At 45.5% G+C, this 72089-nt stretch overlaps 1 protein-coding gene across 1 annotated transcript; it reads right to left on the minus strand.

The window, feature by feature from the left end:
- Positions 1-16184: 16184 nt before the first annotated feature.
- On the minus strand, positions 16185-51252 carry LOC142767512 (uncharacterized). The gene is made up of 4 exons (XM_075869309.1): positions 46624-51252; positions 42913-43105; positions 30523-30661; positions 16185-16377 (listed from the first exon to the last, which is right to left on the minus strand). Exons 2-4 carry the CDS (start codon positions 43019-43021, stop codon positions 16320-16322), a joined length of 306 nt encoding a protein of 101 aa, XP_075725424.1. The 5' UTR covers positions 43022-43105; positions 46624-51252; the 3' UTR covers positions 16185-16319.
- Positions 51253-72089: the final 20837 nt, after the last annotated feature.

Consider the following 72089-nt stretch of genomic DNA (forward strand, 5'->3'; position numbering starts at 1 on the left):
AGGAATTAGAGCGTGCACACTGGCTAGGACAGTACTCACCAGGCCGTAACCGCCCCATCATAGTTAAATTTGCGCTCTACAAAACTAAAGAATTAGTCCTGGCTGGTGGTCGTAAGTTAAAGGGGAGTAATTGCGCAATTGGCGAAGATTTTTCACCAGCCGTTCGAAATGCCCCCAAACATCTTACTGCTTTCGGCAAAAGCAAAGGACGACGATTCCATCGACGTCTGTATAAACTTCAATCTTTCACAGCTTGTTTCCGAACCAACACGTGTTACGCATGACTGCGCGAACGTCTTAAACCTTATACTAACTAATCACCCAGACAGCTTATCATCTTTAACCTTTCTTCCTCCTATCAGTGACCACAAAGTTCTTCACGCCACATTTTTATTTTCCGCACCACCACGTGCAAAATGTAGCAAAACAATCAGCCTATACGATAGAGGAAACTGCCGAGCCATTATTGACGAATTAGCTGCTTTTCTACCTAACTTTGAGTCTCGATTTCACGAGCAATCTATTGACGATAACTGGGTGCTCTTTAAAAGTAAAATGATTCAATTACCAGAGAAACATATACCGAAAATTACCTTCCCTGAGAATCGGCAGATGCCGTGGTTCACTATTCACTTAAAGCGTTTAGAAAATAAGAAGAAAAGACTTTTCCGAGCTGCTAAACAGGGCACGAATGCTAACGTTTGGAAAAAATATTACTCTCCCAAAAAATATATCTATCTGCTGTTCGTGGTGCCAAGCATGCTTTTTTTAACAATGACTTGCCCGAAATACTTGGAGAAAACCCAAAGAAATTCTGGCGCTAACATGACCCAAGTCATGTTAGCGCCTTGACACTTCCTGATAATTCGGAGAACAATATGTCTGATACTGACTGCGCCACAATTTTCAACAATGCTTTCGTCTCAGTTTTTATCAAGGATGCTAGTGCTCCTCTACCTTTACTGTCTAGCAACAAAGTATCCAGCATGCCGGCCATTACGTTCAGCGTAGATGGTATTTCAAATGTGATTGATAACCTAAAACTTTCGTCCTGTGCCGGTATTGATGGTATTAACTCAAAACTGTTAAGAAACACTAAATATATATATTCGTCATTTTTGTGTCTGTTGTTTTCTTAGTCGTTTTCAGTAGGTTGCATTCCTCACGACTGGAAAGTGGGAAAAGTCATTCCCATCTACAAAGCAGGTAACAGGCTTCCCCCGCTAATTGATCGCCCCATCTCCCTTACGAGTCTGCCAAGTAAAATCATGGAGCACGTCCTGTAATCACTCATTATGGACCATTTGAATGCCAATCATTTCTTTCATCCTGCACAACATGGATTCCGCAAGGGCCTTTCTTGCGAAACGCAGCTAGCTCTTTTCATTCACGACCTTCATACGAATCTTGACTGTAACAGACAAACTGACGCTATCTTCCTCGACTATGAAAAATCTTTTGACAAGGTTTCTCACCGACACTTGTTACGTAAACTTTCCTTCTTAAACTTAAACTCCGACGTACTAAAATGGCTTGAAGCATTTTTGTCAACCGTTCGCAATTGGTCAGTGTCAGTGATCAGTCCTCCGTCCCACTTCCGGTTACTTCAGGTGTCCCCCAGGGGGTCTGTTCTTGGCCCATTTCTTTTTGATACATAATAATGACTTACCCTTCATGTAAATTGTAAAATCCGTATGTTCACAAACGACTGCGTGATTTATCATACCATTAACAATATTACTGACGCAGATACATTACAGCAAAATCCTGACCACGTGTAGTCTTTGTGTACCCGGTGGCTCATGACTCTCAATCCAAAAAATGCAAACATATATCATTTACCCCTAGTCACAGCCCCATTAATTCTTCTTACATGATAGCTAATAGTCTTATTGAAACAGTCCCATCATTCAAGTACCTAGGAGTATTAATTTCATTTGATCTTAACTAGGGTACACATATAAATAGCATTTTGTCATCGGCGAACCAATAACTCGGCTTCTTGAGGCGCCACTTACGTCATGCCCCACGCGACGTAAGATTACGAGCGTACATAACACTAATCAGGCCTAAAGTTGAATATGCTTCACCAATCTGGGACCCATATCAAAAATACCTCATCAACGCACTTGAGTCTCTTCAAAATCGCGCAGCAAGATTCATTCATTCACCTTACCCATATGACGTAAGCATATTCACCCTAAAAGAAAAATCTAAACTACAATCCCTCTTACACCGCCGTACGATATTCAGCCTTAGTCTTTTTCATAAGTTTTTTTACAGTTCACTTTACCGCATGCCGTACATCACCCCACCAATATTAATATCGCAACGCACTGGTCACCCACTACAGGTTTCGAAACCGCGCACACACACTACTACTTTCTCTACTTCAATTCTTTCTCGTACAGCGTCAGAGTGGAAGGCCCTTCCGCACCATGTTGTATCTACCAATAACTGTCACATGTTGTATGCTGCTGTGTCTTCTGTTTTACCAAATTAGTTGCCATTGATTGTACTTAACGCCAGTCTTTATTTCTACTGTGTTCATTGTGTGTTATTGTTGTATTTATTTGTACAGTGTTATTTTTGTGCAAGATTTTCAATGATTACTACGTTATATTGCCACATCATGTTGTTTCTTCTAATGTTACCAAAAGAATTACTTAGCGCGTGTTCTCGTTTTCACAGTGTATCAACATTTCTTTCTTTTACTTTCTCCTCTTTTTCCAAAGTTATATTGCTTTTTACATTTAGTTGGATTTACCCATTACATGTTGTCCCCACCCCTTATGTAACACCCTTAAAAACGGGGACTTTAAGGAAATAAACTGAACTTAACGGAACTGAATGAGAAGTGGTAGACTGATATACCTTGCATGTGCAAGCAAGGATGGCGGCCCTGGACACTCCTAGACAAAAGAGATTAAGTAGATAGCGCTTAACTACAATTGCCGTTACAGGTCGAGGGATCGAATCTTGACTGCGGTGGCTACATTTTCGATGGAGGCGAAATCGTTGTGTGCCTGTGTGCTCCTATGGGCGCTTGTTAAAGAGCCCCAGGTGGTCGAAATTTCCGGAGCCTTTGATTATGGCGTCTCTCATAAGCATTAGGTGGTTTCCGAACATTAAGTCCTACTTGTCAATCAGTTAATACGATTGTTGTTATCTCGAAGTGACGGGTGCACGATAAAAATACAGATGTACTGTTTATAAGTTTGCATAGCTAGGACTGCAACCACAGGTAACGTTTTACGAACATTGCGAAGTAATTGACAACGAACTCCGAGAACTAAGACATATAATACGATTAGATTATTTTTGAAGGCTGTAGTCGATTCAGCCTATATATAAACTTCCATAGGTTTACATAAATGCGGTATCTTTTGATGGTTAGATGCAACAGCGTTCATATTATGTTAAAACTCTTGAATATTCGTTTGAAATAAGATGATGTAGGATTTCAGGCTTATATCTTGAAACACTGTGCCGTGCTATTCCAAATTTTTTTGAGTAGTATTCAATAAGTATTCGTAATGGATTTTGCTCGATTACCATTCTCTTCAGTTCTAAATTTCACTCTTCGCACAACACTAAGTAGAGGTGGCTGACATTTCCGGTGTCTCCCATGATCACATCAAAGTCTAACAGATAGTATTAAGTTAACTAAGGCTTTATACCTTCTTTATTATACTATCCTCGGCCATTTAAACATAGTACAATTGTATTAGACCATTGTCGAAAGAAAACGTTCGTTAGAAAAAGGAGACAAGATTCCGACGTCTCCACATACTAATATGAATTGCGTATTCACGTGGTAGATGATAAAAAATGCCATGAGCCGATATGTCCTTGGTTGCTTTTGTATATCGCTCATCAGTAAAAACCTCACTGATCACCTCAATGGTCATCACCTCTACGGTGGTGTTAGTGGTAAACAATTCATCAGCCTTTGAAAAGAGCCTCTGCCTTGCCTTACCGTCACTTCTCACTCTTCCATGCAGATTACGTCTATGTTCTCATTTCCGACACGACTTCAGACTTAAGCAGAAGAGATGCTCCATGACGGAAAGCAGATCAGGAGCATCCGTCGCATCGGCGTGGCCGGTGGTTTACTTTCACAAGCAACGTATGATGCGGCCTTCAAGGCATTCGAGAATCTCGACAGCTTGGTCATCATGTACACTATGACGGAGAGTGGTGGCATCGTCTGTTCAACTTCTCTGCACGAGGCGATAGGAATTGGCATGGGTTTTCCAGGGGCCATGGTTGAAATCAAGGTATTTGTATAACTGTTCACAACGAGGTTTTTTTTTATGCAGTACTCACCGTGTATACTGGAAAGAATAAGAATTTTGCAGTTTAGAAACTTGGTTCATGAGAACTATTCTCTTAATCTTGTAGATTTATGAAAGTAACCACCATCAACTCTAAAGCAAATAAAATCTCGCCCAAACACTCCTAAATTTTTATTTCGTTTAGAACGTACCTAGCCCAGCTGCATTGTGTTTGTCGTAAAATTACTGTCTACTTAAAGCGTTGTGGTGCACACAAGTTAGGTGATTTTTAACGCTCTTGCGTAAGGAGCTCGTTTTACAGAAATTCCGGCGTCGGAATTGTTGGTTGTGAGCGAAAATCCATCTTATGCATGACCGAAAAATTGTGAAAGATACAAGGGAAATAAATACTATTAAGTAAATCCGGGTCTGGGTTTGAGATCAAACCCGGGCCATTTGCGTGTACAGCGGGTGTTCTACCACACAGCCACACGTCTGCTTGCGAATAAGATGAAAATAACTATCTCTGCTTGGAAATGCAGTGATAGTAACTTTTATGTTTTACAAACACACGTGACCTAATTACGTGCTTCATAATAAATTATGAAATAAGGCAATAAGAATGCGTGGTACAAGCGTACATGGCCACCGGGCATCAGAACATGCGAGTACTATAATGATTTCCATGCTTAAAGCCAGTCACCCACTACAAAAGGCATACGCGTTACTGCTCCTATTTCTTAAGTGCGACGTAGCCGGTGCATAATTAGCTCGCAAAGATTTTATTCATTTAGTATTTGGAGTGTGCACTAAGGACAGGATATAGCTGTCAAGTGTTAAATTGAAGCCTAAGGAGCCCCAAGTTCTTATTGCATTTGCAATTAGGTGGAGACTCTCGGCTGGGTTTTGCCACCGACATCGCCGTCACTACCCATATATGTATACGTATCTGCATATATGAAAAGACAAGAAAGAAAAATAATCCTGATAATTGCTTTGATGCGCGGAATCAAACAACCGAACCTACGTTTGTGAACGCGCGGCCTTAGCCACTGAGCCACCAAAGAGCACCTTTGAACGACAATCTATTTATATCTACCACTGGTAAATGGTGCGTTCTGAGCATTACCAGCGAGATGGCGTGATGAGTGCGCTCAGTGTAGTTCAGCGCAAAGGTCTGCGCTCAGCTCGTCACGATGCACCGATGCGTGCTCAATTCCCACGCATGCTTTGCTCCGCGGAGGCAAGGAGCTTTATCCGCGCATTTATCCTGTGGTGGGGGAGAATCGCGCGCCTTTGGCTTTGATCGAATGATTGCGTTCAATTGCCGAGTGGACACAGATCACTTCGCTCGCTGGACAGGCCCTGTTGTCGAAAAGAGCGTGCTAAACAAAACGAAGTAACTGGGACAGTTGTTAGTTTGCACTCATATCTGTACCGATGATTACATTTTGTGCATTGCTTTTGTTTAAACGGCGCGTTGAGTGCCAATCTGTAAACATTGTTAGTTAGCTGTCATCCTGTGTGTGTTGTTTTCGTGCATTTTTTCGTGCGTGATCAGCACGCTGCACGTTTCAATGTGCTTGCCATTCTAAATGTTACATTCCAATTTTTTGATGTCGCACTCATTGATTCGCCCTTGCGGTGAAACTGTGACTTTTTCTTGCTTTAGCAAAACAAGGTACTGCTGCGTGGATGGATGGATGGATGGATGGATGGATGGATGGATGGATGGATGGATGGATGGATGGATGGATGGATGGATGGATGGATGGATGGATGGATGAATAAACTTTATTGAGACTTCCGGAACGCGCTTCATCTCGTAGCGAGCCGTTTTCATGTCGAAACAGAAAGACGAAGTCTTTCTACTGCATCGCGTCCGAAGAAAAAAAAGTAGGTTTACACTAGTCTTTCCACAGGACCAAAATAAAGTTCTTTTCCTGCTTCCTTCCTCGCACTCGTTGTGCAAGGCGCCCACATTGGTGTCTGCGCAGCAGGTGTTTTGTGAGTGGTGTTACCACGGACCTTAGCCTACGGGAGGGGGGGGGGGGGTGATCAACTTTTTTTTCACTTTTAGCCGTGCATGGCATTGCGATATCTGGGGAAAGGGAAGGGGGGGTGTGACTTACTCAGGGTGATTGGACTTCTAAGGCCTTCTGGTAAATGCAACGCACCCCTTTAACACCGACTTGGCGTCTTTTCTGATCTTTCTCTAATTTTTTTATTTTTTTTCTCCTTTAATTTATAGCTTTTTCTGTACTGTCTTCTCTTCAATTTATTTTTTTGTTTCGTGGTGGTAAGTGATATCTTTTGAAGTTTCAAGTCAGATTTGGTTATAGTAAAGGCGTGCTGCTGGCTTTGTGCAGACCTTCTCACATGTTCTGCCACGTTGTAGGCGCTGTTGCCGAACGAACAACCTTTTCTATGGAATCGAACAAATTACCCATGAATCGCCCCGCAAGAAGTGGCGCACAGATGCAAGTACACATCCCCCCCCCCCACAAAAAATAAACATGACTCGTTCTCCAAGTACCACGTTAGTCATTGTGTGTATCCTGACAAGATTGCTCGAAACATATCACCACTCCTTGCACCCAGGAACCTCACTGGGACAATCGGAAATAGCTACAAGGCCACGAAGATGGCCAGTGGGTACCTTCTGGTGGAGGTCAAGGGCGAGACTCCGTAGAGAAGTTCACTGACCTTGTAGCGTTTGAGGAGAAGCCAATAACCCTCACTGCTCTCCGAGCCATGAACACCGTCGAATATTTCCTGTCAGACGACAACTTAGTGACAACTTAGTGGATATTTCGGATGAGGCACTTCTTGGTAGCGGATATCCGCAATGAACAACTATGTGACATAGGAAACGATGATTTTTCGTATAGTTCAATTTAGTATATTATAGAATGATTATTAGCGTACACAACAATACAAAGTTTTTTTTTCACATCGCCTTAGTTGTAAGTGTTTCGGAATTATGTCTTCCGAATATGAGAAACACCAATGTTTTCCAGATGAGGGCTCCGGCAATATAACGTTTCATTTTAGAGCTTCCTGCTACTAGTTATCTGCCGTTGTATATGACTGATTGTGTGTGGTTTGTAACAGATACATCTTTTTTAATGGATAAATTTTGACAAAGAAACTTTTTTTCGGCAGGGTGGTGCCATCAATTTCTAGTTGAGGTAAATTTGTTTAAAGTGACGGTGCTAACTAATTTGCAGGCATGTCCACTATCAGGAAATATTCATAAATTATAGCGCCCAGATTAGAAGAAAACCCCTGGAACACGCAGGTGGCAGACCCTGTGAGTAGAGTCAAGCTGGGTCCAAATGAGCCAGGCGAAATCTGCTTCCGTATACCGACAGTGATGCGTGGCTATCACAAACGACCAAAAAAGACAGCGGAATTCTTTGAAGGAAATGGCTAGTGCCGATCAGGTGAGTGGCGTTTCAGGCACATCAAAGAGACACTAAACAGAAGCAATGACTTGGTGTATATTTATAAATTGTGAATAGTGATAAACTGCAATTGATCAATATATGTCAGTATCAAAAGTTCGTTATCAGCGGAGAAAAGCTCCGTATGTGACGTCAGAAATTCAAGAACGCATTTTTCGCAATTTCTCGACACTGGTACGACAAAAGTGGCTGAAATTTCCTGTGCCGGGTGATTGACACCCGCAGATGACTATGTACTTCATTTTTATTCATTGGAAGCTGCGTAGGAACCAGTAAACTCCTTCAAAATCTATGACGTCGTGGTGTTCGGAGCGAGACCGAAAGTCGAGACTCCACCCGCATTTTTTCGCGCGTTTTCTGTAGGGAGCCTTCATGAGCGTGGCTCCGTGTTTTAGGGTGGTGACAACTCGAACATGGTTGCTTACTCTGGCTAAAACGGCCGTCATACTTAATGGGCCACCATGTTGGTTGTAAGTGTTCGCTCGTTCACATTAAAGGCAGCATGGCTTTCAACAAGAAGGGGTAGTTTTTTTTTCTTAAATAATAAGTTCTGAAGGTTGAAAAGTTGTATTCTGAAGTTAGCCGCGGTTTTGTAGAAGAGGAAAGGCATGTTCGTGGCTCGAGTTTGTTTAAAATACTGTAAAAACAGTTCGTTTCTCCCACCTGCTAGACCCACCGCATTGGTGGACTGAGGATATTTAGGGAGCCTTTATATGCCGGGGGAGAACCTCGATGTCGCTGTGAATGGACTTCAATGCCTGCGCGGCATCGCTGCAGCAAGGTCACCTCAGCACTGCAGACACCTCAAATGCCTTCTAGTGCAAAGCTCGAAACCATGCTGTTTATATGGTGGTACCCATAATGATAGGGAAGGCAGATCAAACAACTTGGCAGCTCGCGATGTTTTCTGTAAACCGCATAACTCCGCTTGCTTGTTTCTCGTACCTGAAATATTACTTTTGTCCATAATGTAATTTCCTGCAGTATGTTTACTTCCTTCGAACGAGTTTGTGCATTGAACTCCTTAAAAACCTTACAAGCTGTCAGTATTTCCCGAAAACAGTAAAGCACTCAATCATATTACACCAACCCTAACCCCACAAAAGCCTGCATATTAGGCTAGAAGAAAACAAAGGGGAGCAACAAGGGGCAAGCCAAGTTTTTCCAGCTCATGTTTTATTGCAAACAGCATGCAACCGGCATGTGGCCTTAATTTCTTCAAACCGTCCAGCCTCCATTGCTAAAAGCTCGTGTCCTCCCAGTGGGCCTACAATAAAGCAAGAAGACTAAAAGTCATATACGGCGCCGACCACGTAAAGGAGTCCATACTCATTTTCTCTACTAGCACTGAATAAAAACTGAGTTTACGATATCAAATCATCCGTGTGGCTGGTTATGAAACAAATGCAGCACATAGAGCATATTTGAGTAATGGGCCAACAACCAACTTGCTTTGTGCACATGTACTGCACCTTCAGGACCGACAGACAGACAGAAAAACACACGGACACGAAAAGTAAATCTGCCGCATTCTATGTTAAAGAGAAATCCATTTTGTAATTATTGAGCGAGTTTCGGTGTGGTTCCGCGTGTCATTGAAGGGCAGAACGAATACCCCACGGCAAGCCGTACAAATTTTTGTTGTGTTGCAACTGTGCAAGACTACGAGAGTCTACACAGAACGCGTTCGTCGGCTCGTATGTCTACCTGTCCTAATGTCCTTCCACAGCGACGGAGGTGAAATTGCAGGAACACGAACATCTGCAAGCAAAGGAAGACGTGAACGCAAGCGTCTCTAGATGGTTCACGGGCTTGGTGTTTTCCGCAACGAAAGCGGGACGGCTTCGGAAATCGATAAAGCGCAGATAGTGAATGCGTGCAGGACCACAAGTTCGACTAGTTGCATCGTTCAATTGGTGAACTGTGCTTCGACTACGAGGATAAACAAGCATACTCAACCAGCTTTCGCTCGCATAGCCCGGCGTAGTTGAACGAAGCCTGATTAATTTTTATACTGTGCACGTTGTCGTGTTTACTTTCCTTAAACTGCTTTTCGTTGCATGGCTAAGTCAGCCCTTTCAAGAAATGTGCGGCATGATATTCATCCCACACGCTATGCAACGGGTACTCACCTAGCAAACACGGGGAGAAGTAGTCGGCTGCAAGCAGTCTCACTTCACTTGTGTAATCCAGTGTTTCCGTTAGATAGAGCAAGTCGGAAAGCGGGAAAGCCTCCAGATGGTTTAGCATTGCGGCACGCAGCACCCTTGCATTTACACTTCAAAGTCCTTGCAGGTGTGGTTAGCGCGGGGCTACTGTCGTAGTGGAAGCTACGTCTACGGTGTAGTCAAACGTAGCTCATACTGCAACTTGCACACCCGCGCCGTCATGCAGCAGGCGAAGTGCAACGCAGCAGGAACGGCTGGCCGCAAGAACCAACATGACGCTAGTTGCCATGAACACCGGGACTTGCCACATTGTGTTTTAGCGGACGGCGGCAAGTGGTGGGTAAATGCTGACACCACCCTATAACACGGAGACGCGCGCACATGAAGGCTCCCTAGTTATTTAGCTTACCAAGTGCCACGTCGCGAAAATAGTGGTGGAATGGAATAAAAAAACTTTATTTCAGTCCTGCAGGATGCGCTTAGCGCGTATCGGGCGTCTCCCACGTAGGGACCGACAAGGAGTACCTGGCGGACGCTTCGTGGGCCTGCTGGACGGCCCATTGCTGGTCGGCGAGAAGTGAGCTCTTGAGGAACCTCTCCCACTTGCTTGAGGTAGAGTCGGGAGGAGTTGTTCTAAACTCCCAGAGCATGTGTGAGAGTGTCGCTGTGTGTCCACATGATGGGCATGTGTCGCTGGGGTTTGCATCGGGATAATAAACGTGAAGCGTGGCAAGGTTTGGGTACGTGTGTGTCTGTAATAGGCGTAGGGTTAATGCCTGCGGTCGGTTAAGTTTCAGATGTGGGGGTGGAAAAATGCGGCGTTCCAGGTAAAAGTGCTTTGTAATTTCATTGTACGTAATTGGTGCATCCCGATTGGTATCTAACCCAGCAAGATGAGGTTGCCCTGTGACAGTGTGGTCGGTACGTGCGCGCGTTGCATCATGGGCGATCTCGTTGAAGTTAGATAGGGCAACCGGCACCTGGCCGAGGTGGGCGGTGAACCAGATGACAGTGTAATGCTTCAGGGCACTCGGGTCCGCATTGCGCAGGATACGTAACGCCTGGTCGGAGATGACTCCGCGTTCGAAGGCTTTGATGGCTGGTCTGGAGTCGGTAATAGTGGTGTTTGCGGGATTTTCGAAATGTACGTTATTATTGCGCGAAAATTAATTTAGCTGTTTAGTGGCCCGTTATGTCGATGTATATTTCCATTGCAAAGCGGTACTTCGACTATCAGTCCTCACGTCACTATACTATATTATAACAGTGGAACACATTTTGGAGCGTTCAGCGATATCTGTATAGTAAGAGAATGCCGTGTGTTTATAAAAAGCGTTTAACGATTTCAAGTACATCGTACTCAACTATGAGACAGCAGTGAGTCATCCCGGATGTACAGTAAACATACAAATACTGTCTAAAGCACAAAAAGTATCGCCGTGTAGCTGAACAGTCATTCGATCATGTAATCCTGGCCTGTGTTATATTGCTCCTAAGGAGGATAAATCAGTTTTTTTAACTCAGCAGCCCATTTCTAATCACTTAGCTCCCTCCACGAAACCACGGCGCGTCTGTCTGTCACTTGCAAATGACAGCCGTACTGGTTGGCTTTTTACTTGAACCGTTAGTAGTTTTTCTCGGATAACGCAACCACGCGCAATAAGAATTAAAGGTTCGTCGTAATACCTAAAACACTGTTTCATGAAGGAGCAATCCTGTGATTTCTAAAGAAAGATTAGGCCATTCGTGTTTATTTATGACTGAAAACCAGTGCCACAAAGATGGGTTATTATTCAGTTATCCAAAATGCGCGAGAGGTGCTTAACATGTCTCTTTAAAAACTCTTAGTGCTCTTCCTCTGATTTTTTCAGGTGACATTGGTTATTACGACGAGGACGGGCGTTTCTATTTCGTCCAGAGGCTGAAAGAGATGATAAAATGCATGGACAACCAAGTTGTTCCTGCTGAGCTTGAGATATTGCTGCTACAGGAGCTCTCCGAAGACAATGCCGAAGTGACAGTGGTGGGGCTACCGCACACTTTATACGGAGAGGCACCAGCGGCTGCGGTAGTGCCCCGGGACCAGTACATGTGTCACAAGGCCGTGGGGCCCTTGGCGGATAAGATTAAGGCTACCATTGCAGGTGCGGTTCCGCTTTTATGGCAATAGTGTTTCTTTAAATATTATGAATGCTGCTCGTCTCTTTCCGACACCATAGTAGATTGGCATACAAGTTTGACATACAGCTACAAAAATTATATCGAGACTCAACTAATTTCTGTCGTCGTGGGCATGTCTCGTATGTATGCATGCATGCATGTATGTATGTATGTATGTATGTATGTATGTATGTATGTATGTATGTATGTATGTATGTATGTATGTATGTATGTATGTATGTATGTATGTATGTATGTATGTATGTATGTATGTATGTATGTATGTATGTATGTATGTATGTATGTATGTATGTATGTATGTATGTACGTACGTACGTATTGGGACGGTACTGGGAACTGCGTGACAGCGGCAATTTTTCCAGAATTGGGCCGAACGCCTGCGTTATTGACAACGCGACTGAGAAACTGAAGTTCATGGAAACAGAAATGGCACTTCTCTGGTTTGAATGGCAGGCCTGCGGACCGTATGACACGTAAAACAACTTCCAGCCTTTCGAGATTCTCGTCAAAAGTGTCTGACAAGACTGACATCGTCCAGATAGACTAGGCACGTCTTCCATTTCAATCCCGAAAGTATGGTGTCCATGAGCCTTTGAAAAGTTGTGGGCTCGGAACACAAACCGAAGGGCAAGACGTTAAATTCATATAAACCATGTGGCGTCACAAAAGCGGTTTTCTCCTGGTCTTTTGGGTCTACCTCGATTTACCAGAATCCACTCCTCAAGTCCATGGAAGAAAAGTAGCAAGCGTGCCGAAGTCTGTCAAGGGAGTGATCGATACGTGGGAGTGGGTACACATCTATCTTGGTCACCAGATTAATCTTCCTGTAGTCAACTCCAAAACGCAGGGTGCTGTTTTTTTTCTTTACTAGCACTACAAGGGATGCCCGAGGGCTCTGTGACGGTTGAATAACGTCATATTCGAGCATTTTCGTGACTTGTTGCTGTATGACTTCGCATTCCTTTAGAGCTACACGATAAGGATTCTGGCGAATAGGTCTCGCCATGTCTTTAGTGATTATTCGATGCTTTGTCAATCGTGTTCGACCGACTCATGATGTCGAAGAAAAGCAGTCACTGAGTTCGGCTGGCAGCTGAAGAAGTCTCTAGCGGTCAACCTTTGACAGAGAGGGGCCAACGTCTAGTACGTGTTTTGGTTCTTGATTACGCGCTTCGTCCAATACTGACAAACATAAACTGCCTTGTAATTTTACGATATTGTCGAACGCAGTGATAGCTGTGTCCTTCGGAAGGCGCCGTCGCTAAACATTAAAGTTGGTCAACAGCAAGTTCGTGCATCCGCCAGTGAGAAGGACGATACCTCGTGCAAATGAAATGCCATGGTTAAATAGTAGCGAGCCGATTCGGTCGGCAATACCTTCACCGTCAAACGATTTGTGCCCTTCCACCGAAACAAGAGTGCATGACCGTGGCGGGACGACCACATCATCATCAGTTATACGTAAAGTTTTACGTATCGCGCCTGAACAGTCGACTAATCTAGGGCTGTTGCGGAACGTAACTGAACAGTCCGGGATGTTGATGACGGTGCCATATTCTGTTAAGAAGTCAATTTCTATGATCAGGTCTTTGCAGCTTGAGGTGAGGATAACGAACATCGCCGCGAAAAAAGACATCGCCCCTCTTTGTAACACACATCGCCCCTCTTTGTAAGTCTCCAGGTCTCTCCTCAGATGCCGAGTACCGGCAAGATTCAGCTGGTATATGCTATAAAATATCATCATCTAACGCCACAAGCCGGAAACAAGCACGTGCTACTTCACTTCTAATAAACCACATTCGTTCAAAGCAGTCCCCGATCTCAATCGTCTTAATATATTCCTACCACTTGATGGATAGTGGCCATCTACCTGTCGTGATTTGAGAGAGCTTGTCACATGTGCTTGGCCCCATTCTAGTTACTTCAACTCTGGTTCGGCTCCATGGTTATTACCTTTCCTAAGTAGACATAGTGTGTTAGAACGTCTGGTGCACAATTACCTATCTTGAAGCGCAATTCTCTTCCGAGGTTGTTGTACATCATTTTCGTTTTCTGCAGATTATCTTTTAGACCTATCTTTCTGCTCTTCTTATCTAACTCTGTAATTATTCGTCCTCTGAGTTACTCTTCCCATTCTAGGCCCCTGAAAATCTCCTATAAGCACGCGGTAAATAGCATTGGGGTGATTTTAACCCCCTGACTTACTACCTTCTTGATTGGTACTCTGTTGCTTTCAATAAAAAGCTCTGTTGTACCAATGCTCGCGTTTTATCAATGCCTACAAAAAGAAACCAGCCACGTTTTTTTTCCAGATTGCGCAGACATGGGGATTTTTCTAAGTGAACGTACGTTCCAAAAATAAAGAAAAACAGTCGTTATATGGCACTTGCTCACGCATTTTATTTTGTCACACTGTGCCTGCTCAAATACTTCAAGATGAATATGTTTTATCTAAGCTAAATCACAGTGACGCTTTTACTATAGTCGGCGACTTCAACGTAAACATTAGATAATTTTAGTTCAGCGCGCGCAACGGCCTAGCACACGCAAAGCGAGAGAGGGAGCAAGAGTGCGCATGCGCTGAACCTAAGAGAGATGCGTGCGTTCGCGCACGCTAGATTGTGACGATTACGTGTACCCACGTTGCGCCTGCTACGGCCATTGCGTACCTTACTGGCAGCTCTCGTGAGATCTCGAACTGCCGAATCGAAACAGACGATATGGCTGATACGGACAACATTACGATTGGCAACAATGTCAGTGTGCATTTTGGTGGATTTGGAACGCAAATAAGTAAGCTGAAGCCAGTAGAAGAACAGGATCAGTGGATCGTGATAGCCGCTGTGCCGGAGCACAACGCTGGACGACCAGACAACGTTATTAACGAAGCAGCAACTGAATCAGTTGGTGACGCGAAGCACCCCGCCGGAATTGTGGGCGGTGTACGGGACGTCGTGTGTGTGATCCCTTTGAACTGTGGTGGTTGCTGGATGTGTCTAATCAGAAGATGTCGGAATGATCGTCTGCAAAAGCATTCCAACTGTTAGAAAGTAAAGGTCTGGTTTAGTCGTGCATTTAGCGTGCATGTGGATGCACGTGTGTGTCCCAAGAAGTTCAAATGATTTTTACTGCACACGATGCCCTCAACAAAGCAGCTTTCACGACACGTGAGAGCTGGCGCGTAAAGACATCGCCGTCAATGAGACTATTCTTGTATTTAGCGTTTAGCGATACCAGCTCGGTTCTCTTTTTTGTTCTCTCGTGGTCTTGAAAAGTTCTGAAGCATCTAGTATATGTATATTGGCAGTAAGCGATCGTCTTTGCCATTTATGTCTCATGCGCTGTTAGTTTACTTAGCCTTAACACGTCAAACCACCACTCATCTTCAGAAAACATCGATTGGTCTCATATGCCTCGACTCTTGCGTTGCGTTGACTTATACCAAGTTTTCCAGCCTCTTCCTTTTTAACGAGATTGCACGAAGCAACACTAAAAGGCAAGTCTGTTGAAGCATAGGCGTAGTACATGCTTTGGGTGTTGTGCACGGTAAACTAATGCTGTAGAAGGCAGGCTTAAACATATTGTACAGAACTCAAAGCACATTGAAGACATACAACCTTGCGTACAGCAAACCTAAATTCTCTATTATGGACCTTAGGACCTATCTTCGCCCACTCATCATAAGTCACTTCGAGGAAATTCATAGATCTGCGCCCCCCCCCCCCCCCTCCTAAGCCGGCATTAAGATTGATTAATATCTGTGCTTTTTGGAACAAACTCGGGAACAAGTGACAATATTTAGTGTCAATAAAACTCATACAACAGTTCGCGGATTTCAATAAGCAAGGCTATTTAATAACCAATCATGCGTGACAGAAAACACCTGATGTAACATACACGAACGCTATTGTTGACGTTTTGTTCACAGCGTCCAGACACGCCGTAGAGATTAAGGTCACATTTTATTCCTTTTCGACAAAATGAGATGTTTCAATGGCTTTCGCTCGTCCTCTAAGCATAGAGACATTGGTAAATGCATGCACAGACTTCATGTTGTGAATGAAGTACCGCTGCAAATGGTTGCGAAGGGATACTTCAGTGAAATATGTATGTAATCACAATAAGAAGAAAGCGAAAATGATTGACAAGTAATGGTTGTCATGGTATGCATCGTGGATAGGTGAATGCATCTTGGGATTGCGAATGTGGTGAACTTGACACCCATTCTACGGTTTGTCATCAATCGCCCCGGTGCCTTCTTCCCCCTGGATGGTTTTTCCGGTACTGCGAAGGAAAATAGAAAAAACACCATCACAACGTGTACAACGTGCTTTCTAAAAGGGGAAAGCATGCCAAAGTATGTCTGGTTATCTCAAATGGCACGCTTGAGGTAGATTGCTGCATTTCTACTTGATTTGACAACAAACTGTAAGACTTATGTTCTTTTAATAGGCAGACGAATGGCCTCTGAAAATGGAAAACTCACAAAGTCACCATGCACCTTTCAATCTCGAAGGCGCCTATACGGCGGAGCTGAATGTAAGTTGTTCAGAAAACTGCTGATGCTACAGGCACTAAGTCACAGCATATCGCGTGGGCAGGGAATGTGTCCTCACTAATTTCTCACTGAGTTTGTGACGAGCGTATAAAGGAAAAAAGAAGTGGAGCTTTCGCACACTCGCTAACATTTTCGCGAGCCGGACTCAAGAGGACTTCCTCTCACAAAAAAAATCACAGCATATTCAAGGAGTGAATGATGATGATTGGGGCAAAGCATTGGAGGGTTTTTTCACTAAACCCTAAATACCCGCGAATATCACCCACTCCACCATCAAAGACGTGACAGACACTGTATCTATTTATAAAGCAATCATTATTGGTAAGAGGTAGCTACATTTCGCTTAAGTTTCCCCTTCATTAGAACGATTTTATGGTTGGTGAAGTGGTGAATTGGTGATGGGGCGAAGTGAAATGTTTGCAAGGATGAAGTAGTGGAGTTTCCAAAAGTGGAACTATAGGTGGTCACGTACAAACAAGGGATGGACACAGTGAGACAATTTATGGAACTTTAACGCGCACCTACATACAATTACACGACCATTTTGCGTGCATATTGGCTGCTTCTAAAGAGTGTTTCATGGTTGGTGAAGTGGCGTATCGGTGATGGGCGTAGTGAAATTTTGGCAAGGACGAAGTAGTAAATAGTCGGTAAAGGTGGAAGTATAGGCGGTCACGTACATACATACCAGGTATAGACAAACGCATGCCTTTAGGAGCTTCACTCCTAAAATGTTCTTCGGCTGGACTCACCCGGAATCATACTCATAGGAAGTATGTTTCATTCGTACTCACTCAGGCTTATACTAATGGCTCAATCGGCGTCTGAAACAGTACGAGTGAGTCGACTCAAGATTCGGTCAGTCCAGAATTCGAATGTTCGATCTAGGTGTCAATGCTTTTTTGAACAAATATCTCGTGTAGTCGGCACTTTTCTCGAAGCCCATTGATATAGTACCTGGGAATACGAATGATGAGTGATCGTAAACGAGTAAGGTCATTTTCTTGAAAAAAATGACAGTTGTATTTATCAAGAGCGTCCTTGGAACAGTTGGCGGGTAAGTCAAGGTATACTCCCTTACGTAATTTGCGCTTCTGATCAATGAACCTAAAATAATGTACAAACAATACTTAATTGTAATACGTGTGAGTATACATGATTGTAAACGTGAATATGGGTTAGGCAGATAATAATGCTGAAGGTGACTTTATAAGATCATAGGTGAACCAAAATAGGTGAAACTCAGTCAGACTCAATTAAGAGATATTGCCACGTTCTATTTCCCAAGTTTTTGTTATCGTCCCAAAACACCACACGATTCTCAGCGCAAACCGCGCCTGTAGTTTTCGAGAAGGTTCCGGACTGTAGTAGATCATTTCGATAAGATCACGCCCACTGTGTGAACGGTACAGATTGTTCTGGAACCTACGCCACCTCCAGCGATAACGCTAGAACATTCGACGGCAAGAGTATAAATGCCGACGCGCTTCACCGCTTGTGAGTTGTTTGAACGAAGGCCGATGCTCCATTCGCCGCTATCAGTCCGAGACTGCTATCTGTGCAAGACTGCTGCTGTAAATCGGACTTTCCGTTTACTGGCCACAGGTTCGCCCAAATAAACAGTGAAATCCCAACACGAAGTCTCCTGTCTTCGGCCACATCACGATCCCATGACATCTGGTGGAGGTGCTGCTTCGTTCATGTACCGGACGCCCCCGTCAAGCCGTGAACCCCGCCCACGTCGCGGAGAAGACACCGACGCCTACCAAGAGCAGCGAACAAGCCGTCGACAGCAAGGTCTCCCACCGGAGTACGGGCTTCTACAAGACAAGCCGCGGAAAGCCAAGGCCATGACCTCTACTGCAGCGACTATGACAACCGGAGCGTCCCAGCCCGCGATCGTCAATCATCAACCCAGGGAACCACCAACGTTTCATGGGTCATCGTTTGAAGACCCGGAAACCTGGCTAGAAACTTACGAGCGTGTGGCCGCCCTCAACCACTGGGACAACGAAGAAAAGCTCCGTCGTGTGTACTTCTACCTGGAAGACACCGCAAGGACCTGGCTAGAGAATCGGGAGTCCACTCTCGGAACGTGGGATGTCTTCTGCGGCGCATTTCTGCAAACGTTCGCGAGCGTCGCTCGCAAAGAGAGGGCCGCTGCTCTACTAGAGACCCGGGTTCAGCTACCAAATGAAAAGGTTGGAATTTTTACAGAGGAGATGACCCGCCTATTTCGTCACGCTGACCCAGACATGTCTGAGGAGAAGAAAGTTCGTTTCCTCATGCGAGGGGTCAAACAGGAGCTCTTCGCGGGACTAATGAGGAATCCACCGAACACCGTCCAAGAATTTGTATCCGAAGCGACCACCATCGAAAAAACCCTGGACATGCGCACCAGACAGTACAATCGTCGCCTGACTCCAGAATGCGCTGCTGCTTAAGCCAGTGACTCCGACAACCTGCGTGAAACGATCCGAGCGATCGTGCGGGAAGAGCTGCGCAAACTGTTGCCTTCAGCGCAACCTCAAGTGGATTCGATCGCCGACATTGTGCGAGAAGAAGTTCGGCAATCGCTTCAAATTCCCCAAACACCGCTGCCTGAGCCAGAAACTATGAGCTACGCCACTGCCGTGCGCCACAACGCTCCTCCCCGTCCATGCCGAAACGCCGCCCCGTCGCACTTCCGTCGCCAGACACCACCGCCGCCACCACCCCCACCGACGACCTACCGTTCGCCAGTGGGCCAGCGCAGTGCACCGAGGAAAACCGACATTTGGCGCACCCCTGACCACCGCCCACTGGGCTACCACTGCGGCGAGGCCGGGCACACTTACCGCCGTTGCCAGTACCGACAGATGGGACTGCGTGGCTTCGCCATCGATGCACCACGTCCGCAGCCAGGGGAACGGCCACGTGACATCGCCGACTACCTGACAGGAACTCAATAGACACCACGAAGTCCTTCCCGTTCACCGTCGCCCAGCCGCCGCATGTCACCGCACCCACGGCAGTACTCCGGCCCAACGCGGGGCCGGTCTCCTAGCCCGTATCCGGGAAACTAAGGGCAGCAACCGGTGGAGGTGCGGTTGCTGCGCGACGAACTACCGAAGATCCTCCGACGACGACGACGCCGCGACGGAGCTTTCCGAACACAACGCCAACCAGGCAAAGCCCTGACGCCGAAAATTCACTTACCGAAGGTGGCCTGACGACGCAACATGAAAGCAGCGGAACAAGCCGACGCAGCCGTGACCCGACGCCACGCCCTAACTGTAATGCGAGACGGCGAATTAGCGACCTCGACGTTCTTATCGACGGCCACAGTGTGACCGCTCTCGTCGATACTGGAGCTGACTATTCTGTCATCAGTGGGTCGTTCGCCGCGAAGTTAAAGAAAGTTAGAACAGCTTGGAAAGGCCCTAAAATCCGCACAGCTGGAGGTCATCTCGTAACGCCTGCAGGAATCTGCACAGCGAGAGTCACCATTAATGGCCGTATTTATCCTACAGACTTCGTAGTCCTACAGCGTTGCTCGAGAAATGTCATCCTTGGCATGGACTTCTTATGCCTCCATGGTGCTGTCATCAACCTAAAAACAAAGTCGATAACGTTATCCACAGAAGAAGCACTACCACCGCGCACGCCGTCAGGACACCATGCCTTGAATGTGCTGGAAGAACAAGTCACCATTCCGCCTCGCTCAAGCGTCATTATTTCAGTCGGCGCTCCTAAATCACCTGACTTGGAAGGCATCGTTGAAGGCAGTCAGCATCTGTTGGTCACCCGAAATATTTGCGTCGCAAGAGGAATTGCAGAGCTGCGGGGAGGCAAAGCAACGGTTATGCTCACAAATTTCAGCAATGAGTACAAACATGTGAACAAATGAACAATGGTCGCATACATTGAAGAAATTGTCGAAGCCACCAGTGCTTTCGCCCTTGCCGATTCTGCGGAACCTGCTCAGAGGAACCAAGCCCCTCCCATAGCTTTCGACGTCAATCCCAGACTTCCGAATGATAAGCAAGAACAGCTCAAGGCCCTGCTCCTGCAATACAAAGATTGCTTTTCGTCATCATCGAAAATTCGGCAGACCCCAATCACGAAACATCGCGTCATAACCGAAGAAAATGCCAGACCACTCCGTCAGAGTCCGTACAGGGTTTCAGCGCGAGAACGTGAGGCCATGAAGAGACAAGTTGATGAAATGCTGCGGGATGACATTATCCAGCCGTCCAAGAGCCCATGGGCATCCCCCGTGGTGTTAGTGAAGAAAAAGAACGGGACCCTACGTTTCTGCGTCGATTATCGCCGCCTGAACAAAATCACAAGAAAAGACGTGTATCCTCTCCAACGAATGAACGGCGCACTTGATCGGCTCCATAACGCCAAGTACTTTTCGTCAATGGACCTCAAGACTGGCTATTGGCAAATCGAAGTCGACGAAAGAGACCGAGAGAAGACCGCGTTTATAACACCGGGCGGCCTCTTCGAGTTTAAGGTCATGCCCTTCGGCCTTTGCTCAGCGCCTGCAACTTTTCAACGCGTTATGGATACAGTACTGGCAGGATTGAAGTGGCAGACTTGCCTTGTGTACTTGGACGACGTCGTCGTGTTTTCCTCGAGTTTCGACGAGCATCTTCGGCGCCTTGAAGCTGTACTTCAAGCCATCAAGACGTCCGGACTCACACTGAAGCCAGAAAAGTGCAGATTTGCGTATGAGGAGCTCTTGTTTCTGGGGCACGTTATCAGCAAGTCTGGAGTTCGTCCCGATCCACGGAAAACAGCCGCCATCGCCGACTTCCCGCCACCCACTGACAAGAAGGCCGTGCGCCGATTTCTGGGCCTGTGCGCCTATTATAGGCGGTTCGTGAAAAACTTCGCCCGCATCGCCGATCCTCTCACTAACCTTACCGAGGCCGACGTGGAATTCAAGTGGGAAACGCCACAGGAACACGCTTTCCAGGAGCTTAAACATCGCCTCCAGACGCCTCTGTTACTTGCCAATTTCGACGAATTCGCCGAGACAGAAATACATACTGACGCAAGCAGCGTAGGTCTTGGCGCCGTTCTTGTGCAGAGGGCTGACGGACTTAAAAGGGTTATTAGTTACGCCAGCCGATCGCTATCCAAAGCAGAAGCAAATTATTCCACAACAGAAAAGGAGTGTCTCGCCATCATCTGGGCTACGTCGAAATTTCGCCCCTACCTCTACGGCAGGCCCTTCAAAGTTGTGAGCGACCACCACGCATTGTGTTGGCTAGCCACCTTGAAGGACCCTTCAGGTCGCCTCGCACGATGGAGCCTGAGACTTCAAGAATATGACATTACTGTCATTTACAAGTCCGGCAAAAAACACTCCGACGCCGACTGTCTCTCTCGTGCGCCTGTCGACCAACCGCTACCAGACGACCCGGATGACGACTACTTCTTGGGAACGATAACTACAGACAACTTCGCTGAACGACAGCGGGCCGACCCGGATCTTAAGGCCCTAATAGAATACCTCGAAGGCAGGACCACCGAAGTCCCGAAGGTATTCAAGCGCGCACTTGCGTCGTTCTTTCTACGAAACGGTCTTCTACAAAAGAAAAACTTTTCACCGCTTTGAGCTAAGTACCTCCTTGTGGTGCCTTCAGCTCTGCGACCAGAACTCCTGCAGGCCCTGCACGACGATCCGACGGCAGGGCACCTCGGTGTTTCTCGCACGCTCGCGAGGATACAAGAAAGGTACTACTGGCCACGTCTTACCACCGACGTCACTCGTTATGTGAGGACATGCCGGGACTGTCAGCGACGCAAGACACCGCCGACAAGGCCAGCGGGACTTCTGCAGCCAATCGATCCACCTTGCCGACCTTTCCAGCAGATTGGTATGGACCTACTAAGGCCGTTCCCGACGTCGGCTTTCGGAAACAAGTGGATCGTGGTAGCTACCGACTACCTCACCCGCTACGCCGAGACAAAAGCCCTGCCAAAAGGCAGTGCATCCGAGGTAGCTAAGTTCTTCGGCGAAAATATCGTCCTACGTCACGGCGCCCCGGAGGTCCTTATCACCGACAGAGGAACCGCATTCACTGCCGACTTAACTCAAGAGATCTTGGCATACAGCCAAACAAACCACCGCCGGACGACAGCGTACCACCCACAGACCAACAGCCTCACCGAGCGGCTTAACAAGACGATCGCCGACATGCTGTTAATGTACGTCGATGTCGAACACAAGACATGGGACGCCATTCTTCCGTACGTGACCTTCGCATACAACACGGCGGTGCAGGAGACGACGCAGATATCTCCATACAAATTGGTCTACGGAAGGAGCCCGCAACGACGCTCGATGCCATGTTACCCAACGTCACCGACGAAGGAAGCCTCGATGTGAGCGAGTACCTTCAACGTGCCGAAGAAGCCCGACAACTTGCGCGTCTCCGTATCAAGAATCAACAGACGACAGACAGCCACCGTTACAACCTTCGACGACGCTTCGTGGAATACCAGCCCGGTGAACGTGTTTGGGTGTGGACGCCGATACGCCGACGTGGACTAAGTGAAAAGCTTCTGCGACGCTACTGCGGACCGTACGGGGTGGTTCGACGTCTCGGCCCACTTGATTACGAGGTTGTCCCCGACGGCATCACGAACTCTCAATGACGTCGATCGCGACCTGAAGTCGTGCATGTCGCGCGCCTCAAGCCGTTTCATGCGCGTTAACAAACTAAAACAGTGTTTTTTGTATTATTGTTTCATCGTTATTTATTCATTGTACTTTCTTGCATTATTATTGTACCTTCATCTTTAGTTAAAGCATCGGGACGATGCCTTTTTTCAGAGGGGGGCAATGCCACGTTCCATTTCCCAAGTTTTTGTTATCGTCCCAAAACACCACACGATTCTCAGCGCGAACCGCGCCTGTAGTTTTCGAGAAGGTTCCGGACTGTAGTAGATCATTTCGATAAGATCACGCCCACTGTGTGAACGGTACAGATTGTTCTGGAACCTACGCCACCGCCAGCGATAACGCTAGAACATTCGACGGCAAGAGTATAAATGCCGACGCGCTTCACCGCTTGTGAGTTGTTTGAACGAAGGCCGACGCTCCGTTCGCCGCTATCAGTCCGAGACTGCTATCTGTGCAAGACTGCTGCTGTAAATCGGACTTTCCGTTTACTGGCCACAGGTTCGCCCAAATAAACAGTGAAATCCCAACACGAAGTCTCCTGTCTTCGGCCACATCACGACCCCGCGATAATATACTCTGCGCTTTTGACACAATGAGAATCAGATTGAACAAAAGTTTCCTGAGCTGGGCTCACTTGGACTCACTCTGACAAAATTGTTTTTCCACTGGACTCATTCGTTTCATCTTCCACCGGACTCATTCGTACTCAAATTCAGCAAAACGTTACTCAGCCGGACACACTCGCATTCCAACTCACGGTTTGATCTGAGCCTAAAAGAGTGGACTCAAAAGTGAGTTCGCCTAGGTATGGTGAGGCGGTGTTGCATTTCTTTTTATTTTTTAGTGCCCTTCGTTTTACCTCGGCACGCCAGATAATTTACATATACAGTTCGTATGTTATATCAGTTATAATTATATAATACAATTCGTAGCACCTGAATTATTTTAGCGCATAGATAAACAAAAGTGTATGAGTACATGAGCCTCGATTAGCAAACATACTTTCTGTTAAGGGAGAATGTGCGAACTTATTTTCAAAAGCCACGACTTTTACCTTGATGTAAGGAGTTCAGCGTTTGGTGCGTGAGGGTTTTTTTTTCTTTTCAATATTACGCTGCTTTCTTTGATCATGTAGTGAAACTGAAGAGTAGCGCTACCTGTTTTAGAATGACACCTTGCGAAGTAGTTGGAGCTCAGAAGCAGTCACAAGGTATGTCAGTGGTTCTTTGAGGAAGCTCACAACGAACAGTCGAGCACTGGAATGGTGCGTGTGGTGTTTGTAAGTAGTTTATAAAGCATTATTTAGACTCATATTATATGAAATTAGGAACTAATGGTCAGTGTGTAAATAACAAGCAGTTCCGCAAGTTTAACACCCGAAGGGAAAAGTTTAGCCCATACCCCACCATATGCCTACACATACAAGGCGTCTATTGACGTTTACGCAATTATTATATTGACAGCTCTCTTCCTTCCGGTAGGAACGTAGAAAACGAATTTGCCCATGCATTTGACGCCGAAGCTCCGCCGACACCTATTTTCTATTCCTTGTGCTCCCAGGTGCGTCATTATAACAACGCACATGCGCCGTGTGTTTCTTTTTTTCCTGAAGATACTACTTTTCCAGTCGGCAAGACCTGGGCTCTTGTCACGGGACAACCTTGCCGTAGATAAGGAGAAAAGTATTGACAGCGTGTCACTGTTTGTTGCACGAAACGCCGACGTGGCATGCATTAGGGCCAAACCATGCGGCGTCTCTGCTGGTGTTTTCCTGGTGTTTTGTATACGCCGGTCTCTGTCGGCATCAACGCTACCAATAACGATAGACAAAACGTGCATTTCAGGTCGACTCAGTTATATGCAGCGTCGAAGACGACGCCAAAAGCGGTTTGATGAACGGAGAACCAATCAGCGCGTGGCCGGCAGCGACTTCCGCTACCCAACAGCTTCGTCGCTGCTGTAATGGCTGCCCGTCCCAGATCTACTAGGTCGTCACTGTGCTCTGTGTGACCCACAAGTTCTCAAATTAAGCTTGTATTTCACTTAGCTTGTTCCTCAGAAAATTGGACAGCAAACGTTCGGAATTTTTTCGAACCGTTTCTGAGCGTTATCCTTAAGTTCATCAGCAGTCTAGTAAGCCAGTGTGTTTTGACAGAAAGCACGGCCTGAAAAGTTTGAGACAACTTCTGAGCTCAGAGGCTACATGTTACAAGTTTGTGGTTATTTCTCCCAAAATAGATGGCGCTACAAGTGAAAATAGCAAAAATGACCTTTTGATGGCACTTTGACTTGTTTCCTTTACTCAAGAATAAAAAATTAGACGTAAAAATTATAATAGGAAACATTTCTTGTTGGTCCGCTGATGGACGCTGACACATGCTTTGTGAGGACTCAAGTTCATTTCCTTTGGTCACATTGTAAGACACTGGGCCGGCGCCGGTCTCAGCGTTTTCTATGTGGTTGGTCACTTTCTTTGGCGCCATTTGTATAGTGTCTAAATATATTACTGGCTAGTGTGCTAGGCGCGCGCATTCCTTACGAGAGAGGGTGGCCCCGCATGTGATGACTGCACGCAGATGCCACATGCGACGCTGTGTGTCAAGTGGGTGCACGAACGCGCAAAATTTCTCTCGTACTGTTGGTGCCGGAGCCTCGCCACGTGTAAAAATATGTGTGATAGCTATCGTCTGTTTACTGTTGTAGCATACTTTTCTTCTTCTTCTGGCACGACACACTTGGGACATAAGCTAGTAGTGGGTAGTCTGCTAAGGAGAGAAGAGGTAGTTGGAACAATGGCGGAGATGAATTAATAAACCACACCGTGTTTCCGCAACCGCGTTTCAGAGTGTTTATTTATTGGTGACTCGGACTACGAACTCGACCTTCCATGAAGCAGCGTGAGCATTTCGACAGCCTCAGCCCTGGTACCGCTGCCACTGCACCCGGCCATGTAGCCTCTTCGGGTGTTGTTGGAGGTATTACTACCATGATGCTACCACAGCTGTGGCTGGCCGATCCCTCCTTATGGTTCATTCAAGTGGAGAACAAGTTCCGCATTCATCGCATCACGTCAGAAGTTCGCAAGCATGAGCTCCTCTTTGAAGCGTTGCCGCCACAGGCAATGGCCGAAAACACAGCGCGGTTTATTAATGCATCTCTACCATTGTTCCAACTACCTCTTCTCTCCTTAACAGACTACCCACTACTAGCTTATGTCCCAAGTGTGTCGTGCCAGAAAAAGAAGAAAAGAACGCCACACTGTGAATTTCGACGACGCCAGATAAAGGCGGAAACATCCTCAGATGTTAATATCTAAGCAGCAATGCAAAGAAAGGGCGGGTTTTGTGCCACTGTGATGAAGCAGTTGATTGATTGATTTGTGGTGTTTAACGTCCCAAAACCACTATTTGATTATGAGAGACGCCGTAGTGGAGGACTGCGGAAATTCTGACCACCTGGGGTTCTTTAACGTGCACCCAAATCGAGTACACGGGCCTTTAAAATTTTCGCCTCCATCGGAAATGCAGCCGCCACAGCCGCGATTTGATCCCGCGACCTGTGGGTCAGCAGCCGAGTACCTTAGCCACTAGACCACCGTGGCGGGGCTGTGCCGAAGCAGTTATCGGTCGAACAAGAAAAATGTGTTTAGTTCCCTGAACTAACTGATCCAGCACGGTTTCCTGAATGGAAAAGTAGGATCAAGAGGGCAGACAGAAGGCTGACGCTGGAGGCTGTCGTGTGCGAAAGGCATTTTCAGAATAACTACATCGAACTATATTTTCTGATTGGGGTGAACGTTGCTGCGAATGAAATCACCATTTAGGCAAAACTTCAAGTATCAATCTTTAAAGACATTGAAAATACCGCTTCGCATTTCAGTCACACCCTTTTTGTCCCCATTTCAACGTCGGACTCCCTTTGCAAAAATGTATTGTGTGTCATATGCGACGAGTGTCAGATTGATCATTGGCATGTTATCATTTATTTTAACTCAATCCTACTGGAAAGCAGGCTAAGAGGTAAAGATTTTTCGGTCTTCTGTGATAAGTCTCGCTCTCAAGAACAAAGCAAAATTTTAAAATAACTGGTGGTTATACTGTGAATGGTCTTTAAAATAATTTATTTGCGTACTGCAGTCACTTTGAGCACCTATCTATCTATCTATCTATCTATCTATCTATCTATCTATCTATCTATCTATCTATCTATCTATCTATCTATCTATCTATCGATCTATCTATCTATCCGTCTGTCTGTCTGTCTGTCTGTCTGTCTGTCTGTCTGTCTGTCTGTCTGTCTGTCTGTCTGTCTGTCTGTCTGTCTGTGAAATCGCCTACTTCTGGGTGCTCTCACGATCACCCCATTAACTTAGGGTAAACCAAAATTAGAGTGGGCGGGTAAGATGGTTTGATGAATACGACTCGCTAATCCTGACATGAAATAGTCACAATCCCGTCACATGTGCAGTCGAACCCTTCTCACCACATCTTATTTATTTAACGCGTGAGCGTTAAGAAAAAGCTGACATTGGCAACGTTGTCCCTACGAATGCAAATAATAAACGTTTGTGTCCCAGCAGAGGAATTGAAGCCAAGCATTCGGCATTGAAATCAAGTATTCCATCACAGAGCCACGCTAGGTCTCCGAAATACTTTGCAAGAAGAGCCTAATGTTCGTGAAACGCCAATTCTGGTTTCAGTGTTGGCTATCCAATTTCTTGCATATATTTAGCGCCTCTTCAAATTTTTCGCCTAATAAAAAAATACAACAAAGTCACCTTTCATCCGCATGCTTTGCACAGCACTGATTCCCAAGTTACGTGGCATCTGTCATTTTTTTTTTGCGGGCAGTAGCGGATGGCGAAATGTATGCCATGAAATAATCTTCATTTGGTATTGCAAAGTGCCATTACTGTGAAAGCAATCGAGTCGTTCTTATACAGTAAAGCATTTTGTAAGAAAATGACTACGAAAATACAGAAAAAAATTGACCCCGTATCTGCATGTTACACTGCAAATGTCGTCGAAAGACGTCTGGAGAGAATGAACAAAACGTTTATTTTATGTTCTGCGCAAGAAAGTTGGTGAACGGTATTCTGAACGCGCTGCGTTAGAGTGTTTCGAGCGTGCAGGGGAGGTGAGGTGAACGAATGCATCAAGTCACGTTCCACGTGAGACATGAGTGTTACCTGGTAGTTATCTTAGGAAACGATGCGCGCGCGCCCTGCGTGTCCGTCTCGGAGGTGATAAAGTGTAGAACGCAAGGCGATAGGTCGGTGCCACCACCGTGTCGTCTTAGCAAAGTGTTGGAAACACTCGCCTTTTCGTGCGAGCGTTACATAGTCAGTGCAACGTGATAAACGCTATGGTCCTTAAAATTACTGATCTGTGCCTTTTCTACTAAGAGCCACACATTGATGTGTTGTTATGGTGCCTCAGAAATGCGCAACCATTGCTTTTTAATTGACAATTGCACAATTAATAGCGCTGAATATTGAGCAATATTCATTGATTGATTGATTCGTAGGGTTTAACGTCCCAAAACCACCATTTGATTATAAGAGACGCCGTAGTGGAGGGCTCCGGAAATTTTGACCACCTGGGGTTCTTTAACGTGCACCCAAATCTGAGTACACGGGCCTACAACATTTCCGCCTCCATCGGAAATGCAGCCGCCGCAGCCGGGAATCGAACCCGCGACCTGCGGGTCAGCAGCCGAGTACCTTAGCCACTAGACCACCGCGGCGGGGCAGAGCAATATTCGTGGGCGCTGCGGATAAGGTCGGCCGTTTGGAGTACCGTTTGGCCACTTTGGTGCCGTTTAAAATACTGTTAAGGGCGGAAACACAGGCAAATGTGCAGACAGACAGACCAAATTTTTTTGTTGCGTTGAAGGTCCCCAAGAAAGACTATCTTCTTTATTAAAAGTTGGCCTCGCACGGCTCGAACTCCTGAAAGCTTCGCAGTGCTTGCAGAGCGCATTGAAAGGTTTGAACGCAAATGCGCCCACTCGCACAGCAGTGCGCCATACGCGCGCCGCCGGCAGTCATCAGCTACGGGGCCAGCTCTTAGCCAGCGCTCAGCACACTAGCCAGTTTATTTCTAGACACTCTATCATTTGTATCATAGCATTAAGAGACACTAAGCCAGAGAACACCAACAAGAACGCTGCTTGTGATTAGGCCTTTACGTGCTTGTTGGCGCCACAGATATACACTATAGCTTCGTTTAACCATGAGTAACCAAATCACCTCTTTTGCTTTATTTTGTTTTGTATATATTTTGAAGAAATCAGTGTCAGTCACAAACTAAGATTGCCGTATATTGATTTAGCTTTTTCTTCTTTTTTGTTTGCACCTGTTGATAGCGCGATTTCACAGCCTCATAAATAAACTACAAAAGTTACCAGTGCTGCCAATCTAGAGAAATTGCTACTGAAGACGTAAATGTCTGTACATAAACATTTTGAAGATTTTGCGTAAAAGCCTGGCCTAAACATATCTTTCAAGATTCCATACTCAGGTGCATCTTTTTATTGACGATAAATAATGACGTTGCATTTATGAAAGCGGATAGCCTGCTTTCGAGTTATTTAGTACTTTCCGTCCGTCAGCCATGTGTAGCCGACATTAGCCATAACTCGAATACGAACTTCTGACTGCTGCGACCGCTTGATGACGCAGTGGTTCGCAGTGTCTCTTTCTTGCATTCTTTTTGTCAGCGATGGAGAGGTACGGTGTTTGCGTGTCTAATACAAAGTCGATCTTGGCTTTCAAAGTTAGAAACTGGCTCACAGGACGACTGTTAGCACTAAGTATAATAGCATTATTGCTTTATTCTTGAATTCCTATTGCTGCGTGGAATATTATTGATAAGTAGTGTTCAGATAATTTTTTAGTGAAGTGGTTTGATTCGTTGTACAGAGTGTTTTTGTGCAATTATCCCGCTTTTTTATGTCCCACTTGGTCTGCGTGAAGTTCAAGGAAGTAAATCTTAGCCAGTAGTGAGTGACACATAGCAGTTAGTGCTAACCAGGGCTACATGTACGCGGGCAAATATGATTGTTTGGAGCACCAACGTTAACGAGTTATGGAAAGGAAGGAGCGTGGATATGGAACTCATCATAATTTGTTCCCGCATATCAGTGACAACTTGCAAATACCCTCGGGCAAATTAAGTCTCACGGTTACCTGTATGTGTCAATGCCAGAGCCGGCATCTTCGCCATGCTCGTCGGTAGTAGAATCGGTTGAATCTTGGCCGGAGATATGTCGCTCCACGGCAACCTGGTAGTCGTTATCCTCGTCATCGTCCTCATCGTCAGGTTTGTCTGCATGTCACATTACGTTCGTCTGAGTCATGAGATTCGTGTTTGGGTGGTTAGCCACGGCTTCCTCTTTGGGCAAACATAACACTGAAGTATGGTGCTATATTTTCATCTATTGGCCATTGTATTGACTGTAACTATCGTCTTTAGGACGTCGTCACCATGCTGTACCGATATGGCAGGTCCATGCGTACGTCATAATTTAAGGGACAGAGTGAATCCAAAAACAACGCTTCCTGGTAACTGCATGTCGCTAGCCTTCTCACCTGAACACCGTCAAAACCGCAACGGGTTTCTTTTTTGTTACGCCACTCGTACCTTCCTTTTTCTTACGTGTTCGGCATTACAAGTAAGGGTGCGCAATAATTTCGTCACGCTTTTCATGACATTGTGTGTCAGACTGCACAACATGACTCAAACACGCAAAACAGCAATCAACTTGAATGTCAATATAATACTCCTCATTGTATTTTTGCGATTTAATGCACCAAAACCACTGTTTGTAGAAGCATGCCATACTACATTATTACGGAAGAATCTTTACCATCTCGCTGCTCTTTATAAATCATCTTATTTTAAGCACACGCGCAGAAACAAAAATAAAAAAGAGGCACTGCACTGCCAAGACACTGCGAGGAAAGTGTGGACCAAATGACGTCTTAGCGGCTTTACACAAAGGGTGCAATGGTGGCATTACCATGATAACGCCGCCATTGTACCTATAGTGAATATCGCAACACAGTGCCCCACGTAACCGTATAAACATATCCCAGGTTAGTAAGCAATGGTAGGTGCCGTCGATGGTAGCGACGCCCGGCGCTTAAGCTCCACCACCCGTCTCAGCCGAAACTACGCTACAACCCTTTATGATCACGTGACAGTAGGCGCATCAGGGGCCAAAGCTGTTTTTAAAAGCTGTTTCAAGCATCTTTACAAGCGGCGGCTGCAGCAGAGGAAGTTGCAGTGAACACATCAGCCTTGTTGACATGTAGCTGTAGCTTTGAGCTTTATAAAAACGTGAGCTATTTTAACGGTGATGGCATTTGCGAAAAGTCATCGCAGTTGCGGCAGTCTCTGTCACACGCGTACCTATCTAAATTTGGTTAGCTCACAATATGTCATCGCCATTTCGGTAGTCAATGTCCCACGTGTGCATTTTAATCTGTCAGCTAATAGGATAACAATAGACCCAGTTCATTAGGAAGCTCTAAACTCTAAGGTGAAATTACACTAAAAAGAGTAACGGAGCCCAATAGGCGCACGCGATGAACGGATAGACCTTCGAGGGGGAACAACAGAGAGAAGTGTGCCACGTGCAAACCACTTAGTCTACAAACACGCTCCAAAGAAATGAACCGCCCGGAAATCAGAGGCAGCGCGCAAAGCGTTGCAAAGGTCACTAGTCGTCCTCCTCTTCTCCTGGCTCAATCTTTCCTCGTATTTTGCTGGCGATGGTTCGCGTTGCGTCGCGCCCGGAGTGCTCAATCACGGCCACCTGGATTCGACTATCTAGGAATTACGATGTGGTGCTTGTGCGTCGCGCTCGAAGTGCTCGATGACGGCTGCCTGGATTCGACGATCTAGGAATTACGACGTGGTGCTTGTGTGTACGCTTGGATCAGCGTGGGCTGCTGCTTTTACGTTTTGCTGCACCCATGAAAACTGGAGGAAGTCTCGACACGTCACCACGCCACGCTGTATATCTCTGGCTTCAAGGTACACTCTAAGCCAAAAATGGCCGAAAAGGAAGCAACGGCTGTTTTTATACTTTCAGACAAACTGTTACTCCCCGAAAGGACCAAGCGGAACAAGATGGACGACAGGTTTGAACACGGGTGAGCAACTGTTAGTCTTAAGTTTCTAAGGGATCAACGGAAAGAGGAACCGCTGTAAATGCTATCGTCACGCAAAGGTTACTCCCCTGAAGGACACCGCACATAAATATGCATGCCGGTCACATTAATATTCACGGGCCAGATTATTATTTGTCCTGTGTGCCAAACTTCACCAAACCTAAACAGTGATTTATTTTAGCATCTGCAGATAATAAATAGGCAGCGCTGGCTGAACACAGAAGGCCTGAGAATACAGCTACTGCAAGTGCCTAACACACGCAGCAGCAGGATGTAGAGTTGGCACGTCGAAGCGGACCAAACGCCGAAAGACGTGCAAAACAATGATGTAAAAAAAAAGCCTAGACAGGCCGTTCGTCTAGTAGGGAAGGGCGTCAAAGCCGATCAAGCACCAAAACTTGTGCAAAAGGAGTCGCCCAACCCCCGAATATGTCGGAGAAAAAAAAAGCAGACCCAGACGCACTTTTCATCAGCCGTAAAAACTTAGTAGCACGCTTCAACGTCTAGTTTGAGGGCAGAATGACAAATCTGCGCCCGCACGACAAGTGTGGCGCTAGTATAGCAAGCGATGTAATTTACAAAGCCATCAATATTCAGTGTTTATGTATACTAGCACTGAATAAAAATTACACTCAATTTTTTATATTTAATTGTGAGTTTTAGTGTACCTCAGTTTTTTTTTATAAGTGTATTAGGAGAACACACTGAAAGCATTGCGCTGACGCCTGTGCTGCCACTGCTCGATTTTTTTTTCGGCGCAACTAGGTTCGCGTTCGCACTACTCATGTTGATATGGTTTGTGGTCGGCGAGCACATGGACATGCGAGCTTGTGTGCTATGTTCTGATCGTGCGTGTGTGACGCAGATTAGCGTTTCTACTTAATGAAGGTGAAGGTTAGTGCATATTTATCTTCAGAGAGTGCAATTTTGTTGTGAATTTTGCTGCTAGATGGAACAAACACAACGTAAACACGTTTTCAGCTATCTGCAAGCCTGTTTGCTCGTCGGACAAAAGATTGTGCATGCATCAGCGTGCGGTGAGTGGTATTTCCAGCAACATTTAATGCTCTTACAGTATGGGTGATTACAGTTTAACATTGGTTTGGGCATTTTCAACCCCGAATTTCTGCTTGTTCACAGCTTGCAAAAAATGTTGAGTTTTGTTTGTTTTTTCTCCAAATACATTGTTGAGTGGTTGCGCTATCAAAAGAGAAATGATTTGCTCTTGCTTATTCACCGTATCCATTGCTAGCCGTATCGGCCTAAATTACCTCTATTAATACCGCCTGCATACCCTCTTGCTGCCTCTGTCACCACTGCAGTACCAGTGTACTTGCGCAGTTAAAAGTTCCTTTCTGCAACTACACTTCGTTTGAAAAAAACATTGGGGCGGTGTTGTAGCTGCCTTCAAACTGGTACTTTTCTATCATCGGCTTTATGTAACGTTAACAGCTGGGTGTTGGGGCCTTCGGCCGCATTTTTTAGAGCTGTAAAGTGTATGTAAACTAGTAAGTGAACAAATCATTTTCGCATCACTTCACTAGCATAGCCAGGCGGTGGCGCAGGGAATTTTTTTGGGACGGGCATAGGGAGCCCAATATGACGACCATAACTGCTTGCCCGGCCTCCAATTCGAATAAGTGGACCCCCCCCCCCCTCCCTAAAAAAATCTCCTTACATCACTGCGTCACTTGTTTCACCTCTACGCTGAACGTGTTATTTTATAAGCGCACCATCAAGCGAGCTTTTTACATATGAATAGAACAATGGGAGGAGGAATGACCCAAACCTTTCAGATTTCTTTAGTGATGCAAAACCTTCGCAAAACTGAATATTGTGAAAGACAATCATAAATGCTGTACGTTCACGTTATTGTTGTCATTATTCTGAATTATGAAATCTTTATGCGCTGTGAAAACTTGGCAAGTCGTTGAAGTCACATTTTGACGTAATTCCAATGGACAAAAATTTCGGCAACCTAAATAACGCTGTTTGGGATTTGCTGCATGCGTATCAATATACTGACTCCCACTTGGCTGTCTTTACCAGACTTCACTGCTATCAAATTAAATCAAATTAAACGACATTTGACGCATGCCCTTTACTACTTTTTTTTCAGGTGTATGACACAAATTTGTTTTTAACGCAAATACTGATGCCCCCAATGGTGATAAATACACAAAGCAAGTGAACTTTGGTAAGTGCAGTCGTCTTGTACTACGTATATGAAAGCGCCGCTTTTTGGAGGGCAAACTGCGCATAAGTTGGCCAGCGATTATTTTATCATGCCACATGGTTACACTGGCACTGACAATTTGACATGGCTCCGCTGGCCCGTGTGTGTGCTTCCACTGTTACCATTAAGATAAAATGTTTGTTTTCATTGCAGGGATTGCTTTTTGTACTAGAAAGCCAACTGCCAATATTTGTTTACGCTGGTGCTACTAGAAGTACGCTTTCCCTATTTACACGGGTTTTGGCTTGCACAAAGCATAACACTTGGGCCTAGATTCACAAAGCTGTCCGTGCGCAGGCCTTCACAACAGTGTTTCTTGACTCGCCTTTACCCTGTTTTCTGAAGATGTTTCGTGGGTTTAAAAGTGCTACAGCATGTTGACCTCTCCCTTCCTTAAAAATTCTCGTTCAAAGATCTGCAAGACTGGGCTTAACTTTCATGTGCACCTCCTTGCTGTTCCAAAATCCTGAAGTGTTATGCACTTACTAGAGGTGGCAGTGTTCTTAATGTTTGTATTTCCATCACGTTGACCAAGTATGGGATGTTGGTTTGAATGGTAGCACATCCTCAACAAATGTCTTTGTGGCACATGTAGAAGGCAGTACAAAATAAATAAGAAGACATTCACACTGGGCGCTAACGTTTAATAATGCTTTCTTTTTGGAAACTACGGTTTGCTTATTCCAATTTGTCCAACAGAGCAGTAACCTGTTCCGCTGTGAACGAACAAGACGTTCAAATAATAAAAGCTTCACATATTGTTGCGCTCAGATAGATGTGTATCGGCAAGCTATATGTGACTATGTCACACAAAGAATCAGAATATTTGTGCGTGCCTTAAGATATATTGCTTCGTTCACAAATCTTGTGGTTGTGACTCGTCAACCGAGTGAACAAGTGCACCCTATTTTTCTAAGTTTAAAGCATTTTTTGAAGGTAGCACGGTGTACATTTATTTGTCTATAGCTTTGTCCAGCCGTTCACGTCAGGTACAAGGAAATACGCTGAAGATTATCACGTAGCCTCTGCAAATGGTTGCTTTCAAGAAGGCTTTGCATGCTCGGCTTGTGCTTACAGGTATTGCACAATTAATTACGCTGCAGCGTATGATAGAACAGTAGAATTGAGAGCAACTATGTGCACGAGATAAATATGTATTTTAACATTAGCAGACGCTACGTGCTATTTGCTACACACATGACCTCCCTTAGAATGCCCATTGGTAAATTGGCTCATAGAAAGGTCACTCAGCTGTGTATAGGGAACAACTGAACATAAGGGTATCTTTAGCTGATACAAATATGCCTTCTTGAGGTGCTGCACATTTTCTTCCTGAATATTGCTATCTGAGACATCATGTGAAGAGCATCTACCGCATCAACATTTATATGGCTTGCCAAGTAACGTTTGGCCGAACCTACCATTGTTTTTTTTTCACATTTCGTTTTGCAATAGACATCCTAGAATGTAAGCGCTGCTGCAGTGTGTGGCTCATTGTTATGTATTGACTCCGGCATGTTAAACCTCACACTTCTATTTTTTTCTGGCAGCAACGAGATGCTTCACATACGCCTGCGGTGACATTCCGCTGCGCTAGCCTGATGGAAACACCAGTCATGCGAAACTCGAGTCCTTCAGAATTGGTGAAGTTGCCCTCCTCTCTTCAATTATAACAAAGACTGCCCTATGCTAGAAATTCAAGATTGTTTTTTTCACGGAAGACGCAGAAAACTTTGGATGTATTATGGCGCTTGGCGTCATAATACATCAAACAGGTCAACATGGCAGCCGTGAAGGACAGCAGGCCTATCGGATATATACTTCAGTCCGACTCAGGGCATAAATCAGCGCTGGATTCTTTCGCAAGTAGGTTATCATTCTTAATTCTATTCTACTTGTCGCGTTTGCGATACGGATCGCGCTTGCCGGCAACGGGCTTGGTCGTGTTGTATATCGCACGCACGAAATGCATCGCGAAAATCAGCTTCGGCATGTACAGTTCGCCTGTGCTTTGCGACCGCCTGGAAATTGGCCGCATTGCCGTCAGCCTCCCGTACGCTCGCTCATCGAGTGCTCGCCTGTCTTCGCCGCCGCGATAAGCTCCGAGCTGACGATATTGGGCTGAGACCTGGTCTCTGTGTTAGGAGTCACCGAAAAAACGTTACGGGTTCTCGTAACGAGCTTGGTTGTAGTATGTCGCGTGCTGTATGTGCACAGCACGGGCTGGCGGTGCTCTTGTTAGCGTCGGAACTCAGTGAAAATTGGTCGCCATTACAGTCGGCTTCCCCGTCAGTTGGTCGCAAACAGCTTGGCGCCGTCCGCTGGCCGCGGCGGTGAACTTGCGTTTGCGCGCTGCACTCTCGCTCGAGTTTATGGAAAAGAGCCGCATTACTGTCGATTTCTTCGGCGCTAGCTCTAAACCAGCTCGGCGCTGTTCGTCGTGGAAGCCAAGCGTACGCTCGCTCTCCTGTTAAAAGTTCGCTGGCGGTAGACACTCCGCGTGCAGTGCCGTGTTTGGTCTCGCGTTCGCTTTCTCGAGCTGAACGACGTCGCTCGCTTAGGACTCGCCGATTTGTTGGCCGCATGGTGGTTGGCGGAGTTGTGCATGCGGCCGCCACTCGTAAGCTGTTGCGCTGCGGAGATTGAAATGATTCTTACGATGTGTGACATTACGGTAAAATTATTAGCATGTCATATCTCACGTATGTTTTTATTTCACATGAACGCATTTCTCCTATGCATTCGTATTCATCTTCTGTCACGTGTGATTCACTATTTGATATACTTATTGCAAAGCCGTGGGCACACACCATGCTGAAGGCTGGGTGCGCTGGCGGCTGCGATGCCTGTCATCCATCTCTTTGGTCAGAGCAGCTTCAGAAGGACTGTGCGAGATGTGAAGGTGAAATTATTTGTGTGTCATTATTTACACGCATGTTTTTATAGTAACTTGCACGTAGTTGTCATATGCGTGCATCTTCATCTTCTGTCACGTGTGTCTAACTATATTTACTATCTCATTGCACGTACAGCCGTGGAAACACAACAAGCAGAAGGCTGCGTGCGCTTGCAATGCCTGTCATTTATCACTTCCGTCGGAGGAGCTCCACAAGGAATGAACAAGATGTGACAACGAGACTGGACTTGTACACTTCACCGTGAATTCACTTCAAAGAATGAAGAAACTTCATGTGTATGCAAAATAAAAGATTTCGATGTCTCACTTTTGTCTTTCGTTGATGCCTTGAATGCGAAAGCAGTTACACATTGGTGGCTAACAATGCTTTTTCGCGTGTTCTTTTCTGTGCTATTTGTTGCTCACGGCGCATAAAACAGGCGAAAATGTATTAGGCCTAGCAGAAAATAAACAAAAAATAATGTTTGAACTGGGGATACAATTTAATCCGATTGGAGTATTTGAGTGGATCAACCGTTCGTCCGGCGAGGTGCAACTGTGAGGACTAACGGTTGCCCGGTAGGGTGTAAATGTGGAGATTACCAGTTGCCCTATAAGGTGCAAATGTGAGGAATAAATTGTAGTCCTTCGATGTGAATGGTAGGACTAACGGTTACTCCCTAAGGTGTAAATCTGAAGACTGAATGTTAGTCCTTTGCACTCGTCTGTGGGGACAAACTGTTAGACCCGCTGACGTTAGTCCTTAAAGTGATTATTGGTTGTAGCAGCCCCATTACTCCCCAAAAGGACGAACCACACACCCTTTTAACATTCTTTTGCCTCAAAGTGTAGGGTGTGATATTGCAAATGTGTGGTGTAAAAATACATGGCCACCAATTTTTACAGTGAATCCTCCCAAATAAGAAATGTGCAGTGGAACTTATTGATGCAAGCGACCAGGACAATATCGACGGCACTCATCCTCAATACGCTTGCGATAATGCTTCAGCTAGATTCTCTGGACAATGCCGTTACCTACCTGCCATATCTGCGGATCAATTCGTGTATACGCTCAAAGTGAGGCCGCGAAATACCTACGAGGTCTTTATTATACTGTACAAGTTTTTTCGAGTGCTGCATTTTGGTGCATTCTCACAGGCATGAAAATCTCGTGAAGTGCGCTGCAGCCAGAACAGTCTTGCGCAATACACTTGTGTCGGGTTGGTCATTACAGTCGCATATCATTCAGGAAAAGTCTAGTAAGTCATCATTAGCTGCTGCTTCATTAAACCATGCCTATGCAGAAAGAAACACACGCCCGAGTATAACGAAATTTTTTGACACGTGTAAGGCTTCTCCTTAATATTAACAATAGATATATTAAAAAAATCGTTCGCATATCTTACATATATCCATCCTATTCACAAAATTAACGTGCTTTCAGGTAAACAAGCTCACTATGTCTTCTCACAAAGCTAATATATTTAATGTGGTGCGGCGCATTACAAAGGCAACCGCTTGACAGAACTAATCATTTTTGCTGGGTAAGTCGCTCCAAAACAGAACTGTTCGATCAAGGCAAGGTCTTGCTTGGCTCGTCTTGCGATGGTTCTTCTCAACAGAAAACTGAAAAAAAAACCAAGCGCATTTTTGTTGTACCTTCCCGCACAAATTACCTCTCACTGCTCGTCGGTAACCTATTTTATTCCTCTTTTCACTTGACAGACAGCGAACGCAGCCGTGAAAACACAGCAGCAACTGCTGTAGGCACAGTGGCTTTTGCCTACCACGTGAAACTAAACTATGGACGACAGCACCGCCGCTTTTTCATGAAGTATGTCAGGTGGAAACCGTCTTTATGCATACATCGCACGCCATGTTGTGATGGTGACCGCGGCAGCATGCGCGTTTACATCTCAGTCTCGTACCGAAATGTGGCGGATGGCATCCATTTTTTGCATCGTTCTTCGCCCCGCTGTGTTCCTCCGGCTGTAACTGCACTCGGTAAAGTTTTTATAACCTGCTGGCATAGGTCGCCGAACTCACTTATTAGTCGACTCAGATTCAGATCGAGCCTTGAGTCTGAGTGTTTAGTCAGTCCAGGTGAGTAATATGTGTGCGAGTTTGAGTTGTAGTGAGTCTCTTTGAAGGAAATTTTCGTGTGAGTCCGAGTGAGTCGAAAGGGCAAGATATATTATTTGATTGAGCCTTACTGAGTCAAAACTGCGATTCGGCCTAGTTGGAATCTATCCATCCTGAAAATGTATGCGCAGGCGAACAAGGACAAAGAAAGGAATACAAACTGGCGCAATCTAACAACTGATTTATTAATCGAAAAACATTGACTCTTTTTAACCCTCGGACCAGCGCTCCCTGGTGACCTAAAAAAAAACACACAATGCACTGCGCACTTACGACAACGATAACAAAACCATAAAAACGATAACAGTTTCATTGATTGACAGACAGGAGCGCGAATTCTTTTGTTAGTAAAGCTACTGAAGGGTGGCTAACACAGTTGTCTTTCTGCTTGTCTATATGATACTGAGTACCACTTTACTGAGTACCACTTTTTTTTTTGCTGATCGATGGCCCTAACAACACATCTTCAGCGCTCCTATGAGTGTTATCTAGATTCACATTTACCCTCACGACTACTCGCACATATTGCAAAGCAGTACCTTTCATACACCATTCGGATATAGATTGATCAGAGATGTGAATCAAAATGGGAGTCCCTTGACTCAGCCCCTCTTCCCTCCGCCAGCTGTCTCTTCCTGGGAAGCTCTTGATAATTATACTGTACTGTGTAAGCTTTAAAAAAATGTCCTCTCTAGTTTGCAACCACTCATAACTCGTATTTGTATATATACGATATTGAAAGGCGCCGAGGACAGTGTCGATTAGGTTAGATATCTGTGTTAAAAAGCATTGACACCATGGTTGAAAGAGATAATTCCAGATAAACGCGCCTATGACTACACTCACACCGGCTCACTCAACTTGGAGTCAAGTCTGAGTCTGAATAAGTCCGAGTGAGGAATACTTTGGTGATCTTTAGACCGAGTGATTCCGGTTGCAGAAAATTTTAATGAGCATGAGTCCGAGTGAGTCATAAGTGCAAAGTATAATTCATGAGTGAGCTTAAGTGAGCTCCGAAACTTTGGCTGATCTATGTCTGCTGGTAGCCATGTAGCGTGAACAGCGCTTGCAACGAGCGCCTACCCATACGCCGTGCAGCGCACAAAGCAGATGAAAGATTCGATGTGCTCAGCCAGCAAAATCATGCTGAGACAATCACGAGAGAACGGGACCAGCCTGCACTATTAACGCATTGCGAAGATGCGACTGTTGGGCAGGATTTGCTTGTGACAAGCGGACGAAGCACACGTGTCCAACGGGACCCGATGAGGACATCATATATAGCTTCGTGTTCAGTATAGTGTAAAAACTTGCTCGAGCTTATTCAAACACATCTGCTTTACTTAAGATCTACACTCCTTGGCGTGTATTCGTGGGTCTGCAGATAGCACATGCATTTTACCGTCAATTGCACACCTAGCCAGGCACAAGATCATTGGTTGCAAAATGGTGACGCCGCTGTGCTTTCACGTAGAACACGAGCATGGTGACCAGGCGCAGCCTGACAGTAACGAGCGGCGCGCGGCCGATCTCGTTTTCTGTACAGATCATGGATAATCACAAGAAAACGCTGACACCGCGCATGCCGTAATCAGTGTTGACAGCGCTTTCTCGTGCTCTTACGTGGTTCACGAGCCGGAGAGAGCAACACGCTTTTTACTGCCCTGTTCGAATGAAAGCAAGAGAGGAGAATTTACCATTCAACTTGACCGCCTTCTAGATTCACCATGGCTTCACAGAGATCGATCGATCGATATGTGGTGTTTAACGTCCCAAAACCACCATATGAATATGAGAGACGCCGTACTGGAGGGCTCTGGAAATTTCGACCACCTGGGGTTCTTTAACGTGCACCGAAATCTGAGCACATGGGCCTACAACATTTCCGCCTTCATTGGAAATGCAGCCGCCGCAGCCGGGATTCGAACCCGCGACCTGGGCTTCACAGAGAGTCACGCCAGGGCTTCTTCTGAGTTCTTTTCACCCTCCGTGAATGTACAGGAGGCTGAATTTCGCCCTGATCTGAATTCGGTCAGATCTGTAGATCTGATCTGAATTCGCCCTGATCTACATCACGCTTGGTAGCGCTACACCTGACTCTGCTAAGCTACAACGACCGGTAGTTGCAATTCTTATTCTACAGCTTTCATCGTTACGATAATATATCTTCGGCACTACTTGCATTATCTGCCGACGCCTGCGACAATGTGGGCAGGTACTTATTTTCTACTCGTAACAGTAATAAATCTTGTTTTTATGGTTTAGCTTTTCTGTTGTAAGTAGCGAATGACCAACTTCTCAAGGATGGGAGGCTTGTTCGCTCGAGAGCCACGGTTGAATAAATGAAGATGGTTTTGTAGTGCACACTCACTTTCTCAGTGTCGGAAAGTGACGAGAAAGGTGGTACTAAGTACATTTTTTGTACAAAACTAATGTGAGTTCACAAAAAAGTTAGCACTCCTTTGACGGTTCTATTCTGCGAAGGCCTCCTTCTTCTGTGCCACTATAATCCCCTTAGGGCAGTTGTAAATAGGTGTAATACAGCGGCCATCGGTGTTTTATGTGTCACCCGTTTTCGTCTAAAGCGATACAAGTGTCCACCTTCTCCTCCACTTGCTATAATGCACTGCTGCGGCAACAGCATCTGCTTTTGCACTCCGTGCAAGTTCATAAAAGAAGTGCTTCACTTTTTTCGTTTCAAATATATGCTTAAGGAACAAGGCCACAAACCAAATCTGGTGTTGCAAGTGGTTTATTATGATTTACGTTCTCATTAAAATTAGGGCCGAGGTCACAAGGTTGTGAATTTCGTGTGTACTTGCAACACACACAATAGATATACTTTGAAAACCCTAGGTTATAATTAATAGGCAATAACATTTTCTGGATGATGCGTGTGTGTCCACACAAATCTATCGCATGAGTTATCTAGCCTTTAGGGCCTGCCCATGCGTTTTCGGCAAAGCCAAATCGTACGTGCCGGGACACGTACGATGTGGCTACCACACGTAAGCGGGTGGCAAAAGAGCTGCCACTTGCGTGCTGCAGGTGTGCGTGGAAGCGTGGTGCGACTGTGCAAATAACGCATGCAAAGACGCTCCCATATGAAAGATATCACACTACATACCCGTTGTTGGGGGTGCCGTCGTAGAAGTGAGCTTGTCCCGCTGTCGCTGCGCAGCACTGCTGAGCAGCACCACCCCGACAGCCGTGACGAAAACTACCAGCAACACCATGCACCACAGCGTGTACTGGAAGCTCGCCGGCTGGCCGGACACGTCCCGGTTGTGCCTGGCGCGGTCCAGGAGCAGCTGGAATGCCTGCTCACAGGGGACAATTCAGAGGCAGAACTATGTGGCGTGACCGAACAACACATGAATTTAGATGTCTTCAAACGTTTGCGAAGCTGAAATATAAGCCAAACTAGAGAAGCGTTTAAGCGGCGACGCGTCCTGCTATTACTGCTTTTCATTTTGCTTGTTCTTCTTCGTTCGCATAGGCGTTCGCATGTAGGGAGGGAAGGGAAGTATCGTCGCAACGCCCCCCTCCTTAATAAGTCAAAGTATGGGAGAGGCTTTGAGCGTCCCACTCTTAGCCACTGAAGGGGGTGGCCATCTATTCTGGCCATGTCTCCCTCCTTTCCTACAGCCATGTTCATGCAATTCTAACGGGGATTAACGTTCTGCAGGGTATATGTGTTCCAGCTAAAAGGAGCAACATTAGGCGTAACAAATACGGTAGTCTTTCTTGGGATACCTGAACGCAGAGGTATCCTCTCTGTCTGTCTGTGCATTCGTCTGTCTGTCTGGCTGTCTGGCTGTGCGTCCATCCGCCTCTCTGTGCGTCCATCTTTCTGTCTGTCTGTCTGTCTGTCTGTCTGTCTGTCTGTCTCTCTGTCTATTTTGCGTCCATCTGTCTGTCGGTCTGTCTGTCTGTCTGGCTGTCTTTGCGTCCATCTGTCTGTCTGTCTGTCTATTTGTATGTATGTACGTATGTATGTATGTATGTATGTATGTATGTATGTATGTATGTATGTATGTATGTATGTATGTATGTATGTACGTATGTATGTATGTATGTATGTATGTATGTATGTCTGCCCGTCCATCCATCTGTCTGTCTGTCTGTCTGTCTGTCTTTCTCTCGCCTCTCTGTGCGTCCATCCGTCTGTCCGTGCATCCATCTGTTCTGTCTGTCTGTCTGTATGTGCGTCCATCTGTCTGTCTCTCTGTGAATCCATCCGTCGGTCTTTGCGTTCATCTGTCTGTCTATTGGTCTTTGTCTCGCCTGTCTGTGCGTCCATCCGTCTTCTGTCAGTGCATTCATCTGTTCTGTCCGTCAGCGTGTCTGTATGTGCGTCCATCTGTCTGTCTGTCTGTCTGTCTGTCTGTCTGTGCGTCCATCTGTCTGTCTGTCTGTCTGTGTCTCGCCTGTCTGTGCGGTCATCCGTCTGTCTGTGCGTCCATCTCTCTGTCTGTCTTTCTCTCGCCTGCCTGTGCGTTCATCCGTCTGTCTGGGAATCCATCTGTTCTGTCTGTCTGTCTGTCTGTCTGCCTGCCTGTGCGTCCATTCATTTGTTCGTGCGTCCTTCTGTCTGTCTATCTGTGCGTTCATCTGTCTGTCTGTCTTTCTCTCTCGCCTGTCTGTGCGTCCATCCGTCTGCCTGTGCGTCCGTCTGTCTGTCTCTCGTTCTGTCTGTCTTTCTCTCGCCTGTCCATGCGTCCATCCGTCTGTCTCTGCATCCATCTGTTCTGTCTGTCTGTCTGCCTGTGCGTCCATCCGTCTGTCTATCTGTGCGTCCATCTGTCTGTCTGTTTGTCTGTCTGTCTGTCTGTCTCTCTTTCTTTCTCTCGTCTGCCTGTGCGTCCATCCATTTGTCTGTGCGTTCATCTGTCTGTCTATCTGTGCGTCCATCTGTCTGTATGTTTGTTTGTCTGTCTTTCTGTCTGTCTGTCTGTCTGTCTGTCTGTCTGTCTGTCTATCTGTCTGTCTGTCTGTCTGTCTGTCTGTCTGTCTGTCTGTCACACGAATAAGTGACCCGGTGACAGTATATGCAATTTTTCAACGCCCGGCCATCTTGAACTGGTGGCCGCATTCATGCTTGTGAACATTGTTTACCAAAAAGCAATAATTACCTGTATGTGAGCCACAACGTGAATACCTAAATATTAGCTGGAGCGTTCCTTCACTAAATATGTATTGATGTGTTTAGAAAAAGTGGTTAACAATTAAGAGTACTAGTTACAAGTTAGGTTAGAATTGAGTAACAGAAAATATGCACAAAACAATTGGCAGATCCCACGTACTGTAGGAATCGATGATATGCGAAGCAGGAGTGAGAAATGTTATGTCACTTTAAAATCAGTACAACGTTACGAGGTGGAGCTAAATAACGCTGTACAAGACATCCGCGTCATTATTATTATGTTTGAATGTGTCGTTTATTTTCGCCATCTATTCACGTCACGTGATACCAAATTTAGTATATGTGGAGCAAGCGAAACGGCCGAGAGCACGCTATAGGCGTTTTATGTTGTCATGTTCTAACATGACACGCGTGTCAGCATTATCATGTTTCACACCAGTCGTATATTTAGTAATCCATTGACGTCACGGAACACCCAATTTGGTACATGTGGATCTAGGAAAACGGCCTCGAGCGCGTCATGAAGGGCCCAGTATACTTCAGTGTAGCGTTGATGCGCGCGCATGTTGGGCACAGCGACGCTCCGTTAGCAAAACGCGAGCACTCCATAGTCTGGCGCCAGGCGCGACCATCGTTCGCAACCAGTGCGAAATACGACAAGCTGCATTTCGCCCCGATGCGTTACCAAGACAACACTGCGTCTCCCTGTTTTCGTGACGAGGGGACGCCGGACTCGCTGAAACGCGCATGCGTCAAAGCCACGCACGCGGCACGCGCTTGTGAGTATGTGCCGGACCGGCACCTGGCGTGACAACGCCGGCGTGACGCGACGAAATGAACGCCAGCGAGCACGTGCACCGCGTCACATCGAAATGTTTTGGCGTCTCGACTGTGCATGTAGTCATGTTATGACGTGACACGCCTCTTTGGATTATCGTGTTTGCACCAGTCACATACCTTCGTCATTCATTCACGTACTGTATTACCAAATGTGTTATATGTGACGCCAGCGAAACGGCCGCGAGCGCATCATGAGCCTGACATGTAGTCATGTTGTTACATGACACACATGTCATAATTTTTTTGTTAGGGTCTTTCGGTTGTGGTCGCAGTGCAATCATTTCATACCTTACCAGTTTTGCAACATGCCATGTAAACGAAACCACCGTAAGAGCTGCAGGATCATAAAATATAAATCATGACATACATGACATGTATGTCATGATTTTCATGTTATGATGTCACACCTGTCCCGTTTATTAGGGAGGCGATCGCCGGGCTAATTCCAAGAGCCGAAGTATCGGCCCCCCGAACCGCACCACGAAAGCGTGGACAATTTAGAAGTGGTCCTTATTGGTGCGCCAGCGGACGCCGGCTGTGGTCCAAAGAACAAGTCAGAGCCGAGAGTTGATAAACAAACAAAATTATATTCTCATTAACGGCAGATCAAAAACAATACACACGTATGCACACTCCACAATAGTTACATACAATACGTCACCAAACAAACAATGTACTACACAGTACAATCAACCACACTTGAAACAACGGACACAGACAACAATACGCACCACAATGTAGTCGCATGCATTGAACAACCAAGACACTTAAAGACTAAAGAGATATAAAACCTATTCAGTCCAAAGTCCTTGGAACAAAAGTCTGAATGATACTCTTCCGAGAATCACTCACTCAAAGTCCAGCGTTGTTGTCGTTCCGCAGCTCTCGAAGTTCTCTCCCAGGAAACCTCGCCGGAGTTTCTCTTCCAGGAAAACTCCGTCTTCAATAGGCCACTCTTCAAACTTCAACTTCTTCGCCGGAAATCCGTCGGCTTCACACACGCAGCTGTTGCCCGCGTCTTCGCTCGATAGCGGTAAACCCACGCTCTTGCCTGTAGCTCGAGCCGTCCCTACGGACCAAAAACTTCGCCGACTACACGGCGGACTCTCTACGCACTCTGGCGCTCACTTCCGTCTCCTCCTGTTCTGTCACTACGGCAGAACCTTCGCCGACTACACGGCGGAATTCCTACGCGCTCCGGCGCTAACTCTCCGTCTTCTCCTGCTTTCTCGTCTCGGCCGCTCGATTAAATACCTTCCGCGCCACTTTCCAGAATTTTCTCGTCCTTTCGTCGGCGCGATACGCAGCGAAGGCTGGAGAGAGGCGAGACGGTTTGTCAGCCCTCCGCGTCGGGTGACTCAGCTCGGCGTAGCCACGCCTCCTTCGTTCTGGAAATTTCTAGCGCTTGCCCGGCCGCCGCTGTGGGGTGAGGAGGTTCGTCTGCGAAGCCGTGCTTCTGCGGGGAGAGCGCGCGCCCGGGAGCCTTGGATGTTTGCTTTCTTTTTTTTTTTTCTTTTTACCTCGCGGCGTTTCTACCGCCCGTTGTCGCAAGGATTTGGCGGCGCGCTCTCTTTTTAGCGCTCGTTCTGTGACACTGCCCCCTACTTTAAGAATATTATCTCATAATATTCAAAACCACACAAACGAGCGCGAAAGTCACCACACACTCTCACAGACTGTAACACCATCAGTCGCTCATAACACTTCACATTCACAATAGATCACGCGATACAATCTTACATTGTAGTTCAATTCCACACACATGAAATATAGCCACAGGTACATGCCTACAACACTTCATCACACATTCTAAACAATACAAACGTACAAAGTTCTGTCTATCCAACAATTATACAACACTATACATCACACCATCGCACAGAACACTGACTCACTCGACATACACTTGAGACACAGGATAACAAGAACATTAACTCAACATATGTCACTCAGCCCTGCCGAACACATTCTGATTCCACCTCAGCACCTATCTTGAGTACTTCGAACAGCGCTTGCGCCCCTTTTTGCGGTGCTCGCTCGATCTATTCTTGTGTTTCCACGTTCTTTTTCGGCGAGCCCTTTCCCACGACGATATCTGAGGCGTCGTCTCAGCCATCGTTGTCTCTTCCGACACCGTTAACGCGTCATTACATTCGACGGGTCCTGTCTGTTTATTTACCCGCTTGATCATGCCTCTACATTTTGCCCGGCTGGCCAGCTCCGTCTCCTTTACACTGTCAGTCGGTTGAGGTCGTGCCGACGTACGTTCAGTTGCTCGGCCTGTGAACTTATTCGACACGATCGTCTTCTCCTTCGCTGTCTCTTGCGCCGCAGCTTCTCCTTGGGCTCTAGTGAGACCCGTCACGGGATGCTCCTCCACTGTATCTCGCGGCCGTTGTGTTGGCGAGGGCTCTATCTTCGGGTCTTCTCCCAAACATTCTGGATCATTCGGCCCTCGCGCCCCGTCGATGTTTCCGATGACAAGGTCGTAAAGGGGGGTCGTCATGCATAACGCAGTAACCTTCCCGCTGAAGTACGGGGTTTCAACCTCAATTTCTGCTTCGGGAAGCATCCGGACCGTACGGTCAATTAGGCAAACCGGTCTCGTTCTGCCTGTCAACTCTCTTTCCCGTACCAAATTTCTCCTCACGATAACCGTGGAGCTACCGGTGTCTCTTAGAACCGTAATCTTCTTGCCTGCAATCTTTCCAGGAAGCGTTGGCATTCCCTTCGTAACACCGGTTGGCTGTTTTGACATTACAGCCCCCACAATAGGAATTTTCTCCCCATTCTTCAACTCTACGAATCCATCAGTGACGGCATTATTATCAGATTTCGGTGCCGCTTGCACACAAGATACCTGGTGAGTTTGACTCACTCCGTTCCGACAAGCGTCTGCTTTGTGCCCAGTCTGACCACACTTAAAACATTTTACTACCGTAGGGCTCGTAAAGATCGTTCGACAATTTTTCGCGCGATGACCTACTCGGTTGCACAGAAAACATCGCTGCATGCTCTCTGGTGCACGCTTCCTTTCTTCGGGAACCAATTTCTTCGAATCATCGGGACACTCCTTCTTGACCTTGGCCAAATTAGTTCCACCTTGCGCTTCCAAGAATTGATCAGCCAATTCAAGCATTCCTTCAAATGACTCCGCCTTCCTCTCTTTCAAATACAGCGACAGGCTTGGGTGGCAACTAGTAAGAAATTGTTCTTTAATTAGCAGCTCTCTAAGCTCATCGTACTCCTGTGCTGTCCCTGAAAGTTCAACCCATCTGTCGAAATAATGGCAAAGTCGGGCAGCATACTGCGTAGCTGTCTCACCATCAGCTGGCTTTCCTGTCCGAAATCTGTCCCGGAATCCTTCCACGGTAAATCTAAATCGCTTCAACAAAGCAGCTTTCACCTTTGCATAGTTGGCTGCATCGGTCGGCGTCAGCCTACCGTACACACTGAGCGCTTCACCACTCAAGCAAGTACTCAAAGCAGTTGCCCATTGATGTTCCGGCCAATTCTGGCTCTTCGCAATCGTCTCAAATCGGTGGAGGTACGCGTCTAGGTCGTCCTTCCTTTCATCAAACGCTACGAGCAGCTTGCTTGGGTTCAAGCGGAAGCCGTGATCCTCTCGTTCGCTGCTTTCCACTCTAGCTTGGACCGGAGTTTCACTTCGCTGTTGCAAACGGAGCCGCTCGAGTTCTATCTCGTGCTGTCGCTGCCGTTCCCTTTCCTCTCTTTCTTCTTTCGCCCTTTCAGCTGCCAACCTCTCTCTCTCCAGCTCCAACTTCAATTGCTGCTCTCGTTCTTCCTTCAGCTGTCGCTCTTTTGCCTCTCTTTCTTCTTTCAGCTGTCGCTCCTTTGCTTCTCTTTCTTCTCTCGCCCTTTCAGCGGCCAGCCTTTCTCTCTCCAACTCAGCTGCCTTTTCCTCCTTGGCCCTCTCTGCCGCCAACCTCTCTCTTTCCAGCTCGGCTGCTTTTTCTTCTTTGGCTCTCTCTTTTTCTTCTTTTTCCTTCTGGGTGACCCACTTCCGTAGTTCGGCGCCAGAAAGACCCATCTTTTCACCAAGAGCAACTAACTTTTCGAGATCCATTGTGTCTCGCAACTCGCAACTAAAACCTTGCCGCGTGCAAAAAGTATCTGCCTAAATAGTCTATCGGAACACTCTCCTGCACTCGTTAACGAGAACACTAAACAACACACAAAATCGTTCCGATAGCACTATCAACAACTCGAGGCTCTTTCTCACTACTTTGGACACACTGTGCACCAAAAGGTCCTGTATCGCGGACGCCAGATTAATTGTCACACCTGTCCCGTTTATTAGGGAGGCGATCGCCGGGCTAATTCCAAGAGCCGAAGCATCGGCCCCCCGAACCGCACCACGAAAGCGTGGACAATTTAGAAGTGGTCCTTATTGGTGCGCCAGCGGACGCCGGCTGTGGTCCAAAGAACAAGTCAGAGCCGAGAGTTGATAAACAAACAAAATTATATTCTCATTAACGGCAGATCAAAAACAATACACACGTATGCACACTCCACAATAGTTACATACAATACGTCACCAAACAAACAATGTACTACACAGTACAATCAACCACACTTGAAACAACGGACACAGACAACAATACGCACCACAATGTTGTCGCATGCATTGAACAACCAAGACACTTAAAGACTAAAGAGATATAAAACCTATTCAGTCCAAAGTCCTTGGAACAAAAGTCTGAATGATACTCTTCCGAGAATCACTCACTCAAAGTCCAGCGTTGTTGTCGTTCCGCAGCTCTCGAAGTTCTCTCCCAGGAAACCTCGCCGGAGTTTCTCTTCCAGGAAAACTCCGTCTTCAATAGGCCACTCTTCAAACTTCAACTTCTTCGCCGGAAATCCGTCGGCTTCACACACGCAGCTGTTGCCCGCGTCTTCGCTCGATAGCGGTAAACCCACGCTCTTGCCTGTAGCTCGAGCCGTCCCTACGGACCAAAAACTTCGCCGACTACACGGCGGACTCTCTACGCACTCTGGCGCTCACTTCCGTCTCCTCCTGTTCTGTCACTACGGCAGAACCTTCGCCGACTACACGGCGGAATTCCTACGCGCTCCGGCGCTAACTCTCCGTCTTCTCCTGCTTTCTCGTCTCGGCCGCTCGATTAAATACCTTCCGCGCCACTTTCCAGAATTTTCTCGTCCTTTCGTCGGCGCGATACGCAGCGAAGGCTGGAGAGAGGCGAGACGGTTTGTCAGCCCTCCGCGTCGGGTGACTCAGCTCGGCGTAGCCACGCCTCCTTCGTTCTGGAAATTTCTAGCGCTTGCCCGGCCGCCGCTGTGGGGTGAGGAGGTTCGTCTGCGAAGCCGTGCTTCTGCGGGGAGAGCGCGCGCCCGGGAGCCTTGGATGTTTGCTTTCTTTTTTTTTCTTTTTACCTCGCGGCGTTTCTACCGCCCGTTGTCGCAAGGATTTGGCGGCGCGCTCTCTTTTTAGCGCTCGTTCTGTGACATATGACAAGTGAAATATTTTCTTCACACTGCCAGGTTATGCTATATCAAGTTTGGGTACTGATACCATAATCGAAACGGGCAGGAGAGCAAAAAAGTCATAGGCGGCTATTTAGATAGATAGATAGATAGATAGATAGATAGATAGATAGATAGATAGATAGATTGATTGATTGATCGATAGATAGATAGATACGCTCAAAGTCGCCGAAGTTTGCTAACAAATGCTTCGCATTTAAAAGCGCTCTGCCCATGATATGACTGTGACACCTGGCAGTCGTGGTGGGTTGTGCACAAGCTCTTGTTTGCTGACAATACTGCCAGATGGCGTCCATATCTCACGAAGCGTAGAGTTAATGTATATGCTACATTTATAAAGTTAGCATGTACAGTAACTCTAACGCAATGCTTTTAGACAGAAGACAATCGTGTTTTGATGACATTTGCAGCGCCGCACAGAAATACGAGGCCAATTTTTTTTTTACTGCAATCACAAGTCTGCAGGTTGGAATTGAGTGTTAAAAAAAACAAACAGCATTGACCACATCTTTCAATTTACTTCAATCAAAGTTATCGGTGCCAATATTTTTTGGTAATATTCTAAAGGTCATAAACAAAGAGTAAAGTGTACCTGAAAGATTTGTATCTTATTAGACGAAACAATGATGCTACCGAACCACTGAAAGAAAAATATACATGAAAGCCCAGAGAAAGAACTGTGGCTCTACGGAAAGCTCCGGTTCATAGTGCGTGAGACAATACGCCTTCACGAGAAATATTGCTGCAGTAATAGCCAGCCCCGGATATGTCTTCTGTGTATGTATGACTTTTTCAAAAATAAAATTCTTTTAAACAGGCCCCGGAAACTCTCAGGTTGATGTTAACCATGTATTCGCTGTTTTACACGGCTCAACTATGCGAGACGCCTTTATGCTCTCCCATAGTAGAGTACGAATACTTTAAATCGTTAACCACTTTTAAGTGACCATTTGTAGGGGGCGAAAAAGTCAACCGCAGCGCGTTCCGGCGTCAAGCACCTGAAGTGAATCTACTGATCCCTGCGTTATGCAGCGCATGGGTGCCGTCATTCGCTAAACTGCACATTGTTGTAAGGGCGCCCACGTCGAGCCAAGTTTCAATTCTAAAATGGCCGAATACTACATCTTTGCGTACCGCTACACGTGAAGAAATGGACATGGGCCGGAAACGTAGCACGTGGGCAGGAAAGCCGGTGGTCATTACGATAACGGACTGGATTCCCAGAGCAGGCAAACGCATGAAGGGAAGACAAAGATTTAGGTGGGCCGATGAGATTGAAAAGCTTGCGGGTATAGCGTGGCAACAGAAAGCACAAGACCGGGTTTACTGGTGGATCATGGGAGAAACTTTTGCCCTGCAGTGGGCGTAGTCAGGCTGAGGAGGACGATGACACATAAAAAACAAGGTGTTAAATATAGCAAGTAGTTTTTTGTAGACATGTGCTGCGCCATCAATCTTTATTATTGCTTCTTGCGGCAGCTGCTCCTAGTCAGCAGCCTATCAAGTGCATTATCCTCATTTCAACTTATGCGGCGGCCAACAGTAACGACGGCCGGTAACGGCTCGCGGTACGTTCGGATGTGTCTCGCACTGTTTCGTTTCGCTGTAAATATTTCGAGCCACTGCCGGCCGAAACACTGTCTCTCGTTCTGTTTCTTTTGACTCGTTCAAATGCCTTCGTGAGGAGAATAAAAGTGACTTCCGGGGAACGAAGCGACCGGTAAAGCTTTCATCGGATGAACACCTGTTGCAAGCCCAATAATTACGACTCATGAGTAGAAAGCACTTCAGTTTTTTAAGGGCAGTCACTTGCTGGGCTAGTCTGTTCGCTTCAACATATGTAGGTTGTTGTTGTTTTTTGCCAATGACTCCGTAGGCGTTACAAGGCGGCAGCGCGTCGCAGTTATAAAATTTAAAATTAGTTAACATGTCGATTTGTCGCCGGAAAAACGCCCGTTACTTGCGGCGTGATTTCACGTGGGAACGCGTCGCTCACTCAAAAGTTAATTATGAAATTGTATGGCAAAGTAACACAACCCAGGCCGTTACGATGAAAGAAGCCAAATACATCACGCCGCCTCGCATGTGTCTTCGTAGCTAGCCCATATATTAGTGCACAAAACCTACGAGTTAATAGTTTACTGCAGTCACACTTGAGATGCATCATATAATCATTGGCATAGTTTTCCTACTGTGTGACAAAAAAAAACGGTCACCTAAGTCAGAAATACTTCTTTTTCTTCCACAGCCTGCTGGCATACCTGACATGAAAGAGACTGTGAACAATTGGCAAGGAACCTGCTACACAAGATGCCTTGTGAAGAAGCAACTCCGAATGATACATATGTTGTGAGGTAATATATATATATATATATATATATATATATATATATGTTGTGCGGTAATATATATATATATATATATATATATATATATATATATAATACTGCTGTTTGCTAGTTAACTGAGCTCATTTGTTTACTTTGGGAAATTTCAGGCCTTGATTATGCTTATGAATATCTCCTGATGTTACTTGTTTTCCTGATTGCAATGCAACGACAGGATGACTAGCCCCGAATGTCCACTCTGCAAGCACGTTGAAACATCTGAACGTCCACTACAACAGGTCACCTCGGCCCTCACACATGCAATGCTGTATTTGTGAATGTTTTAACGCGCATATCGAGGAGGGGTGCTTTAGATTGGCCACAAGCACTGCCTGTTTATCGTGACATGAAACATACCCTTCAATAACATTAAAAATGTAACACTATTAGATAAATTGTATGGCACTGCTGGGTTCAACTTCACAGGTCTGATCCCAGCCACTGTGGCCATGTTTTGATTGGGGTGAAATGCTAAGACGCTCGTGCGCTCAAGGGATTGTTGGATTCGCCTGCACTACATGATTCATTTTACGAGGTTCTGCACCTCGCCATTAGTTTCAGTGGTGCAGCAATGGCATCTTCTAAACCGTGCCATTCATTTCAAAAAGCGCAGGAGAAGTACAGCACCTAAACTGGTTTATGATTTTCCTGTACCTCCTGCTCTAACGGCGCTAGTTTCGTGCAGCCGCACGCACAGCTTAACAAACAACATAGCATCAGACGTAGATGCCGTATCCACCTCTACAAACGCGGCTCGTTCTCCCAAGATCTTTGAACCTCATTAAATTAAGCGAACAAACGTAAGGATTCCACCTTGTCGGCACCTTGTCATTCACTTGTGAAGCCGCACTGTTGGACTCGTGCGCACAAGTTCTAAACTTCTCATGCACAGCTGTGACTCAGTTCCTATTAGCGCCGATGAACTAAACTGACCCTTAAAACATGAGAGTTTGAAAATATGGAAAGTCTTTGAACGCGTACGAGGTGTCAGAGAAAATGTTTCGACAAGCAGTCTTGTCTCCTGCGAGGCTACAATGTCACTTGTTTTATCCCCTTGAAGCCAGAATCAATACAAATTTGCCCACTACTGTACGATTCAAGATCACTTCATACTTGGCTTGCGAATCGTCAGAAATTATTATTTGCATTACAGAAGGAACACACCCACAGTGAGGGACATTAACAGACTTTCGACGATTTAGTTGTGCCTTGTGACAGTTTACAAACTACAGCCAGAACTCTTTTGTTTTAGTTAACATAGTTAACTGTGTTTAGCTCATACTAGTTTGCAAAAACATGCGCCAAAGTTGATAAGGCTGCAATCAATTACTTTAGGTTTGCACATGTGTCCGATGGGCTCCTAAGATGATAAATCATGAAGGTGATGAGCACTTGCATCACAGCTTCCTCAAACACGTGAATGCTGTCTTGGTGAGCAAGATTGTGTTTATTGGATGTGGTACTTATATATATAGCGGAGAAACGTCCCATATTTCTTTGAGCACATCTGCTTCTGTTTAAATTAGGTTGTCATAGCTATAGTGTCTACCACTACCAAGTGAAATTCTGTGCACCACTGTCTTGAAGAATATCAAGGATGTCACACAGGTAGTTGAAATATGCTTGATCTTGACTTATCCACAGCCACACTGCAACATAGTACGTCTTTCAATTTCTAACCTAGCAGAGAAAAAACAATTTCAGCTTTGAAGCTCAAATATACTGAAAAAGTAAACACAATTAGAAGTGTATAATAAATGTGACTTTTATTGATTCACTATCTCCACAGATTCACATCATGTACCACCAATTGATTTCAGGAGTGCTTGCTGGCAAGAGAGTGCTCAAGTTCTATCGATATCTTCATGTGAAAAAGAGATTGTGCTCAGAGCTGAGCAGATGGTGTACTGTAAGAGCACCAACAAAGAATACAAACAACAAAAAATATACAATGCATGCCTAAAGCTCATTTGCTTGGAGTTGGGCTTTTTCGATCTGTAAGCACACACCTCATAACTCTGTTCTATTAGCATACATGTTCGCTGCATACTCAGAAGACTGGTCATTTTCTACGTCGAGAAGTTCTAGATATACTAACTGTGTAACTTAACTCTACCAATAAATGTAGCAAGCCGGAAATATTTTTAGGCCCATCACCTAAATTCGTATTACTTATTATACGAGCTCACGGCTGAGATTTAAAACTAGTGCTTACCCAGTCAATTGTGAAGTACTCAATGTAGCATTGCAGAGTGAGAAAGGTTCAAAACTTCACGCACCCGCGATTGTTCAACAAATTTAACAAAACTACATTGCTCTCACTGCGCGAGCTAACTATCGGCAATGTGCAAGTTTCCTTCCCGATTCCAGATCATGCATTCACTTCAAGGTCAACACTACTTGGCAAGCGCCGCATCTGACGGCAGATTTGGACACTTGTCCTGAAGCCACGCTACTAAAATCCAACGCCGCAATACAATGAGAGCGACATTCTTTCAGCGATCTCGATGTCCAGTTATTTGCATATGCTTCTTAGCTTCAAGAGTCTTTACACATGGGCTGAAGCTTTCGATATGTATGGGTGGCTTGTTTTGTTCGGACCCGACAGTATATATTGGTTTTATCGGCTTGAAAACTCGCAATAAATGATGCAATCATTACTTGATTGACGTTGTTTTTTCCCAGTTCAGACCACTTAGGTCACCTGGCGATAATTACAGACGCGAACCACGATTTAGCAACGAAAAAAAAAACTACCAGAGGAAGCGAGCAGCGCGAACCAACAGCGAGCTCCCACCTGCAGCAAAAAGGCGTACGTATTTGCATATTATTTTTATACAACAGCCCAAAGGTAGTCTCCGTTCTCCAAACTGGTAGGTGTTCTGTGGTTTTAGTGCCCTCTCGATTCCTCTTTCGAGATACGCCCTGGCCGGTGAGTTATATCTCTCATAGTAGAGCAGATCGTACCGTAAATGTTCGAACAAGTGTTCTAAAGACAAAAATAAATGTTGATAAGCTGGCGAGTCTTATCATCTGTTCTGCGCAAAGATGAACACTTTCCTCCTGCTTCGACAGGTCCCCCGGGACGGCTTTATGCTATCGCATAGTGGAGTACCTAGTACTCTAAATTGTTAACCACTTTGTCTAAACCAATATAAGGCTGCGTATCGGCATTTTATCACTGACGGCGCACTGCTCTCCCACGGCTGAGTACGAAGTACTCGAAATCGTTAAACACTCTTTCTAAACACAAAGAGGGAGATGTCCTTGTAGCTCTCTCTTTTTGCCGCAGTTGAGTAATCTATGACAAACGTCCTACTATAAGGTGAAAGCCTTTTACGAGAAAAATTAACATCAGTGATCCCTCCAGCACAGGTATTTCTAGGTAGTTGGGGTGAAGTCTTACACTAAATAAAACCAACCAAAACATCGCTGTGCCATCTGCTCTGGTGTGAATGGTCCTAACACTAAAGTAAGCCATATCTTCAGTGAAGGGCAGTAAGAACCTTGTTTTGGAAAAAGTGAATATATGGACACTCACTGTAAAGTTCCCTATACAAGGTGTTTCAAGAAATGGGCCCAATATTCTTTAAAAAGCACAGAAAAGAAAAATCTGAGTGCTACTTGTGGCGTAGCCTTTCCTTTGGCAGAAGACCTCTTCAAATGCGTACAAACTATAATGACCGCAGTATATATAAAACTTAGCAGAATTACCTTTTTATTCCGTGGTGATAGCCGGTTGAGTAAAACGGGCGAATTCAGGCCTTTCCTGCGCATACATCATAGACAATTTGAAATTTTGAAAAAGCGTGCTCTGGTCAGCACCACGGAGCAATGCATTGAGCTTAATTTAGTTGGAGAAACTGAAACCGACGCTCAAAACAGCGCATCTACCACTCACTTCGAGAACACCCTCAGTGATTACACTGTTTTTCTCGCCGTTACACACCATCAATTTCGACACTTCTCTTCTAGGCCGCTTATAGACGATCGCTTAGTCTTCTCCCTCAATGCGAGGGGAACAGTGTCGGGTCCGCCAGATTGCATCGCTCTGCGGTGATTACCAGTGGCCGCTTTTCCAAAATTTCGAAGTGGCCAGGACTATTCGTAGGAAGGCGTTGAATTCGCCATTTGATTCGACCGGCTATTACTATTGATTGTGCTAATTTCTGCAATTACTACAGTAATTATTGTTTGTACCCATCTGAAGATGCTTTGCTTTACAGAAAGGCAACGCCGCAAGTAACGCGCAAATATTTTCTTTCTGTACCTTTTAAATAATATTGGATACAATTCCTAAAAAATTTCATTGATTGATTGATTTGTGGGGTTTAACGTCCCAAAAGCACCATTTGATTATAAGAGACGCCGTAGTAGAGGGCTCCGGAAATTTTGACCACCTGGGGTTCTTTAACGTGCACCCAAATCTGAGCACACGGGCCTAAAACATTTCCGCCTCCATCGGAAATGCAGCCGCCGCAGTCGGGATTAAAACCCGCGACCTACGCATCAGCAGCCGAGTACCTTAGCCACTAGACCACTGCGGCGGGGCGAAATTCCAAAAAGAAACCATATATATATATATATATATATATATATATATATATATATATATATATATATATATATATATATATATATGGTTTAGAATATAGAATATACTCATAGAATATATATATTCTATGAGTATATTAGTATAGGACCATGTAGCTTTAAATAGTGCTTTACAAGATGTTTCCTGCTGGTGCCGTAAATGGCAGATGTCACTTAATGCAATCAAGTGTACAATTTTATCGGTAAGTCGAAAAAAAACTAGGTCAAATTTTCTTTACACCATTAATGACATTCCCATAACTAGAGTAAGTCAGCATAAATATCTTGGAATTATTATAACTGAAGATCTAAGATGGGATGCACACATAAGTTACGTTACTTCAGCTGCACTACGCCGCTTGTTTACACTCAGATACCGGCTTCGCCAGGCACCGCCTTCTCTAAAACTGCTTGCATACACTTCCCTTGTGCGATCATTACTGGAATACGGTAATATTATTTGGTCACCATTCACAAAACAGCAAATCACGAAACTGGAAGGAATACAAAGGAAAGCTTTGAGGTTCATCTACAACAAGTACAGACATACAGATTCTCCGACTGAACTAATGAAAAAAGCTGGATTACTTACTCTAATGAATAGAACAAGGTTAGCACGTGCAAAATTCATACATGAATTAATACATGGTCATTTAAACATTGATGTATCCGCCTATCTTACGTTTGATCAAACTAGAAAAACACGCCAAAAACACCCAATGAGACTTAACGAATACTCCTTCAACACAAACTGCTTTAGGTACTCATTCTTTCCGTTAGCCACTAATGAATGGAATAAACTGGATCCGAGTATCTCCAGCACTACCGAATTAGCAAAATTTCTAACCCTTGTCGAAAATGAACTTTGTATTATGCAAACGGAATCACCTGGTTGATTTTAATATGGGTGTTCGTGTGAACAATGTACGAGCGAAGTGTCATGTCATCATTTTTTTTTCTTTAAGCAATTTTTAGTACTGAATCCAGGTGAAGAGAAATCGCCCTGTTGATTCTTGAACATGTTTCTGTTTTTCAGTGTGTATAAATTTGCCCTTCTTTGAAATACTTTGCCATATTGTAGGGTAGTTTCTTATTGCTGTGATTTCTTGTTGTGTTTCTTGATGCATATGCCAATATGTCAACCAATGTGTCAACCAAGTCGCTGCATTTATTTTCTTCTGACAACTTCTCTTTACACTAATGTTTTATGCCTTCTTTGATCTGAAATTGTTAAATGATCCGATTCTGTTAGTTTCATTCTGTACTTTATCGCGATGTATGTCTTTATTGTGTACCTATTCGAATTTTTATGTTCACGCCCTTCCTGCTAAAATCCCTGATGGGATTGGCAGTATGTCGAAATAAATATATATATATATATATATATATATATATATATATATATATATATATATATATATATGTTCGCACTTGTAGCTTTTGCTGCTATTACTTACCTTTTATGTACCCCATTAACGATAGGAGGTCCCCCTGACAGTTTCTTACTTTGGGACCTCCTGACGCTGTATATATTATGTGAGCTCATTTTTTTGTACTCATGTACTCAGCAATAAATGAATGAATAAATGAATGAATATATATATATATATATATATATATATTCTATGAGTGTTCCTTTCACAAAATAGCTAAGCCTCCGGGTCGAAAGCCTAGTGCCGCGCACGGCGCGCTGACGCCAACAAAGACAAGAGACAAGTGACCCTAGTGTGCCACAGTCTGCGTAGCAACGCCACCTCTGTGGGAACATCTACACGAGAACCGTGGAGGCGCGATGGACTACCCTCTGTTCTCTTCCTCTTAGTCGTGTGAGCATCCGACTCCACACACACGTTGCCCGTGGCGGACTTCTTGGAGGTGGGAAGGGCATGATCTGAGGCCGCGGCTACAACTAGGCTGGATTACGTGGGCACGCCACCAACCATATCGTCCAGGCACCTGGATCATGAAATGGGCCGGGAACTTCTCTGCCTGGCGTGCAAGAACCAACTCTTTATCCGTGGCTTCCACATACGCTGGATTACAGAGGGACGCAAGCACCTCCTGCCAAAGCTGCCCAGTCTGTCTGGTCCTGTCTAAAGGAAAGCTTTCCTAATGCCAGCGCTTCTGAGTTGTCAGATTACAGGAGCTTACTATTCTTTCAGCCATTGCGGCACTGTTCTGTTCGCATAGCGAACTATGGTGTTAGCCCTCCTTGGGAACACACCATGGCAAAGTGGACCAGTGTCCATTCGTGTGATCTTCATATATATATATATATATATTTAAATATATATATATATATATATATATATATATATATATATATATATATATATATATATATATATATATATATATATATATATATATATATATATTTAAATATATATATATATATATATATATATATATATGTATATATATATATATATATTGTTATGGAGATGTAGTGGAGCTCGGGCAAGCGAGCGTTTGGGGGGCATAGTCAGAGAAGTAGAAGGAGCTACGGAATAAGAACAGCCGGCCCACATCAAGTGTGCTGTCTCTGTCTCGTTCATTCCTTTACAATGGCGCAGCTGCACAATTTAACCTTGCGGCTCAAGCCATCTGTATGTAGCCTCGTGGGTCGTCAACAGCGTGGGTTTCTCCATCCTGGAATGCCATTCACGTTTCTTTGGCGATGAAGTGATCAACCCGCCCGCTGCTTCAGCTGCCCATCGGACCATCAGTGGACGGCGTCCATGCCTTCCTGTGGTACCAGGGCATCCGCCAATGGACAGTATGCTACCACTTTGCGGCCATAATACGAACGGGCTCCTGTCCTTTGGGTATGGTGTTCAATCTTCCCACGGCCTGCATCCGTTGGTGGTACTTTTCCATCCTAAGAGCTGCCAAGAAACACTGTTCATGCTTTCTTGGACGTGCGTGTTGGCACCGTGAGTAATACTAGAACCGCGTATTCCGCGAACGCGAACCAAGGTGGTTCAGAAGCCTCATGCGACATTGCAGTGGTGCTGCGGCATACCATCGCGTGACTCTACGTCACGGTCAACGCTGTTAACGTGACCAGATCCGCGCTGTTCCCTGCCATCTTACCAGTTTTGAGTGCAAGCAAACACGTGTTGGTTGCAGTCACCCCACAAGACCTTGAGGCCTCCTCATCCGAGCAATGCAGAGAGCTGAGGTGTGCCCTCCTGCAGAGCTCTCAAACCAGATCGGTTGCTTTACCTCAGTAATCCCTGCATTTTAACGTGCCGACCCATCATCACCGGTCGTCAGCTAACCACCGAAATTCAACGGGTTCTCGGACACTGTCTTCGCCTGGGTGGCGACAGTCAACGTTCTCGGAGCTTGCGAGAATTGGACAGACCAACATAAATGATGCGTTGTCATTGACCGCCTTCGAGATAGTGCCACGGCGTGGCACAAATATAAAGACGTGCGGCAGAAGTCAAGGGCGTACTGGAGCACCAAGCTCATTGCAGCCTTCGGACGCATTGGCTACGACCCAGGCTTCACCACAGACGACAACCCTGCAATTCAACAACTAGACAATGCACCTCTCGGCATCCAAACTCGGGAAAGACATTGTACCAACGGTGAAGATTTACTCCACCCCAAGCAGCCCACTTTCGGAGAACTAGTTGGTGAGGGGAAGTACTTCCTTGTTCATCTGTTCACCGGAGCACCTTTGCAGACAATCGCGGGTGTGGATGAAGACGTGCTCGACACCAATACCGGCCGCGAGCAGGACTCCATCACCAGCGCCATGATGAGAAGCAAAGTTCGGCCCCGCCGTCCACAGTGCCTACACCTTTCGGATTCCGCGACTCGTGCCCAACCAGACAGAAGTGCCACTCAGAAGCCCCATTTGTTCGTTACGAAATCTACATATTCACCAGAGCTTGAGGACATGCAGATTCCAGTTATTTCGGTGGCTGACACGCTCCAAGTCAGGGAACAGAACAAGTTCACCACAGCCATCAAAGTGCTCTTAGGCCCACCGGGACAGCTACTGCTGACTCGAGAGCAGTCACTACCCGGATGTGCGAATGGCCACCATGCTTTGGCTGAGATTGAGGAATCTAATTCGACCAACGCAGCTAAACAGGTGAAATACAAGTCCATGCATTCCACTGCCCTATTTGCGACAAGACTGCAATTATTGGACCCCTTACATGTGTCCTCACATACGTATAACACATGCTGATTACACGCCCCTGCCTCCGCAGTGCCGTACATTACGACTTCCTTGCGTCGTCGTTCTGCATCGATCGTTTAATGATTACGAGGGCCACGTCACTGAGAGTGCCACCAAAACCGTTCACAACGCTCATTTAACTCTAACTCATTTGCTTTGCAAACGATTGTTATCAATAGTGCTCCCACGTGACCTAAACATTACCACTTGCGACGCGAAGTTTGATTGCACGAGCAGTTCCTGTGAATCGGCATGTGCGGCTACATAATTTTTGGTGACCAACTGTTAAGAACAAATGTTTATGGAATTCAAGTACACTAACAAGTCAGCTATCCCCTGAATGTATTGTGTGTGACCGTATTATTTTTTAACATTCTGCGTGTGATAGTACATTTTCTGGTCAATTCATCTAACGTCACTTTTAGCAAAAAGTGCAATTGTCATATCACCCGAATTATCTGCCCGAAAACCACGATGTGTTCAGTGAATGCAAAATTATGGTAATTTTATATTGAAATTCTTTGAGACGCATAATATAAACCTGGTGTGTACGCCATGTTGTAATAATCATAGAATCATCAGCCTAAGTGTATTAGCACCGACTTCTTCAGAAAACAACGACTGCCTTGCTGTGATGCACCATCATTTTCAGAGTGAATTGCCCGTTGAAACGGGAGTTTACCCGTTAGATTATCGCCGCTTTCTGCAGCTCACTTAAATTTCACTAGCAGTGTGAACGGCCGCTTTCTACCTTGCGAGGTTCTATCATGCCAATGAGCCACCACCATATCGCGTTAAAGCGGGCCCATGGCGGGCGCAAAAAAACAAAAAGGTGATACTCGGCCGTGGAGCAAGCAAGTCCTTGCCATGACGTCACTTCACCCCGACTACAACGCCACCACTTTTCTTCTTGGGGCTAACAGCTTCAAAACCATCGTTCGTGCTCCAATGCTTAGGACTACAGCGAATTTCATGAAAAAAAAAACGGGATCGGGCACTTGTACCTCGCGTTCGGTCTTATCTGAATGACTCCTTCAACTTTCTGCGCGCCCTCGCGCTTACACAGACGTTTTCTAGAATCTCCAGGAATTGCATTCCTCATTTGACGCAGAAAAACAACTGAAAATAATCGCCTCAGTGTTGCTTTAAGCTGACGGGCATGCAGATACTACGGTAGACGCATGCGTGAAACTGTAGACCTAAAATCAACGGAGATAATATTATTGGCTTCTCTCATATTGTGCTTCTGCGTGTTCCGAACCATCAAGGGGGCCCTGCCGGAGTTGGTGCCAACTCTAAATCATGTTTACATAAGTACACCTTTATCCTAGCCTGAGACAGCTTGACCGAAAACATGAAGACTTTAATATTATTCAATGCTGGAACTAAATGTCGCGAGAAAAGCTTGACTATGGAATGCACTTCATCTTGTTGGCTTGGCTTCCTCGCCAAGTTTGTTCTGTGTCTTTTATTTTGTTTTTTTTTCATGTTGTTTCTTGTTAGGTTCAGACTAGGAACCCCAGACAAAGATGCTTTGTTTTTCACTTGTTGTTACTGGTTAACGGAGTTTGCGAGACATCCACGCTGCAGCAAGACCATTCTGAAGTGTATTAACTAAAACGCTGTTGTCAACCAATAAATCTCATATAAACGTTCGTAATGAGTCACGATGGAAACCAACACGCAAATTAGTGACATAGCGCAAAGAGAAAGCGAATCGCATTGAAAGTATGAGCCTGACATTATTGAATATGGCTCTCAATCAAAATTTCCAAATACACAAAGGTCAGCTGAAATCAGCCTCAGGGAAAGGTGACGACTTCGCAATAACGAGAAAGTCGGCACGACGAAACAGTATTGGCCAAACGGCTACATTTACGTAAAAAAGGGCCATGAAATTGTCACCTAAGAAAACAATTTGCAGTTTTAAAGAAAACATGTGCTAGGTAGTCCACATTGCTGATAGATAAATATATATATATATATATATATATATATATATTTATATATATATATATATATATATATATATATATATATATATATATATATATATATATATATATATATATATATATATATATATATATATATATATTCACCACTTCACCACCGGCGACTGCTATTTCGCCGTGGTGTGAGAGACGTCATGTCCTGTACGAAGCGAACCCTTTGCCTTTTACGAAAGACAGTGGTGGTGGTGGTCAAACATCTAAATACCATTAAATGGTTGCAGAGAGGTCATTGGGTTGGGGTCTTATTCGTCTTCTCCCCTCACAGCACGAGGCAGGACTCCTATTCCGGAGCACCAATGGCAAGTGCCACTCACGTCCATTGAACCAGGGCCTTCTGGGTCTTCAGGTCGTGACCGCTGAGCAGGGCCGCCTCCCAGCCATCTCTCCTGGAGATGGGGTTGAGGGGCGTAGATGAATTTGAGTGGAGAATTATCTCAACTGCACGCGCACCTTACCACGCATCAAAATTGTTTTGCTTGAGTCCTGGTGCTCCTTCAGCAAGCAGCTGTTTAAGTAACGGCTCATGAGTGCGCCAATGTTGCCCGTCTCTCAGACCACACACGTATTGATAAAAATATTCAAAATTTCGTAAGGTTCTATAGCCAAATCTAGTGAAATTCTGTCAGCTTGTTTGTTGACGCACAAGGATTTATCCGCATAACTCAGAGTATGCTAAGAAATTGGGGGTCAGTACTCGTTTAAATCACTTGTTCTTTTGCCATCTTACCTTCACGGCGACATTCAAGTGCTCGGTCTCATTCTCGATAGGTTTGGCGTGCTCCACGCCTGCAGCGGGCGATACCATCCTATCGGGAGACAACAGCGCCAGGAAATGGGCTGGTGGCGATGCCACTCGATGTGGAGAAGCAGCCGCATCGGGAACAGCCGCTGGGTTTTGAAAAGCCCCCGCATCGGCAACAGCCGTGGCATTGGGCACCACCGCTGCACCGGGAATAGTGGGTGGACCGGCAACAGCTGGAGGCTTCTGTTTTTGTGGCGGAGCAGGCGCCTGCACATTTGCACAACTGTCTTTGAATTTCGTTTACAAAGTTCTTGCATAGGCTTAACGCCATGTCTGTGTCTATACAAACTGTGAAATAGCTCATGGGGTTCTCGAGCATTCAAACTAAATGCAATCCTTCGTAAGATTTCTCTACCTCAATTGCTTTTTGCACTGGCTCCAAGATCGGAGGCACCTCACCTAGTTTTATTTTGCAGTGCCTCCAAGATGTGACTACTTTACACCAAGTTACAATGTGACATGATGACGTTAGGTCACGTTAAGACAACTTGGCAGCGCCAACAAATGGGACAGAGAAGAAACACAAACAACTCTTCTGCCATTTGTTTCGTCACGTGATGTCATATTACGCCATAATGAGGTAACAAATTTGGGTGATCTGTAACGTCGACGTCATTCGATGACGATGACTTGTTTTCATCGCTTTTCCCCGAGCCGCGGGATGCAGAGGGTAAACTTTCGCGTTTGAGGAGAGATTATTAAGGAGACCTTCACTAAAGGGCTCCTAAGCCACCGACAGAAGCTCGCGTACTCCTCTTCATTTCCTCTATTGAGGACAGCTGGCATGACGTCAGTCGACGCTGTGTTCAATACAAAAAGTTAACCCCGTGTCTGTATTTAATCTGTAAATGTAGTTGAAAGACGATAGTCTTGCGTATGGAGAGAGAAAACAAAACATTTATTTGATGTTCTGCGCAAGAAAATCAGTGAATGGTATTCTGGAGGCGCTGCGTTAGAGTGCCTCGAGCGTGCGGCGAAGGTGAATGAGCGCACCAAGTCACGTCACACGTGAAACATCAGCACCATCTGGCAGCTTTGTTCGAAAACAAAACGCGTGGCTCCTAGACGGGTGTTCGCGACCGTCTCGGAGGTGATAAGGTGTAGAACACAAGGCGACGGGTCGGTGCCACCACCGTCTCGTTTTAGCAAAGCGTTGGAAACACACTCCTTTTCGAGCAAGCATTGCATGGTCAGCGCAGCGTGATAAGCACTACGGTCCTTGAAATTACTTATGTATGCCTTTTTCATTAAAAGGCGCACACGCATAATATATACATGTTGTTATGCTACGCCAGACATGAGCAATAATTGCTTTTTAATCGACAATTGCACAAGTGTGAACGCTGAACCATGAGCAACATAGGTGGGCGCTTAAGATTGGCTCGGCAGTTTTGCGTTCTCGGTGCTGTTAAGAGTGGACAAACAGACAAATGCACGGAAAAACAGACAGACAGACAGACAAAAATTTTTGCGTTGAAGGTCCCCAAGAAAGACTACCGTCTTTAATAACGCTGTGTACATTGATTGATTGATTGATTGATATGTGGGGTTTAATGTCCCAAAACCACCCTATGATTATGAGAGACGCCATAACGCTGTGTACAAGAGACACTGTCGTTGAGCGAAGGAACGCCTGTTTCCGACTAGCCGATAAACGCGCCTTTTGCATTTCTACGTCTGGCGCTGAGGAAGGGCGAGAGGTCGTGAGAAGAGCCGATGAACACAGCCTAGCGAAGGAAAGAGCGAAACAAGAAAATGCGTGCAACTCTAACAGCGCTCACTGCAGAATTGTACACAACTGCAACGTGACGTCCACATTTTGGCTTCTTGGTGGTTTACGGGCTCTTAGAGCATCGTGCATACTCGGCTGGTAGTGTGCATATGCGTTGTCCGTAAGGTCATCCGGGGTTATGAGCATGAAGTGCACATATCCGTTCATGTTCGAAAATTGGGTTGAAGTGCACCAAAGCGACCATCCTGTCAGCGTCCCTTGTCCGCATTTTTGTAGCGTTTGCTACACTGGCCTCGCTGAGCCAAATTCGCGTGGCACTGGTCTGCGCATGCGCAATGATACCCCACCGCCGCCGCGCGCGGCTCGCCGCCGGTGTGCGCGCCACTCGATGCGCTGTGCAGACGATCAGTAGTGTCACGCACCGGAGCCGGCACCTCCCTCGCACTCAGCCGCGGCCACGCGCGACTCGCCACCGCCGGTGTGCGCTTTCCAGAGGAGTGCCATCATAGGCTTGGTAGAAATATGGGCGCCGACGCGCGCGCCTTTCCTGTGCAGTCGCTATCTGACACTGCGCTGGAGCCACTTGATAGCACCTCTGACTGGCGTTTGCCACTGTGGTATAGCCATGGAGAAGGAGAGTGCAATGGCTGCTCAACGGTGCAGTAGAGCGGATAAGCCTAACTCATAAGATCGCGAAGTAGTTGCCCGGCAAAATAAATATACGTGTTTCATTGCAGCAGCAGTAAGCATGATAACCAAGCTAATCCTAGACACTCTGGAAAGCTAAGAATATTCAGCTGAACCTTTGCTAACGCTACGTATATCCTGGCATAGCTGAGCTAAGCCACTGCCATTTCTTTCGGTGCGCTTCAACCAAATTTTTATAAATGAACGTAATCGACCTGGCCTAACTTCTCATCTTGCTGCACATATCTGGTTGCCAAAGCACTTGGACCCCGCTGGTAATTGGAAATTTGGGTGTTAATTAGATGCAAATTGAGAATAAATGTAAGCTCCGCCCACAGGAGTTTCTGTGGCAGTTTACATTAACACCCGTCCAGTCACATTAGCTCTATTTTGTGACGACAAGCACCGAAGGCGCATTTCAGGTATAGGTGGCTATGCTTGTAGAAACAGACACGTGTGTACTTGGTAGATGTAGACTTAGATCATTAACTTCTCGCTCGCACGCATCCAAGAGAATTGGTCATGAATCGGGCATTATATAAAAACTGCGTATTTTTTTGGTGTATTGTTTCCAGTGCTCTTGTGTTTGTGTACAACCATTGTTTTATTGTCTTTTTACTAACGGTTATTTTTTGTATAAAAATGTTCACGTCCAATTGCGCATAAATTAATTTGTTTTGCTGGGTGCAGTAACTGGTTCAATGTTACCTAAGTGTGTATTTTTCTGGTGTATTGTTCCCAGTGCTCTTGTGTTTGTGTACAACTAGTGTTGTGTTGTCTACTAGATAAGAGCTATCTTCTATGCCGTCTTTACGTATGTACCGATTGCTCAGTGTTTGTATACAATTAACGTCATTTTTTCAGAATGTACTTATTGAATTTTGCCTGGAGACTCCTACAGGCATTTCTGCCTCCAGCCACTCGTATACGTTCTGACAAATTTGCCGCTATATGAACGTGAAACTGAAAACTGTATTGTGTATCCAAGAACTGATGCCCTTCTGCTTTGGTCTCGTATGAGGCTCGCAGTATCGACAATATATATATATATATATATATATATATATATATATATATATATATATATATATATATATATATATATCCCCTGATGAAGGGAGGACCCCTCCCGAAACTGTTGGGAAATAAATATATTTATCCTTGTTGACAACGCTCCCGTTGTGCCATATCCCATACCTTCAATATATATATATATATACAAGGTGGCTCACGTATCTTGAGCCAGAGTTTAAAAATAAGCCGGAACACGTAACTATGACTCGACTGAATGCATGTTACTCACCGTTGCCTGGAGTTATTCAGACTATTTTTTGTGTTCCCAACTATTGCTTAACTAGATATGTTTATTTAACTAACTTTTCAAAAAACGATGATAGATAAAAATTTTCATTGAGAGAGTTTTAGATCGGTTTGCAAAACGTCCGATTAGACAGTTCTGGACTTTATATCTGTTAGGTATTAGTGTTTTTCTGCTAATCGCAAATGCCGGCGAAATACAAAAAGTACCACTTGACAAATCCGCTCGCGCATCAGTGCACACGATTATTCTAGTGCTCCGGAACATTCCCCGTACGAGCGACACTCTTCCCTTGCACTGGTTCATGAGAGCGATAGGCAGTCACAGCGGTGATCGTTTTTGTTACCGATAGCAAAACGTGTTCATCGTAAAACCATCACCATTGTTGCGGCCCTGCCGAGACAGCACAATGGGGCAAATGCTATGGTGATTCGTTCGCGGAACGTTAGGGAGCACTAGAACCATTGCGCGCGCTGGCGCACGAACGTGTTTGTTACGTGGTATTTTTTTTTGTATTTCGCGGGCATTTGGAAGCAGCAGAAAAAACAGTATTACATAACAGATATATAGTTCAAACAGTCTAATCGGACGTTTTGCAAACCGATCTACAACTTTATTTTTGCATTTTTTATTTATCTTCGTTCCTTGAAAAGTCAGTTAATCAAAGAGTACTTGAGAACACGAAAAGCTGCCTAACTCCAGGCAACGGTGAGCAACATGCATTTGGTCACGTCGTCATTACGTGTTCCGGCATAACTTAAAAGGCTGGTTGAAGTCTCGTGGGACACCCTGCATATTGAACTCATAGCAGAGAGAATAACAAAATATTTTGCATAAAGTATTCGTGAGTGGGAGAACAAGTTAAAACAATGAATTCATAATAAAACAGAAATAAAATATTTATATAGAAGACCACGTGTCCCTGGTTCTCACTTGAAGACTCAACTTCCAGTGAAACTTGAACAACTATTTCAACACCACTGCTACCCTTTACACAATATTTTAAGTAGAGATGACAAACTTTTAATTCTTATTATGCCTGTTATGTATATTCACAGCCAATGTGTTATGTATATTCACCTAATGTGTTATTGTGTTAGCGGAAACTGTCTAGCTTAACTGTCATGCTCAGATGAATGACACGTGCGCTGCAACTGTGTGGACCGAGCCTGTGCTTATTGTTAGGTTGTAAATAAATAACAAACGCTATGTTATGTGCACGCTTCGGCAGACCCCTACGTGTAGAACTTCCATCGGCCAGAGGCTTTCACGACGTGTATGTACTAAACGGCACAATAGAGAGTGTATTAAGATTTACCGATCAGCAAAAGAGACCAGACCGAACACCGTTCATTGTTCCACTATTTTCAACTCGGAGTATACAAACCTCCAGAGGCTTAAGTAGATGCGTCAACTACAGCCTACATCGAAGACAACAAGCTGGGCACACATGTACGGTTATAGGGTACACGTATTTGCGAGTAAAAAGTTTCAAATTTATGGCGAAGGTTCCAACGTGCACCTTGGCAGTAAAAGTCCAATCGCTGAGCACCAATGGCAAGAATTAAGCAAATGCTGAAATCGGTGAGTCGGCCAAGTTACTCGCCTAAATCAAGAAACTAGGCGACAGGCAAGCCAACATGAACAATAAATTATAAGCGCCAATTAGACGAGGACCAACAAGCACGCTTGACACTCAGGCACCGACTTTCACCATTTTATTAAAGCAAGGGGTAGGGAATATATAACAGCACACGTGACATTACATGATGCAGCCACAGGAGGCATAAAATAAGACATCGCGAGTCAAACTGTCTGACACGACTCATCGTCTTAACATTTATCGATCGTGCCATACCAAAATGCCCGAACCACCACATTTGGAAATCCAACAACACTTGTATAAAGCTTGAGTTCCGTCTTCAAGAGGAGAACGCGAAAGCGTAGTTTGATTCCCTTCACACGCCATTACCAGTCGCTAGCCAGGCTACGCTACCCCCTTTTCCCCCTAGTTGCGCAGGGCAATAAGGTTGCTAATGCGATTGGCTTAAGTACCCACTGCTCGTCCGTAAGGCAGCACGGGCATTCGCGTAGTTGGGTACTTATAATAGTTGATATTGCCATGATTACCTGTACCTGTGTGCTTTATAACTGGCCAGAATTTAAACCAAGCATTTATGTAATTAGCATGTTTTGATGCCTGGTATGATTCTACGCTTCTGCCGCGCAGTATTACATGCATCAAGAAAACTCCTCGCACTACCTGACACTCCTATAGGTTCTTTCTTTGAAACAATTTCGAGCATTTGCGTGGCCCTGGGAAGAACATCTGCTTGCCACGGGGTAATACTGGGCTCAATTCCTATTGAAACTGACCTTTCGTAATACTTGAATGTTGGCATCTATATGAAATTTTTGCTCATGGACAACGCTGATTTATCGTTCACAACTACAGACGCCAACACCGGCCCCAGTGTCGGAAGGGCTGCGAAACCAGCCTCTGAATGCTATGGCTCTAATACCGTATGATCTATTACAGCTCGAGCCACGTGAAAATTGATAAGCCTTATTTATACCAAACCTGTGTTTTTGCCGTTCATGCATAGTTTGCGTGCAACATGGGCGTAGAGTGACAACCCTTATTGTATACTACCATATATTTGCTGCATTGCGACTTGCGAACCTTTGCAAATATTCGCAACAAGAACATCTGGGTTTCTCGTCCCACAACCACGACATAATGATGAGCCATGCTCTTGTGAAGGGTTCCGGAAATTTCGAGCACTTGGGCTTTTCTAAAGGACTCCTAAAACTAAGTACAAGGACATCATCCACTGTGTCTACATTGAAACACGACCGTCGCGGCCGGCATCAAACACGCAATCTATTCACATCAGCCGCAGGACACGCTAACTATATCGTACCACAGCGGTGGCCAAGTCTACTGAAAACGTACGCCTCGCTAAACATATCGGTCAGGCTTGGGAACACAGCACAGGGGAGAAACACAGCAAAAGTATTCTTTGAAGGTGTTGCATTAGTGCTCTACGTTGTAGG

The sequence above is a fragment of the Rhipicephalus microplus genome, chromosome 7 (genome assembly GCF_043290135.1).
Source record: "Rhipicephalus microplus isolate Deutch F79 chromosome 7, USDA_Rmic, whole genome shotgun sequence".
NCBI classification, from domain to species: Eukaryota; Metazoa; Arthropoda; class Arachnida; order Ixodida; family Ixodidae; genus Rhipicephalus; species Rhipicephalus microplus.

Coding starts and splice junctions, on each gene's coding strand:
- LOC142767512 (XM_075869309.1), bottom strand. CDS start 43,021: ATGGTGTTGCTGGTAGTTTTCGTCACGGCTGTCGGGGTGGTGCTGCTC. Junction 30,662..42,912: donor GACGGCACCCCCAACAACGG/GTATGTAGTGTG, acceptor TGTGACATGCAG/ACAAACCTGACGATGAGGAC. Junction 16,378..30,522: donor TCTGGCATTGACACATACAG/GTAACCGTGAGA, acceptor TTTCCTTCGCAG/TACCGGAAAAACCATCCAGG.